A 60948-nucleotide genomic window follows, 5' to 3' on the forward strand; every position below is an offset into this window, starting at 1 on the left:
TATCATGGTACTGCACGGTGAAGGGAAGAAGCAAACAGTATAAATAATGAAATAAGCAGGCAAAAACGCATCTCGGCACAGACAGGAGACTGCATAAACAGAATGGGAGCAGAGGAATCCCTCCTTCTTACTCCATATATATGATCTATCCCTCAAGGTTATGTGTACGTTGTGGAACTAGGCAGCACCTCACAGCTCTTAGATGTGGGTGTACGCCCCTAACTTAGCTTGATGTTACACTGGGGAAGACACAGTATCTCCTTTTTCTTCTCTTCCCAGCACACAGGATTTCCCCAGAAAAGAAATGAAGGCTGGTAGGTATTTTCAGTGTTCAACAGGTTCCCTGAAATGGGTGACTGGAAGATGAGGACTAAACGGCAACTTGTAAAACTGTCCATCTTGTAGTTTAGATTTACTGTAGACACCATTTCCAGATACTGCACTGCTGAATTGAGTTGGACCTCTGTTTCCTTAAATGGGCAGGAGATGCTAGACACCTAGAGCTCCTATGGATCCATCCATATGTGCTGGCTTTCCCAGTACTGTGGACAATGTCTTTCAGTGTGGAAGACCATAGAATCAATTAGGTTGGAAAATACATTTAAGATTGAGTCCAGCTGTTCATCTAGCATTGCCAAGTCCACACTAAACTATGTCCCTAAGCACCACATCTTTTAAATACCTGCAGTGATGGCAACTCCACCACTTCCCTGGCCAGCCTGTTCCAATGCTTCACCACCCTTTCAGTGAAGAAGTTTTTCCCTAATATCCAATCTAAACTTCTCCCGGTGCAACTTGAGGCCGTTTCCTCTTGTCCTATTACTTATTACTTGGGAGAAGAAACCGACATCTACCTTGCTACCTCCTTTCAGGTAGTTGTAGAAAGCAATAAGGTCTCCCCTAAGCCTCCTTTTCTCCAGGTTAAACTACCCCAGTTCCCTCACTGCTTCACAACCTTTGTTCCATTCTCTGGACACGCTCCAGCACCTCAACATACCTCTTGAAGTGAGGGGCCCAAAAATGAACACAGTAATAGAGGTGCAGCCTTACCAGTGCTGAGTACAGGGGGACAACCACTTCCCTCGTCCTGCTGGCCACACTGTTTTGGATACAAGCCAGAATGCTCTTGGCCTTTTTGGCCACCTGGGCACACTGCTGGCTCATATTTGGCTGGCTGTTGAGCAGCACCTCCAGCTCCTTTTCCTCCGGGCATCTTTCCAGCCACCCTTCCCGAAGCCTGTAGTGTTGTGTGGGGTTGTTGTGACCCAAGTGCAGGACCCGGCCCTTCTCCTTGTTGAATCTCCTATAACTGGCCTTGGCCCATTGGTACAGCCTGTCCAGATCCCTCTGCAGAGTTTTCCTGCCCTCAAGCTGATCAACACTCCCCCCAGCTTGGTGTTGTTTTTTAAACTAACTGAGGGTGCACTCGATCCCTTTGTCCAGATTGATGTTAAAGATATTAAACAGAACTGGCCCCAGTACAGAGCCCTGGGGAACACCACCTGTGACCAGCCACCAACTGGATTTAACTCCATTCACCACTACTCCTTGGGCTTGGCCATCCCGCCAGTTTTTCACCCAGGAAATCATATGCCTGTCCAACCCATGAGCAGCCAGTTTCTCCAGAAAAATGCTGTAGGAAACTATGCCAAAGGCTTTACTAAAAGTGCTGTCTGCCTAGCCTTACAGCCTTTCCTTCGTACACTAAGTTGGTCACCTTGCATTGAAGGAGATCAGGTTAAAGCATTCTTTCATACTTTACAACATAATTTGTAAACAGTAAACGTTTTAACTTTCAAATAGTTAGCAAAGATAACAGAGTTTTGATAAAGTTGGGAAAAAGAGTGGTTCAGTGCTCTCAGATATGTTATTCATTCAATTTTGACTGATTCTTTCCACTGCACTAAGGGGTGCTTATGCACTGCCTACAGTCACTTTCTTTCCAACATATACCTATTTGACAGAGGCTTTCAGGCATCAATAAAAGAGTAAAACTTCATGTCTAAAAACAAAATTCAGCAAATGCTGAAGGTCACATATGCTAAAGTCAATCTGCCATCTTGTGGGTATATACCACAATACATTGTTTTTTAATTATCTTCTAGACAATTTATTACATAGAAAATCAGTATCTTGATTCTATGTATTAGCTGCTTGAGTACACCATAAAAAATTTCTGGGAGATACAAATACTATCTACCACCTGGTAGGTAAAACATATACAATGAGTTTTGTAAGTCCTAAAGAAGTAACTAAAGAGCAATATTGCCTAAGATATAGTACTAATTCTAGTTGGCAGACACTAGGCTCTTGGCCACTCTGAAAAATTAACAATACAGTTCTAAACAACGAATTAACATCATCATAAATTAGTGTAGTTAAAAAAAAGAGACAAAAAATGAATCAGATTTCTTCCAAACACAGGAAGAAACATTAGCCAAGAAAACTTATCATCTCTTCAATGTGAAATAGAATCAAAAGGAGTGAATTTTGCCTAGCTGTACAACAAGACTCAGGTGTTGGGTTTTTTGCTAATAAACTTATTAATAAATTAAATCCACCTGGAACTACTACTGCATATTATCTCAACACAAGTTGCAAAGTACACTCCTGAGTTGCTTAGTAAAAACTTTGTTACTGCTTTGGCTGCCAGTTGAACTGAACGTGATATAGAATGAGCATCTATGCAAAGATAAAGTCCAGATGGCATCTGTAATGGTACAAACATCAAAAGGGTTTTCCCATACATATAACTGTCAGTAAATTATGACCATCAAAGAAAATAAATCTCAAGTGTGGTTAAACACTCCTCTAAAATGCAAACAGCCCTTCTTTCCTTCCTATGTGGAATATTATTACATTGGTACAAAACTAATATGATTTCATTACATAGTTTAACTGGTGACTAATTCCAATAGCCTAATGAAATCTTTGTCCCTGGCAGGAATTTCCAAACTGTTATCACACTTCACATGCATTATTATTTGTTTTCATTCTAATGAAAATCTGTCTCTAGTCATGACTTTTGGAAACTTTATAAAATTAACAGTAAAACATTGATTCTACTTTAAATACAGATTATTTATTTCAATATAATCCTTAATTAAGACACTTTTACTCATCTCTGATGATAATGACTATTTGCAAAGCTATGAGTCTTCTACGGTGCTTTCATAAGGTATTTCTACTAGATAGGAGTAATACTCTAGTATGGAGGTGTCACATATCTAGTGCATTTCACTTTTTGAACAATTAGATGGCAAACCTATGGTTGTGTCTTAGCAAAAGGTAGTTAGGGTGCTTTAATAAAAATAATGAAATGGACCCAAAGTACATGCAAATAACATTTTAAACCACCATTGTTAAGAGCCATGATGTGTGTTCACTAAGAATTGTGGAAGAGATTAACTTTTTTCTTAAGCAGGATTGAGGCATTTGCTTCATTCTTGAGTTAGAAACCTCTAATCTTTATGGGCTAACTAAAGCAAAATAGCTAGTTTCACTCAAAGTGAGAAAAAGGCTGAAGAAACAGCAATAGAAAGTACTCAATAGCTTATGTCCCTCCAAACAAAAAAATGCTATTCAAGAGAAAAAAAATTTAATGAATATTTGGAATGTATTGTCAGACTGAGAAAGAAGTTTACAGAGCTTTCGGCTGTTTACTCAAAGATAACAATCTTAGCAGTAGTTAGGCAAGGAGACATTGCAGACATGCTGGTGGTTTTGCGTCCTTGAATGAATCTGGCTGAGTATAAGAATTATATCACAGGGAAAACAAGATCAGCAGAAGAGCTCTATCAGGTCACCTCCAATGTAGCTGATTTGGAGGAGGGGACAGGATAGGCAAACATAATAGTATGCTTAATTTAATGATGACGTTAACTATTTTCATGGCAGACTAGCTTGGTAGACTATTGAGTCAAAATTCTACCTTACCCATGCAAAAAAAGTGATTATACCCACGAGATCAAAGACAAGAATGTATTTTTCCACTTTTTAAAAGAAAATACAATAAGAGATACACAAATTCAGATGTGACACAGATACAACAAAAAGTGTATAATTTTGATTTATTTGTACAATCCACCTGGATTGTTTCTGCTACACTTTGAGTGTTGTATGAGCTACATCATGAGGCATTGCTTAATTTCAGTTAATCATCATCAGAAATGGAAGTCTGCCACAAAACTAAGACATAGATTTTGAGCTACTAAACTTTCAGGGGAATTACTGCCAAGACTTTGGTTCAGCTTACTTTAAAATTAACTATTGTTTGCAAATCCAAATTCTAGATAGGATATGTGATTTTGAATATAAATTATTACCATATCTCTGTATCATTCATGACATCCTACACTGGTTTTGGTGTGATATCTGAATATAAATATATTCTAAAAATGCTTCACACTGACACTGAATATCAAATGAAATCAATTTCTTCAGTTATAGATAACTTTGTCTTTCCTTATAATGTACATGTATTATAAATACATATAAAAATGCAGTTCAGAGAATTTCATGTATAAGGATTCAACAGTGTTACACAACGGTGACATCTCATTTATGGATACTAGACACTATATGGATGTCTTCCCATGGTTCAAAACAGGCAGTAAATCTGAATCTGTAAACTAAATGTACAGATTCTGTTCTCTTTGACACCTACATGTGAGCATGCCTCACGTCTACCCATCAGAGTGTGTAAGGATGTTTCTACACCATTTAGGACAAGTCAGATCACACCTGTTAAGAGTGACTCATACAGATAAGGCAACAGGTTTATCAAGAGATAGTTGCCATGGCAAACAGGTAGTGAGTTCAGTTTTGTATGAATCAAAAGAAGAGAAATAACCTCCCAAATAGCTAGGCGCTATATTCAGTACACTGTGGTTTTTTCCTTCTGCAAATATTACAGAGCCAGTGCTATATAAACCACTGAACCATATTGCATACCTCATAGATGCACCTTCATTTGGAGATACTGTAGTTTCACTAAGTTCTAATACTGATGAGCTACAAAAATACCAGATGCCTCTATGAAATACTTTTCTTAAATATTGTAGACATATTTTAGAGCCAATGTGCTTGACAACATCTGGCACACAAAACTGGCGAACCAGAGTGGGTTTTTTTATTATTATTTTAAAGAGAAAAGGTATGAAACTGATGCCAAAAAATATTGTGAAACCAAATAATCCATGAACAAGCCAGTGTAATGACACTAGTAAAAGATGAACAGCAGTATCAAAACAGAACACTAAATGACTTTCTAATTTAATGCTTTTCATAATATGTCATGAATATCTGAGAAAAGGAATAAATACCACCACTACAGCTGGGAAGGAAAAACCAAGATGGTTCATGCAGTTAGTTTTAGCCCAAAACCCAGATATTCTTTAAATAGAATTAGCAGTAAGAATTACAATACAATGCATAATACACTGTCATTAACTATTAACTACTTTGATTTCAAAGGACTTCAGGGAGTCTGTGGAATACACATATGCAAGATACATAGTCTCCAAAGCAAGTCAACTGTATTATAAAAGGACAAATGCCATCAAGAATAGCTCTGCTAGAACAGTAAAAAAAAAATCCAGTTTATTCAACAATCTTGTATTTTATTTGCAAAAAATTAATACATCATATATGAAAAGATGTTTCAGATCAACTTGAACAACTACAAACCTCCACTGAAGAAAATGCCTTAAAATTGCACTAAAAAATGTTTGTTGCTTCAGTGCTTCTCACATATTACATTCACTCGGATTGCAAATCAATTAAATCATTCACCAAGTTATGTTATTCTGTTGTTTCCCTTCCAAATTCAAATTCCAGGAACAGAATTTGAAGGGCAAGCTAAGTTATTTCTGGCTTCTCTACTGACTCTGATTGAAACACGTTCTGGTCCCACAGGCTATAATTTACCTATAGCTCTCTCCAAGTAAATGCCTCACCTTGCCACGTCTTTCCTGCTTATATCCCCCTCCCTGCTTCAGTCCATAGTAACCAGCTATCTCCTTTCTGATATAATCTGAGACCAACTATTCTGTGGTATTTAATTTTGAAGTTTATTGTTTCTATTTCAGATCCCAAAAAGGGGCTTCTGTGAACAAATGCCACTTTGCCAACTGTACTAATTGTTCCAAGAAAACATATCACCTGTATGTACAATTCCAATCTGGCATCTGGTAGGTAAGACATGTACAGCCAGTTTTCAACAACTTGTGTAGTTGTTTTAGTATTTCAGAATGAGACAATGAGATGAAGAGATTACTGCCCCACCTCACACATTCTATCTATTTACGGAATTTGTACAGACTGCATTGCACAGTTACTACAGTGATTTGACTGAGAATTGTATATAAATTAATAGAAGACATCACAGGTTAAAACTTTGATAAAATGATAGCAAAGGTTAAAAGCTGTTTTGATCCTTGGACAGTTGTGTCATATGGCTGCTATTGAACGTGCTCTTTGCCTCAAGCCTTAAGCTTTTCCTTGTAATATTTCTTGATCTGTAAAGAAGTGAAGAATAAATCAGCTAGGAAATGTTATTTCTTCCTTCATGTTAAGTGGGGGAAAGAAGGGAGAGTAAGATTCAGTAAGCATAGCAGACCATGCGGTAAAGTCAAAGAAACCAGTGTATAAAGAGAAGTGAAAGCAGTAGCATCAGAACTGATAATTATTTACTTACTAGAGTATTACTCATATTTGAACCACTGAAAACTTCAGATGAAAACAGGATCCTTTTCATTTTTTATTTAGTTTTAAAGGAGCTACCTATTTGCCCAGAGAAAAGGTTTTGTTAAAAACCCAGTCACCCGGTGAAAAACAGAACACTATCAATCTAGCCTAGTAATTTTTGCAAATTTAATCTTAAAAAATAAAATAAAATTTCCAAGTGAAGCGATGTTCTAAAATAACAAAGCCATCTTCCTCCATTTCTGTTCTATTTAAAAAGCTAATGTTTTGAGTAAACCCCACACACTATCAGAGTGAAAGAGTCACTAAACAAATCACAAATTGTACAAGATCATCTATTTACATATATTCATGTGTTTCTAAACTAGAAGCAGACAGGAAGATAGCATGCAGAACTGGAGGAGATAGGCAAACAGGAAGATATAATAAGACTTTAATGTGGACAATACGCTCAAGATACCAAGCACTGCAGTAAGATTATACTGTATCTATTCCTGAGTAATAAAAAGGTGACAAATGCAAAAGAAAGGTATGCCACAGAGACAAACGGTTAGTCTCTTAGGTTGGTATTAATATGGACTTTAGCCTGAGCACTCCACTCATTTACAGAGTCTCAGATAAATAATATGGAAAACTTAAGACTAATAAAACATTAACAATTTTCTTTTTCAGTTCTCATGAAACTTTGCATTTCTGGTTCTAAAAGAGACTGGAAACTAGCAGGGATAAATGAAGTATTATTCCGGTGCTATTTCCCAAGTTGTCATAAAACCACTGAAATCTGATAAAGTTTTCTTAATATCTTTCTTATTACTGTCATAACGAGGCAATAGATTCAGAAAAAGAAACCAGAACTGAACTACAAGTAGGTCTTCATTAAGAAACCAGGTTGCATTTTAACTCACTAGAATCAATCCACTGATAATACTAGCTATGAAGAGGCAGCATAGATAAGGTGGAGCACAATTTTTAAAAAAATCTCACCATGCCTTTGGAGTGTTTACCCCAGTTACCACGTGTGATCCTGAAATTTTACTCTCAACAAATTGACAGCTCAAATCTATAAAACAGTACAAGCTGAGCATAAACTGCCACCATGACACTACACGTTTTCAAGGGTAGTCTCCATATGACCAGTTGTGAGTTCAGCACTTTAACACTTGCCTTCATACTTCTGACTAATGGTTAGATAATAAGGTTTTGCAGTGAAGACAAGAACTATTAGCCTGTTTATGCATCACTTTAGCAAGCTGAATGGCTTACTGGGGACATGGTATGACTAACATGAGGTAAAGGAAGGAAACAGCTTTGTGTCACCACATTTCAAATGAAACTCATGCTTAAAAAGATGGTATGACTATGTAATCTGGCACAATCCTGTTCTCTTCATGGTGACCATGAAGGTTACCCTAGAAAGGACACCAAATTACGGAAAGCACTAGATCAGTCCTGGTTAAATGCCAGCCTTACTTAGATACCATGGGTTACATTTTCAGTGAAAAATCTGAGCAGTTACTCATTCAGAGGATGGCAGTTAAATTAAATCCAAGTAAGTAAAAACCAGAATTATAATAGCTGAATAACTAGTAAAAAATAATGGTTAATTCATGGCAGGATGCAGTAAGAATACTTTAACATTCTTACTGACTTGCCTAATCCTAGGAAAATCCTTCTGCTTTTATAGACCATCACTCTGCAGTACAGCAAGCAGAGTTTGTACATAAACAAGATGACCTAGTTTTCAGCATCTGCAAGTCTTAGCTTGAAGCTTGTTTGTTACTTGAAAAGACAATTAAAATTTAAACAAGTGTGAAAGACAAACTTATTTTCCTTGAATTTCTGGAGAAAAAAGTTATGCATTAACTAATATTCAATACAAAGTCACATCAGAATTCAAAATAAAAAAGGATTATTAACAGTCATATTCTTTGAGAACAAAACAAATCACAGATACTAAAATGCATGCAGAAATATACAATAGTAGAGGTAAACATTTCAGGAGATTTGGTTGGGTAATTCCTTTCATATCATTAACCATCTAAAGGAAGTTCCACAGAACACTCTCCAAGTAGTAAGTTCTGAGGTGATGAACAAAATGACCTATCTATTTTTGCATGGAATTCACTAAAAATCCAGGTACTCAACTTGCCACAAACACTTCTCATGAAAGGTGACTTTTTAACGTCAGTATTTACATAGAAGAAAACAGGAATAAGTTTGCCTATTTGTAATTTTTTTTTCCATTGCATTTGCATCTTATTATTTAACTATGCATTTTAGGATGGATTTACTGTTATTTATTGAACATGTTACTTACTACAAGCCATGAAGTAATACACAAACCAAAACAATTTCTGTTCCAAAGAGCTTGTAAACCAGGCAAACACAGGAAAAACTGTCATTGGACCAAGGGGCATTACAGCACCCATTTTTCAAGGAAGATAAAGAACCCAAATAATTTATACCTCTCAGTGTCCTGAAAAGAGTTCTGGAAGACAAAGGTGCCAGAACTTACTGTATGCTATACTAGCAAACTATTACGAGCAAATTCATCTTTACCCCATCACTGCTCCAAATAACTTTTTAGTTAAAGCACAAAAACCGAAGTCAGAAGGACTATATTCTGTTACAAGCTCCTCCACAGAACTTCAGATCTTTGGCCAAGACCATTACCTATTTTCTTTACTTCATTCTGCATTAAGAGTCCAAATGTCACCACTTACACAAATGCACTTTATATCTGCATAAACAAGTGTTCTAGACTTTCCCCATGAAACTACTTTTTTATGTAAGGCATACAAACTATTTTGATAACAAAATCTGGTGCACAATACCATGAACACTTAAGAATTCTGCTTCCACAGACTGTGGCATTCATAAAAGTAGTAACTGATAAATTAAATATGAAGGATAGGAAATAGAGTAGTCACAGGAAATTAAATGTCCTTTAAAGTACACATTGTCACTCTTTGTGACCTTACGTTTAAAAGCTCAAATATTAATTATACAAATAAATTATCTGATTATGTAAATATCTAATCTCAGGTACATTAAAGAAACAGAAGAATAGAGGCCAAGTTTTCCATTAGTGCAGAAATGTCAATGTTAATATTTTCACATAGTATATTTATGTACTTTCTGAACCTTATGTTTCTCTTTAATTCACTCTTCGAATTGTCCAGATTTCTTTATTTTTAATTACAACCTTTTTGACCTTTTTCTCTTACTCATATAAAGTATTTTCAAAGGATGAAAGAGAACAGCTGTATGAATATATGCCCATTACATTGACACTGATCCTGGGTAAAAACATAGACTGGAAAATAAAGACTACAATCAGTTTAGAATCTGAGATGCTAGAATAACTGATGAGTATCAGAACAGCTTCAGGAGAACTAAGTCTTGCCAAACACAACTTCTTCCTGAATATAGGTTTATTTGATCAAAGTAACTGTTGACTTCAAATGCCTTGCAAAAGCCTTTTAATAGGCCTGTATGACATTCTGAGAGAGAAAAAAAATCAGTAATATAAAAGCCCAAATCTGTATAGGGTCTGAAATCAATTATATCTACATAAGTTATAGGTATCCAAAGGTAAATGTAAATGAGTAATTGAGATGCTACTAATACAAGTGAGCATTCCCATGCAGATCCTATGCGGCCAGTTTTGGCCAACAGTAAACATAGGCATCTTTATCATAGACTGGAATGTGGTCTTTCATGACATTCTAGAATACTCACTTGAGAGAAAAAGAAAAGAAAAAACTTGATAAACTGAGTTAGCAGAAAAAAAAAGTCAAGTTAAAATTTTAGACTAAGTAATGACGAGTGAAAACTGTACTTCACATACTATTTTATCCAACTGAATAATGAAGAAATGTCATTATCATCTACATACTCTTACATACAGAAGAGATTCCTTTTACATTTTTAAGTTAAGTGTTATAATACGGTTGGCACACTATTCTCTTCAATATCATAATCTAGTAATACATGCAAAGCCTCATACAAAATCTTGGCATTCTTGTAGAATATCTGCATATACAAAGTGTGAGCTACAGCTCCGCAAAATCACCCCTTTTTTTAAAGTATTATTTATGTATCTTCTTTTACTCTCATGAGGAGTTATTAGAATTATTACTAGAATACTAGATAAAATTCTAGTAACAAAACCCCTTCAAAAAATAGAAAATAACAGGAATTGAAAATTAAAAAAAAAATCATAGAAACTTCCCCTTAGATTTACTCTATTATCACACACCTGAAATTAAAATACATTGGCATTCAAATTGCCCAGTTCCATTATACTTCTCACCATTAGCACAGCTTTATATCTTAAAAGATATTTCTTTAAATCACATGTAACTTGTTGTTGAAGAATTCTGCCTTAGTATAACTTATGTTTGGACTTCTTCCTTAGACCATTCCCTCATTCTCTTAGGTAATTCATTTGCTTAGAGTACCATCCAAGAAAAGATTACAGGTTAGCATCCTGGAACCTATTGGCCAGGAGATTGCTTCCCTACTAGGACTGCACCTCTGGGCAGATGGTCTGGTAAACCAGTTTGCTCCATCCAGATTCTCCCCAGATGGGGAGACAAGTGACTCATCCCTCCTGACAGATAAGCTGCTGACATTTCCATCTCTGTTTACTGGGTTAGCCGACAGATTATTGACACTATCCTTTTATTTTCTCCCTATTCTCTTTACATTAGAGCTGGGAACTCTTAACAGGTGAGCACTCACTTTCTGCTGCAGTCTGGAGACACCACATGGAGTCAACTTTACTAGTAGTTTAAATTTCAGAATATAAAAATGAAGCATGTGTATTAAAAATCTACATGGCAAAACTCAGTTTGACAAAAAAGTTAAAAGGTCCTGAGGAAAAAAGGCATCACAAGTCATGTGATGAATTTCACATACAGATGTTATTTATCAAGGGAAGAAAAAGACTTTTTCCAAAGGTTTCTTAAGGCACTGAAAAAGTTATGGACAAATCTTGCTCCATAAAAAAAAAATTAAATCCAACCTCTTTTTTAACTTAAGTGATGAGCAGTTAAATTCTGTAAGCAAGAGAGTCTCAAAGTCAGAATTTCCAAAAGGAAATGCACCTTTTTAAAGCAAACAACTGACTTAAAGTTACTTCGGGATTGTAAAAGTGGGTTCCAAAAGTTCTATCTAGCTATGAAAAAAGGACATATAAATTTGAACGATGCTTGGCAGAGATCCATACATTTTAAGGAAGTTAATCTTGAGGCTGCTCAACTGTACAACACACGAAACCCCTTTTTATATAGCATTGAACAAATAACTCTTCCTAGGACCGGAACCTTACAAGCCCTACAGGATACGGAGAGAGGGAGGACAGGCTCAGACACAGGGTTAGAAGACTAAAAATAGACCACTAATGTTCTAAGAAGCTAGGAAAGCAACCACTAACCACTCTAAGACACAGCCCCATAAACTTCTGATGCCACTAGACTATATTACATGGCACACCAAAATGTGAAAAGCAATTTTTTTTAGCCACTGCTTACTAAAGACTCAATACATTGTGATTGTGTTGTAATATTCAAGAAAAAAGCCCCTAAGTTTTGCATCATGATTTTACTATTTCTAAATTAATAGGACACATTATAAAGATAAAAGCTGACAGGATATTTAACTCTGGATTCTCCTTTCTTTGCCCTCAGTCATCACCACCTATACTTCAACCTTTGAGCTCTGCCCACTGCTTTTTTGCCATTGCCTCTCTCTCAGAAACAGCTCGTACTTTTTTTAATGTTGATGTGATGTGCTTCTTTAAAATTGCTAAGCTGGAAAATTTACATGTAGAAATAAACACTCAGTACCTCTAAGGCTGAATAAGTATTTAGACATATTCCCCAGCCTCCAGTGTGCTTACTACTATAACATTTTTGCTGAATAATTTCAAAGTACATAGGAACTAATTCTACTGCCTGTATTTTGGATTTGACTGGTACCTGTAATCAACCTGATAAAGAAGAAAAAACCCTAAAAAGCAGAGACAAAATATCTTTTCACTGGAGTGCAAATCTCCAAATATTTTATTTTTAGCATATAAATAACAAATTAGATTATACAATTCTTTATTGTATCAGCATTGATGAACCATTTCTCATGCCTTTAAATGACACTTTAAACAGGCTTTTCTCTCCTCTAATTCAAGAACCTGAAGTTGCAAAACAAACAATTCAAGTATGACCCATTTTTAAATACCCTCCCTCCTATTCACTATTAATGATACTAGATCACCTACTAGCTTCTGAAATTTCTAAGACAAGAACAAAAATCTCTTCAGACCATAACAGAGAATGGAAGTGATTCTTATCCGCCTGTTTTCAGTGATAATAACAGTGACGCTGAAAATGTGACTCTTTCCCCAATTACCTGGACAATAATGCAGAAATCACTAAATAGATGGGAGACGTTTAAAAGGGGAAGTGATTAAGCATTTATTTTTGAAGTCTGTAGGACAGAAATTACTCAAAATAAGAAGGATGCCTCAGATTTATAAACATAGAAATTAGTGTTAGACAAAGCACACTGGTAGAGGGATTAAAAAGTAACAATAAAACTGAGTGCACGTTATAACACCAGCATCAGTGCTGTAAAAAACTTAAGCATACATTTATTTTTAACAATTTTTAGAACATTTCTGAAAAGGTATTACCTAAACAAACAGATGGAAGATACAGCTAAAAATTACCTCTACAGCTTCTGAAAGAGAGAAGTCTTGAAAGGAGGACTCATTTATCTGTCCAGGGCTTTCAGTCTTATCATTTATTGCTTTTCATTGAGCAAAAAAGAATACTTTTTATAAGTTTCCTTTGAAAAACACTTTAGGTAAACACACAATATAATATGTTTGAGAAGGTATATCCTTGTGTCACACTGATTTATCTGAAGCTGAGCCGAGTTAGACTTAGACTGTTGTAAATATGATGTATGGGGAAATGGATCCGTGGAAAAATTTTACAAATAGATTCAAGTTTTGCAAGACATGAGTAATAGTCCCTAAAGTGAGCTGAAATAGTATTATTAACTTATTAGAAGTATATTCTCCTTGGCCATCATGAAGGAGCTGAAATAAATAACACTCTGTCTTGAAATAAAGAACTACAAAGAAAGTCTGAAGGATTTCTCCATCTATCATGCATGATTTCACATTACAGGGAAAATATTTGAGAAGTATAACTGACTTGGTATTATAGAATACCTTAGTATCAGGGGAAAAAATTCTGAGTCAATAAGACTTCAAAAAATCTATGTTTCTTATTATTATTGCACCTTTGAATGATAAAGACAAAATAAAAAAGTTAATTAAGCAGTGAAGAGAGTGTTCATAGTTCTGTTAAATATTTCCTCCCAATATTCCTAAATCACAGAGCAGAAAAAGAAGATCCCTTATTTTTCAGTTAGGTTAAATCATTTAATTAGAAGATGAGAAAAAAAACTAAAACCAAAACAATATTCAAAATCTACATTGATACTCTGTGGCCTTAAAATAATGTAAATTTAGTAAAGAATTTCTACAGAGATTTCAAATCTAATTGTCTTCTCCCCAACTTCAACACAAACAGTGCACTTTTTGTAACACATAATGTCTACATTATCATCAAATACAACTTTAGAGTACTTCTGATATTTTATAAAAGCTTCGTATTCTTTGACCGCTATGTAAGACATATTTTCATAGTTCTGTGTGAATAAGTTTTAGTACTTTAAAGAAAATATTTAAGTTCTTGTTTGCTGTGGGGACATCTGCAAAAATAAAATATTCTGTTACATTCTTATTCTGCATTTTTATGTTCATGATTTTGTAATCAAAAAATGTTAATCCCCTTTAACAAACAGATAACCCTTTTTGGACAGTCAGCAAATTTAGGATTTTATAGCAAGAAAACATTTAGTTACATTACTGAATTAAACACTAACCCATTTGAAATTTTTTCACATGACACCATCTACAAAATAATTGAGCTAAGGAGGAACAGTGATACCAATGTTTCGTGCCTGTTATAGCTGAATTCTGTTTCCTGAAAGAAGAATGCTTACCAACTGTAAATAAGTTCACAAGGTGTATTCACTCAACGTGTTTAAATGGACTCAATACTAAGAAAGGAACAGTTTCTTCACAAAATTTTCTGACTGCTTATATACTAGAGCTCCTCCAGAGTAAGTGCCTTTCCCTTCCATTTTATTTACATAAATATGTAAATAAAAAGTAAACAGATTTAAGATTTTATATACATATCAGTACCCATAGGAAGCATGCTTTTTCTGCTGACTTACTGAAGAGTAACTAGGCCATTTTACAATGAAAAACAAATCAATGCTCAAAACAATACATTCAGGGTTGTTTGTTTTTTCCAAGGAATAAATCATCATCAACAAAAAGCACCATTTTGCATACAGATTTGTCTGACAAAGATAGTTAAAAAACCCCAAAATATTCTGCAGCACCCCAATAAAGACAAAAACCCCTCTACCTAAATTTCAACATACTCCAGGAATTCACAGAATTCCAACATGCCCACTTGCTCCTCTCTAGGCTGACATTTCTTTCCTGTTTCTTAGACGTGAACAAGTACTGCTTGTGGACAATTAGAAACTTCTATGTAAGAAAGAGACAATATTTTATTAGAGAGAACCTCTGAAAATAAATCAAAGTTAACTTACTGTACTGAAGCACACCATAAGCTGCATCGCTTCTGCATATCCTTAAATGCCTCCTTTCTCTGTATATTTGCTCCTTGTCAGTTTTAACAGGAGAAGGTGAATAGCACTCAGTACTGGACCCGCCAGAACTTCATTATTCATGATGTAGCACCTAATGGGACAGCAGAAGAGCGTTAGCTTTAATAATTTAATAAAAAAAAAAATTAGAAAGGGGGGAGAAGACAAAATTACCTTGCAAAACAAAACCAATTTTCTATTCCCACCAACTTCTAGGTTTGAATTCTACCCGTTTGTGAACACAGACTAATTCTGGTGAAATTGCAAGATTCATTCACTACACACTTCAGAATTAACTGTACTGAAACGGGACACAACTATTGAAGGGTAAACTAAATGAGTGAAATCTTACTAAATTTATAGAATAGTTTAAACATTTGAATCTAGTTATATTCCATATTGATCAAAATTCTGAACATGCATTTATTAATCAGCAGTCCACTAAGTTTAGAGTTTCTGAAAGTCTTGCTAATCACTGCCAGCAAATTTAGAAACTAGAATCCATAAGAACATTGATCCCAGTAGACTCAGGACTGGGCTACACCACAACATGTGGGGAATTTGGTACATGTAGGACCTTCTCTTTCTGTCTGCAGAGGTGGAAATTTCATTGCACTATAAATGATTATTTTCAGATGCTTGCATAAACTAAGTTGATTTTTTTTTTGCAGCATATGCTAGTTTTCACTTAAAAACTACTCTACAGCTCCCTCCCACCATATTCATCCCTATATTTCGCCTCATTTTTTAACAGGAAAGCAAGAGGGATTTTTCTAATTGAAAATGCCTTTCAGCTTTCTCTTCCTAAGACACGACACACTTTAAAACACAAAACTGAATTTGGCAGAAACTGAACATCTTTTTATATTTTATAAAATGGAGACGTGCAAGTAAATTTAATTTGTGGTCAAAAGAGACACAATGTTTCCTTCAAATGTATGGTAGGATAGCTCAAAGTGCCTGTAAAATGTGTTCACTGATGCAAATGCTTAGAACATTATCTACTGCCAGTAGCTGCACTACTGGCAGTAGATTACAAGTGCAGAAAATATCTATCTACTACAGCAGAAAACTGACACTTTATACATGCTCACAGCTAGGCAGAAAAGTCTAACAAAGAGTAAAAGCATTTTTAATAATGACAAAAATCAGGTTTTAGATAAAACTTTTCATACACCATAAAATCTTACCTCACTGAATTTGTGCTGATGAATAAAAACATTAAACGAAATTGTTTACTATAGGGTTTTTCCTATCCTTGTAACAATGGGTCTTTAAAATCTGAAATAGGCACAACCTGAGGTCTACAGTCTTGAAAGCAACAAAACCATGTTATAGTGGCCACCTAGCTTTTATGACTAGTACAATTCTCAGTTTTGAATTTCCTCAGTGCACTGAATTTCACAGACAACTTGAGATTTAAGTGAAAATGTTGTTGTTCACGTTTTATTAGGCCATTCTTTCTTTTTACTGTCACACTTCTGTGCCAGAAGAACATTTCCCATCACCTGTTGACAGACCAGACTTATGAAATCTGAAACTGGAAAATTTCTTTCATGGATCTGTACAGAGCAGTAAAGTCTTGATGGGAATGATACCAGATTACACTGGTCTAAGCACAATTCAGTAAGTTTATAGGGAAGAACACAAGCACAGGATGTATTGCTGCTCCAATGATGGTTTCCACCATAGCTTCTTTCCACATTTCAGTCTCATTAAGCACGACCACCCGAGATTAATGTACATACGCAGCCACTGTGATAATTCTTTTCCACCATGTTATCTGAAGGTAAGAGAAATCACAGAATCAGTTAGGTTCAAAGAGACTTCTTGAGATCATGTAGTCCAACCCCCTTGCTCAAGGAGGGTCACCCAGACCAGGTTGTACAGCACCATGTCCAGACAGTTTTCAAACATCTCCACAGACAGAAACTCCACCACCCCTCCAGGGAACTTGTTCCAATATTTGGCCATCCTCACAGTAAGAAAGGTTTTTCTTTTGTTCCGAGAGAATTTCAAGTGGTTTAATTTGTGCCCATCACCTCTTGTCCTATCAGTAGGCACTACTTGACAAAAGCCTAGCTCTTTCTTCATTCTCTCCCAGCAGGTACTTATACATGTAACAAGATCCCTGCTGAGACTCCTCCAGACTGAAAGTCCCAGTTCTCTCAGCCTCTCTTCATATGATGGATGCTCCCACCACTTAATGATCTTTGTGGTCCTTCTATGGACTCACTCCAAGAAGTCCACATATTTCTTAGACCGGGGAGCCCAGAAGCAGACATGGTACTCCAGATATGACTTCATCAGTGCTGAACACTGAGGAAAAGGATCACCTGCCTCAGCCTGCTGGCAGTGCTCTTCCTAATGCAGCACAGGGTGCAGGAAGGCAGAGTGTTGGCTAGTATTCAACTTATTGTCTACCAGGACCCCAAAATCCCACGCTGCAGAGCTGCTTTTCAGTCACTTGGGCCCCAGCATGTACTAGCAGGACTTGGAAGTGCCCTTGTTGATCATGATATCTGTCTCTGCCCAATTTTCCAGCCTGTCTGGGCCCATCTGAATGGCAGCACAACTAATCAATGCATACAGTATTGCGCAGTAACTCCTCACCATCATTGTATTGTCTGCAAATTTGCAGAGGGTGTGCTCTGTCCCATCATCAGGTTATCAACAAAGAGGTTGAACAGTACTGGCCCCAGTATCAGTCCCTGGGGTGCACACCAATTATTGACTTGCCTCCAACAGAACTTTGTGCATTAACATTATTCTTCAGCAATTAACATAAGAACTTTGGTTTGTTTGTTTTAAATTCATGATTTTTTTCTTGGTTCAAATTCCATAAATATTAATACACATGCTACCAATTAAATAACTTGTGAGTACAGTTTTTCTATTTGAACCATCTGCAGCCGAAAGAACTTTCTGAAGCAAAATGGGAAGGAAATCCAAGTACTAAAAAACCTAAGAGCACATGGATTTATAATGGAGACTATCTAAAGACAGGTTTAAGTCACTGTGTCCTCAGTCTGTGCCACTAGTTTCTGAAGATGTTTTTATTCTGCATTATCTTTGTACTATTACCAATACTACACGTATTTTACCATCACTTCCCTTTTGACAGAATTAGGTCTCCATAAACATGTACAGATCTGGAAGCAGAGTAGAAGTGTTTGAAAACAAACATCTGAAATGTTGGGCAGCATATAAAAGCCAAAACATTATCATTGTTTTTACCACTATTTGTCTTATATTATATAAGGAAGTTACACTGGATTATTTTTTTTGTACTAGTATCACAACAGCAAGCCAAAATTGTAAAGACCTTTTTCTTCTGAAAGCAAAGCTGCTGTTAAATTCTGTCACAAAGCACTTTTTCCACACAGAACTGCTAGTAAAGCAAGTGGGAAACGTGCTTGAATTCCAGCTCCATAGGCTATGGGACCCTTGCCATAAGACCAAAGAGTCTAACTACTCAAAATCCCACATTTTAGTTCATTTAGTTCATGCACAGTCCCTGTGGTGTTTTTTAAGACCATTATCCAAATGAACACTTGAAGTTACTGATATCATATTTGTGGCATCAGGATTTTCTAAAGATAAGTTCAGGTGCTCCAACACCATCAAGGACCATTGTCTCTAGAGTTTTAACTCCATCAAGTGGCCTTTAGATCAAATAGAGCTAAGGTAAGCTCAATAATAATTAAGAAACCCAAAAACCCAAAAACCACCACAACTAAACACCACCACAAATAACCACTAACACCACTCACTGGTCTTTCAGGTTGCAGATGTGAGGGAGAAATGAAGTAACAAGCCAAGAAATATCCTTGTAAAAATACATTACTTTTTTAAATCCTCCATGCCTTAAGTGCTGCTCAGGAAAGACCAAACTCAGAAACTGGATTACACTAGGCCAGCTTCTACAATACTAAGCAGAATTCTGCCATCAAGGATGTACTACTCAAAAAGCCCTTCATCTAGCCCAAGCATAGAGAATTTCATTCAGCTGAATCCAATGTATACAATCAGCAGGGTAAAAGTAGCGTGTGAACTATACTTCTGGAGCCAAGGTTACACAATAACTAGATTGATATTGTATAAATTGATTCCTTGCTATTTATAGATGTTAACTGATTTGACCAATACTGTAGCATGCATTTTGCACATGTATGTGGCTGGGTATTATTCTCTGCCCACTCAGCGTATTTATATCTATATATGTACTAGATGTGTTGCAGTACTTCATTAAATTACTTAACACCTTAAAATTCTGTACATACAAAAGCTGCCATTATTTTAAAGAAAATAAAATTCTCAGATACATCTATTCAAAATAAAGCCCAACAGAAAATGTTTTTAAAGTGTATCATGTTAGATATTAGCTTTGTAGATTATGTTCACCTTCACTAAAATTTTTGCTTGCATTATTAAACATCATTTAAAAAGACATAGTGCAGTGGAATGTATTAAAACACCCAGACAGCTGCAAAATATCTATGGAAATTGTGACTGAAATATCTTACGATTTGAAAAGAAAAAAAGGAATGAAGTAATTTTCTAAAAAAATGTATACGAATATATACATAAAATACAAGTTAGAGACATTAAAAAAAAACACCGAAAAGAATATTGCTTATGTAGAATACCTACTGAGATAGTTTTAAGTCTGTTCCTCATTATTTGCGAATGTTGATGTGCTTGGGCCTAAAATTAGACTTACTCGATCAGTTATGTTGCGGTTCTTGGCTGCGATACCCTTTCAGCCTGCCCCTACACTGCCCTCTTGTGCGCTAACGTGGTAATGCACTAGCTCAAGATTGTTTCAACAGTGAGCAGCTTCTTCAGTACAGAGAGACACAATGGGAAAGGAGTGACATAGCAGTTGCACGCATGGGAGAGAACTCCTTGGCCTTAATTTGCTGCTGCAGGAGGATTCAGCAAGAAAAACGAATTTAACACACCCACAGGCGTTCTTTTCTGAACTGGCACTATAGCTCGAGACTATTAAATATTTATTTTGCAAATAAAACTAGTTCACTAATTATTATAATTATTCCTATTATATGAATAACAATTATTATAATAACAACCATAAAAAACTGTAATTGATTTTAAGTGGAAATAACCTGCTGTAACTCATTATGCAATTCCATCTCTTGGCTGTAACAGGAATCAAGATATTCAACTCCTTCACAGCAATGTGTATTTCTTGGCTTTAAGCAGGTCTGTGCTTATCCTGCTTGTAATGACTGTGACATTAGTGCACTTCTGAACCAAATCTGGTTAACTGTACCAACAACCTGCTGGCCATTACCTGGATCTTGCAGATATTTTGAATTTTATTTTCAGTTGTGCTTACCCTTCTAACTTTCTTACATTTCTAGCACCAGTAATCTTAATGCTTTAAGCATTTAAAAAGCATTTAAATAATATGGTAACTCTACTGCTATACCAGGAAATCAAAATTTGGAAATCCTGGGCAAAGTTATTCAGCTAGTTTTCAGTTATACAAATTGGATGCTTATTTGCATACGTTATTATGTTATGTTAGTAAAAACATGTAGTGAGGAAAAGAGGAAAGGAATTGATGGAGGGTCATCTTCAATAGTTAGAACTACAATAGCAGTAATCCATAACTGTATCTAATAATGGAAACTCTAGCTGCAGTCCTTTCAACAATGTCACTAATGGTTGCTGTAGAAATAACAATGTCATTAAACCAAAACTGAAAGCAGGGAGCATCTGGAAGCTCAAAGCCCAGTATGCAGCATCTCTAGTGTTAAATTTCTAACGTTAAATTTTATTTACAGGATTGTATTTCTCACACATAAATCATATTCTCTCAGTCTTCTGCTTCCCACACAGCTGCACCTCCACCCACCCTACTTCAAGGCTGTACTGTTTGTGCAAGGTAATATTCATCGCTGCATATAGTAAAATGATTCTACCTCCAGTTACCCAACAGTGCTTCTTTTTCACTCCATATCATTAATAGTTAGTCATCGAGCTATTATTCATTCTCCGAATGCCTAAATTGAAATATCACTGATAGGTTTACATCCTTAACAACTGCACATAATATGGAGAACTGTATTTTGATTGGTTGCATCTTCACATGTTCCCATTTCTGCTTGCAAACACTCTTGTTGTTGAAGAATGTGTATCAACAACAGGCTTCAAGATATTTCATACCAATTAATATTTAAAACATGTCTTTACCTCCACAGCAATGTCACTCGTTTGAGTTACTGCAGATTTTCAGCCCAAAAGTAAACCTCTCTGCCAGCCAGTATTAAGCCAAGTACCTGTTAAGCCTTGGTTCCAGTACAAAAAACCACATATGTATATGTATCTCTGATTTTACCTTAAACAATACTCCTTCTCTATATGTAAAAGCATGACATGTTAAATTACCTAAAATATTTGATCGCATAGTGAAAATTATTCCTGTAAACATAAATGCTACTTTTTTTTAAAGCTTCATATTTATTATATTTTACTCAAAAGAGTTACTATATTTTACTCAATTTTACTCCACATACACAGTAGGGAGCACCCCAAGTAGATGAGGTAAGAGTGAAATTCTTTATAGAAAAAAATGTGTTGATAGGCACAGTCAAATTTTATACTCACTAGGAAAGAGTGCAGGATATGCAAGGACTTTAAAAAAATATTGTATCTAACTTTAGATACATGTTTGCATTAGCATACTTTCGTATAATACAGGAAGGGGTGCTGGAAGACTACCTTTTGCTATACTAAGCATGAAGTGGGTTCAATGAGGTCAGCTGCTACTTCAACATAGACCCAACTGAACAGACCCTCTATCATCTATAACTTATCCCTTTACTAAGATAGTAACAATGTTCAGAAATAAGTCGTAAGGTCAGGGAATACTGCAGCAGCAGGGATACTTAAAAGCTGGCATCTCTGTAAGTAAATTCTCCATTTGGTAAGGAAAGTATGTTTACTGTTCGAATCCCATGTCTTGTTTGTGGATGTTTTTGGGCCAGTATTAGCAAAGGACTTAAAATTCTGCATTCCTTTTAGACCGCCCATGCTTCAAAAGCACTACAAGCAAGCCCAAACACCCAAACTTAATACAAGTAATATCTCGGCACACAAGGAACTTTTGTTCATGTAGTACTACAGCAACACCTTGTTCCACACATAGACCTAGCCACTGCATCTTACAGTCACAGATTATTTTACCCGCAAACAAAACAAAGAATTATTTGAATTTTTAATAAGGGAGGTGAGAATAACAGGGAGCACTGTTATTCCCTCAGACTCCAAAGAAAGCTAGAAAGGTCCTTTACCCATTTTCTCCCAGGATATTATCAACTCAGACAGTACAAGGAGGTTTTCTGCAGGTCTTCCAAAGGAAGGCAGAAATGGAGAAACAGGTAAGGCAGTGTTTCCTGAGAAGCGGAGGGTAAAGTGAGGCTTCTGAAGGGAGTGCAGAAGCAATACGAGTCTAAAATGTGTAGGGAAGTACTTAACACTTAAACCAGAGTGTGTCCATATTCCTTTTTATTTTTTAACAAAGAAGATTAAGTGACAGAGGGGACAAATAAAATAAATAAATACAAGTATTCTATCACATTCTACCCTTACTTCTATCAAAGAGTTGTTCTCAGGTAATTATGCACCTTGTATGCCAAGCTCTTCAAACAGGTGCCTCCAATAACTCACCTAGACATAGTATGCTTTCAGCATTGAGGGAGATGATATTTTATAATACCTTCATCTGAATTTGTCTGTTGAATATAGATGTGTGTATATATATCATGCATATATTCACACAGTTACCACCACTTCATTTTCTTCCCCCATTGAAAATACTGAGTGTTAAAAAAAAGGTCTTTTTCAGTTATCCATACTGAAAATAGAAAAAAATTGTTTTTATTAGCAAATACTTTATTGTTATAATTGTATGCAGTTATCTATTCCTTTAGTTAGTTTTTATTGCCAATGGATTCTTAGTCTTTCCCCAGTGACGTAGTATTTGTCACTATTCTGGGCATTAATCCAAGTCCAAAGATAGGAATGAAAATTATAGGCTCTTCCTACATAGCTTTCCTTTTTAGCATCTTCATGCAGGCTCCACATTAGCAACTTCTAACTTCTCTCAGATATCTTCCTAGATAAGTCACTCTCCAAATGGATCAAAGTGAAATAAATTCAGCTCACTGCTACAGGGGAATTAATTCTTTAACTTCTTACTAAAAATACACTTATTTTTTTGAAATTTAAATAAAGCAAATAGTTTGTTCATGGTTGTTGCTTTCTTGTAGCATAATCTATAGTATCCATCATATTAATATCTGAGATAATATATTAATGGAATTTTCTTCACAATATTTTGTAAAAATGGAAAATATTATCCTCATTTTAGCAATAAGGAACCCATGCACAGAGAAAGCATACTGCATGTTCAATACCACAAGAGAAAAACTATGCTGAAATCAGGAATACCTTTCTGAAAATATGATTTTCCTGTTTCCTATTTCTTTTGGTATTTTGGAAAATATTCCTATGTATTCTTACTGCTATTCGATGATGCGAATTAAATGGAATGCTGAATCCATCTTTTTGATTTGATCTTACTCATCATACTACCTTAATGGGCAGAAGTTTTAGTCATGGGTCAGGATTCATACTGCCAGATGTTAAACTAACGAGCTGGATATGCTAAAAATACTAAGTATTAACTGACAAAAAAAAAAAAAAGATAAACAGATCTAATTCACTCCTAGTCTGAATTAATTGACAGCAAGTATTTTGAGGCAGAAGACAGAACTAAGGTGTCACTGATACCATCTGTCACTTGTGCTTTGACACAGGGGAGATATTTGTAAAGCACATCCACATTCTACTGCTAATGGAAAATCTCTGATTATACAGAGCCTCTACATAGCAGTAGGGATGTATTTGACAAAACATTGCTCTCTACATGTTTACCAAATCCCCTGGATCATATCAAGTAGGTACTTTAAAAGAGACTGTTTTACTGAACTTTAAATGGACATATTGACAACACATTAGAAATCTGCTAGACTTTTCTTCCTTTCCTCTTGAGGCCCTTCCTCTTTCTTCACTTCTCTATTTATAATAATGAAAAAATAAGGAAACCGTATTCGCATGTAGTTCTTCAACCTCACTCTAAAACAAAATTATGAACTGTTGCCAAAAACTTCTTGGCTGCCTTTCACAATGAAAGGTATTAACTTGGGGTTAAAATGAGCTATCAGCTAAGATTACAAGTTGAGTGGTGATTGGGAAGCACTGAATCACCTAAGATAAAACATTAGAAGTGGCAAATCAGAAAATACTTCTGAAAGAACAATTGGAGAGGCTGTAAAAACAATCAAAAGATAAATGTCAGGGAATTAGCAAAACAGCATTTGACAAGCCCAATTGTCTCCCATTATTTTTGTCCTACCATTTTAAAATCATCACTTCCCAGAGTCCATTTCTAGTTTTCTCCCTCTTTCCTCCTTCCCTGTGCTAGACATTTTGGGAAAACAAAAACTACCTATTCTTCTGCTCCTCCTCAAAATACATCAATGCATCAACCCTCCAATCCTGTGTTACTGTAGAACCTACTACAGGACTTTACACATACAAACATAGTCTTTCAGATATAAAAGGAAGAAAAACACAAAAGAAGCATAACAAATTAATCCATTACATCCTACAGGTGTGTGTAATTGGTTAGCTCTTATGCTATATTCATACAATACCATATATCATTTAGGGGTTACACCATTGACTTCACTTTGTCCAAGCTTTCACCATTAATGTTTTATCCTTGAGTCAGATTATTTTAAAATAACAAACAAGAAAAAAACTTATGGGGAGTTCAGTTTCCAAAAGCATAGCAAAAATGTTCCGTCACTTGGTACATCATAAATAAACTATGATCTGTTTATTGTCTGTAACATCTGTAAATATCTTTATGTATATGTGTAACATCACTGTCTATATCTTAAATACTTATGGTGCTCGATTCAGACATCAGCTTTCTTAATCAGATTTGCAACATCTTATCTCCCCACACTCTGCATAGAAACAAAGAGAAACATGAGTCTGAAACTGATCAAGACCAATAAATGGACAAACAGTTGTAAGGAATACAAAGTTATCAAAATTGTTAGGAATAAGCCAACAAAAGACAGAAGAAGTTTGACCAATCTCTGACACAATTGTCAGAGACTGTACTTAATTTTCGTCATGTTTTTATAACACAACACTTTTGAGAGAAAGAATTGGAACAATATCAGTATTTTTATTTTCTGTCCCTGACAAACATCTTTGAGCATGTCACAGTGTCCACAATGGATTCTGAGTTCAGGACTCGCTTTTACCATTTGTTTTGAATTGTCATTGCGTTTGCAGAAAATTTTCCACTAGGGCCTGTGTAAGGGGTGCCGAAGCGAGTGAGAAGGCTGCCACAGATGCCGCCTGCGTTAAGCCGAGCGGCTGTAGGGCCGCTGGCGCTCTGCGGCAGGCAGCTCAAACAGGTCGAATAGCGCCCCCTGGCGCCTGCAGGGCGGAGCACGGCGCTCACCAGCAGCCGGCCTGGAGCGCTGCGCCTTAACAGCGTTAACTACGTCCTGCATGGGAACGCGCGGCGGAAACGGGGGAGGATTGCGGTGGTGCCTAATTGCAAGACGCAGCAAAAAGCTGCGGTCCCTGACCCTTGCTGGGCGACTTCATCTCAATATAGCTTAGAAATGAGCTGTATGAGTATATGCCCAAGTAAGAACCACTTGGTTCTGCAAAGGAATTAAAAACATTAGCGAAGAACTTCAGGTAGAATTAATATTGTGTAATGGGGACGCAAGGGATATGCATTTCAAAACATGAGGGAAAGGGTCTTTTCATAGTCAAAGCATATTGTGTTATTAACTAGAAGAAAAATACTGAGTAAATCGACTTAGTTTTCCAAATGAGCCCACAGGTTATCATATTAAAGGCAGCATTTTTTAAGCTACTACAAGCGTACATTCAGTTCGTCATCCATTTCAGAAAATACAGAAGAAGTATTCCCTAAAAAGCAAGGGAATTGGGCCACTGACAAGCATTCGTTCTGAAAACATTCAAGGATTAAAGCACAGAAAAGCAGGGCCAAAACAGCAAATGCTAATAACAGAAATTCATACAGAAATGCCAGTTTTAACCCTTTGAAAAAAAAAAGCATATAAGTAGTAGTCAAAGCAACTTTGGTTATTTCTGTACAGGATCTGTTAAGGCACTGAAGAAATATTATAGTAAAAGTTCTAGAATTGCACATGGCATCACATCATCAGTGAATCATGAATATCCAGCAGAATACCAGCACCTGCAGCATCACCATCTTCTGCTACTGTTCAGAAAAAAAATTGAACCAATTAAGCTAACTGACTGGTAACCACAATGCCATTACACTCAGCATAAATTAAAACTATGCATGTAGCAAAGGAACTTGGCACACTTCACAAAAACACCCTTTATACACAAATATATGCCTACCAAACATCTCTGTGCACATACCTTTCATTCTCTGAACACTGAATGCCTTCAGGCTAGCTGCTGGCTAGCATGTTATCAGTCACTTGTACCTTACTCTCTTGCCTCCAGGCTTCCTACTTGTCTTTACTATATCTATATTTTTTAATCTAAAATAATTCTATAGTATTTTTTTTCTGTAATCTTGTACTCGGAAAGCAAATTTGAATAAAAAACCTTAAGATCCCACAGTTCAACATGAACACTCATGACACCACCAGTATCTCTGCTGTTGCACATTCAGCAAGCAACCTATGATATATACTGTACATTATGGTTCCTTTAAACATTACCAGGACATCCATTTCTGTCATCTAGGAAAAAAAAAGATCTGACGTTAAGGGCTTACAGTCACATAAACATGTATGAAGAAGAACAGACCCGTTATAAAATAAAACTGTAAAAAACAGGATAAGGAAAAAATTGTAGAAACTGAAAGCCAAAGTCTCTACTGGAGAAGCAAGGTAAACCAGCCTATTTAACCCAAAACTGTAACCAAATACCATTGCTTGTATTTAGTCAACACTAAAGGGCCACAGAGTGACATAAAGGAATAAGCTGGTTTTACTACAGTGACAGCTTCTGGCAGCTACCTAAACCAGTTCTTATACATCTTCGTTAATTAAAATTGCTTTAATATTTTTTTTCCTGACAACTAGTCAGCTTTCCCCACCAGCTAAGGCATATTGAGATAGTTTGTATTATACTTTTTTTGGTAGACCTGGTTGAAAACACTGAAAAAAAAAAAGAAATCTTACCTTGGCTTTTAAAAGCCCAAAACCATTGCAGAAGAAATTATAAAAAAAAAAAAAAAAGCCTTCTCAAGAACACTCCTTTTCTACAAACCCAGCTGGTTTGTGGAAACCAGTACCTTTTACCATCTACTTTCAGCTCCAGATAAAACTGGTAATTTTAGTGTGAAATTGCAAAGTAAAAGGGGAGGAAATAATTTTAAAGTGATTGACACTTTGCCTCACTGTCATAGCACTCTCCAAACTATCATACTGCAACAAGGTCTTTTGCTATCTCATATCAGCACACTCTTCATACAGTCCCTCTACTGACTTCTCCTTGTCTCACCACATCTCATCCAAGGCCCACTCTCTCCTCTCTTACTTATTCCTCTCTCCTCCTCAGCCACCCTCTCTTCGTTTGCTCTCAACCACTTAATAGCACCAGCCACACCTGCACCTTATCCACACGAGCCAACCCACCACCCTGAAGACAGCCCACAGCTGTATACTATCAGTGTTAATTAACCCAGCTTCATTCCTCTACAATTCCTCTACAGGTTTTTTGAAGGGCCACACTTGGTTTTCTGCTTTCTCCTACCCTTTCAAATCTGTTCAAGCAGTACAAAAGGAGATATCTGGACCTGCTACCACAACACTTTACGCAAACCCCAACTTTTATAACTTCCTCCTCACTCAAATTCTAAACTTACACCCAGGTACACAATCAAGTAGAGGTAACTGGCTTTTGTTCTCAGCTTCTCTTTTCTCTCCCAATGTAGATAGTCCAGCAGTTAAAAAGTGTGGTATTAACTTCAAGCCTAAGCCCTTAGTTAAGCACAAGCACAGTTAGCTGCACTCACACCTTATTCACTTAGAGTCATCTGAATATAAAGCAACAATTTATTCTCCTATTTATTTTTTCAATTATAGTAAATAACCAAAAATACAGCTACTAGAAGTCAAAAGTACATGGGGTGGGGTTGGGTGAGGGAGAAGTGGAATCAAAGTTCCAAGAAAGGTGAAACATCTAGGAAAGTAAATAACTAGTTCTTTGGGGGCTCATACAGTTTAGCTGAAAAATTACAGAGTCCCAATGCACAGTCATGAGTTCTTACAACAGCTCTCCCGCATTAGCGTGTCTGCCTTCTTGGCTTCATTGTGGCTATTTTGAACCAGAACAACTTTGATTTTGATTTTCCCAGATACAGATCCCATGAATTAATGGGTTGGAGAGAAATGACAAGTTTACATTTCAAACTTGCCATAAGAAAAATTAATATGTAAAGCTTCAAGTTTTCTTATTTAGCTGGGTTTGTGCAACATTTAAATTAAATAAATAGTATATTTCTCACAACCAACTAGTAAGGCAGATCCAGCTGCAGTTCAAGATTTCTTTTTCCCCCTCCAGATGTATTTTTTTGACCACAACTGTGCAGACCATGTTAATCAGGAAGCAGAACATTTTCTTTATCACAAAAGACTGAAGACCCAGTATCCACAATAAGAATCATCAACAAAAGGTTACCAACACTGCCTATACAAAATCCATCACCTATAAGCTTAAAGACTCTATGTTCCTCCAAAACAGATTATGGTAGCTACAACTCATAGAAGAGGCAAAGCTTTACTGGTAACTTCTAGCTCAGTTTAGCACTTGTTCACTAATTTCACAAAGACTACAAGTTCTTAGGAAGGCCAGGTTAGAACTTTGAGAGCATAAACACCCCAAACCATGATTATTTTTAGTACTTTCTGTAATGCTTTATATAGTCCGCCTGAAGACCAGGTGCTTGGTGTTCATTAAACTCATCAACTAAGCAACACAAGCAGACTGCTTACAGTGGTAATATTAAGAGGTTGCATTCCCCTGTAGTCCTCACCAACTTTGCAGGGGTGCCTGATTAAGCTGGGCAGTTTTCATTCCATCTTGCTCAGGCACATCACAAAGGCTCATTTCTCTGCAAAATCTTTTTTAGAAGTGGCCCATAATCACTCATACTGGCAGACTATTAGGTATCTTACAGCTAAATTAATTTATTGTTGAAAACAGTAGTTCTTTTTAATGTTTGCCTTGTGGACAAAGACACTACTAAAAAGTAAAATGATATGTGACCTTTCCAGGAAGGACTCATAAGTCTGATATCAAAGTATCATGTGATTATAACAATCATGTCCTACAAAAAACTGCTCTTTTTTTCCTGTTTTATTCATTCATTTAAAAAAACAGATAAAAGCAAAAGAAATCTCTCTTATGTTTGTCAATTCGTATCACATGGCATTTCTTTTTCTACGTCTGCTTTGCATCTAATCTTTTTAACATATTACATGTTTTCAGATGATCTAGACCACATCCTTGGAATACACAAAGAGCTTATAGTACTGAGTTTTCTCTGTTTTTTTAATGTCTTGTTTGCTTTAATAGATTTAATGCTTGTGAAAGATTGCAGTGGTTTATTGGCATTTGGAAATTTAGATCTCAAGCAGTAACACTAGTGAAGTAAAAGCTGTAGCAGTGCAGGCTTCTCGACAAAGCTCTGCCAACACAGCTCAATGCCATCTTCATCCTATTACTTATTATACTTTCTACTACCTTGCCCAGTGGAGATGTTGGGCATATTGCTATGCAGTTCCTTGGTTCATTACCGGAGCCTTTTTTGGCAGTCATACTTACGTCACATCTGCCACTTTCCAATACCACTTAGTTCCATTGATGTTAAGCAAAAACTTAGCACTCCCCTTTCCCCAGCTACAAATTAACTTGTGATCCCAAGGTTAATACATCTGATTGTTGCAACTCATTATTGCTTATCTTTTCTGTTCATTCAGCTGGTCATTCGGTTTGAGGCGTATTCTCTCTCTGGTCTTCCAGATGGGAAAATTTCTGCTGTGAAAATCTTCCCAAGAACCTCTTCAGTGACCAAAAACCTCTCCTTACTTTCTCTGTTCTGGTTTTATCATGATTGCTCTTCCTGCCCAACCTTAATTCTTTGTGGATCCTTAGGATTCTCTTGCAGGATTTCTGCTCATAAATACTAAAGTTACCAGTATTGATTCCTTTTCACTGGGTGTTGCTCTAACTCATTTTAACCTGCCTTAATGTGTTTCTACATTTCACAGAGATTTATGATCCTTTCTGTTTCCTTTTTTGGTCACAACTTCCTTTGTGTCCTTCTTTTTGGAAGATGCCTTCAGTGTTTTTTTTATAATTGCCCTGCCCCTGTGGTTTAATGTTGTTGGCATCCTTCAGAGCTTGGCCCTCCACCACAACCACAGAAGTAAACAATTGTACAAAGTGTCCTGCAGCAAACTCAGAGAGAACATAATACAAACTCTGGATTATGGATTTTCCATGCACCTTGTAATTTTATTCACAATGTACTACTAGTCTCTGCTAAGATTAAAACCAGTATTAAGCCTTTCATACAATAACCACATCCCAAAGAACAGCAAGGAGCATAGAGCAATCCTGAGCATAGAGCATCAAAGCCTACCCTCATAGTACAGGAAAAAGTTACTCTACAGAATCTTTTCAGAAGTGCCAATTCCTTTCCCTAATTCACTACTGCTATACTGAATTAAAGCTTTTAAGTTTACAAACACTGCTCGGCATTGTGCCAGTATGACCATACAAGTAAAATTCTAGGACTCTTAAATAAATGGGTGCCACTTTCAGGTAATGGCCCCCTCGCATATTAAGAGTTGCACAGTGGGATCTTGACTTAATTTGCATCAAATAAATGCTTGAAGAATATATCTGGTTAATAACAAGGCCATACAGGAGAAAGCATTTGCACAAACCAGAAATTATTTTCTAAGGTAACAAATGCACACCCCAAACTGGAATTAAAACAAAATCACAGAACTCAGAGAGACTATTGTAGACTATGTGGGTGTTAGATGAAAAGATTTTGTGAGGAAGTTACTACGGTCTTAAACATGTAGAGTCTGGTAGAGTACTGTCACGAAAACCTACTATACACTTTATCACACTTTGCTTTAAAACAGCTTAATTCCCTGCTTTTACACAAAATTCTTTGTACAGTCCAAGAAAAAAAAATGTTGCTGCTAAATCACAAGAACTTTCTCTGCACCTTAGGCCTCTAAAATTTTCTCTGCTGACTCATGTCATCTGACTGGTCACACAAGAATACATGTCAGCTTGTAGCTTGTCATGGAGCTGATTAGAGATTTTTTTTTGAAGGAGCTGGAGCTAATGTGCTTAAGCTGTTGAACAAAAATGTCATGTATGCTCTTTATGTGTACTTTGTTCTCCATATTAGATCATATGCATCATAGATCTTTAAGGCCAAAATTACTGATGCATGGCATATGCACTCCTTTAACCACTGCAGTTTATCCCAGCAAAGTATTACCAAATGTAAGAGTTCTTAAGATTCTAGAAAGGAAATTAGCATGCCCTATTTTCTTCTGCTATTTAGTTGCATCTCAGATTTTTATTTTTTTTTACCGATAAAGACTAATCTTGTTGAAAATTTTGGGTCCACATTCTATCGATAGGGCCCTCCAGCAACTGAAGTAAGTTCCCAAAGTTACTTTTGACTCTTGTAGGCCTTAAGTTTTATGTCCAGTAATACTTCACAAAATTAATTATTATGTCTGTTTTATTGTTGCTTACCACTTCCCACATGTTTTCAAGATGTAGATTTCTATTTGTAGCTTGTTCTATGTTTACGGAGTGTTTCTGCTGGAGACTGCCTGGTCCCAGCTCAAGATAACGGCAGATTCTAAACTTTCAGCACTGTAATTTTGCATTGGTTTTAATTAGTTTGGCCTCTTCCTATACTTTCACTGCAGCCCCAGTATGTTCTTTTATCTGACTTGCACCCATTTTGCTGATTGATTTGGCACTCTACAGCAGCTTGCCCTCCCTGAGGAAAAACAGTGACTGCCGTAGCGGGGCCGCGTAAATAACATCGGTATCGAACAGAAACAACAAATAAGCGACTCTGACACCGGCGCCAGTTTTCGCTACACACCCTGCAGGGAAAGCTCTCCTCGTGCATTGGGATAAACACGATTTTGTGAGGTCGGGGTCTCAGAAACACGAAGCCGCAGCTCTCACTCTCGGAAAGGTCCCAGGCGAGGGGCGGCCGCCTCACGGCGCGGAGGCACCGCCCGCGCGCCCGCGGCCCCTGCGCGCCTCCCGGCGCCTGGCCCCGAGGCTGCGGGCCCCGCCGGCGGCGCGGGCGGGCGGGGCGCAGGCGGGCCCGGGCTGCAGGCTCAGGCCGGGGCAAAACCCGCGGGAGCGCGGCGGGACCTTTCCGAGCGCGCCCGCGAGGAGCCCGCGCCGCGGCCCCGCTGCCACCGCTCCTCGCCCGCCCGCCGCGCCTCTCCGCTCACTCCCGGGCATCTCCCGGGGCTCAGGCAGCGGAGGCGGCCCGCGGCAGCGCAGCGGAGCGGAGGGCAGCGCCCCCTCCGCGGCAGCTGACGATGGAGCGCGGCGGGACGGCCGCTGCTCACCAGGTACCGGGGCTGGGATCGGCGGCGGCAGGGACGGGGGAGGCGAGGGGCTCTCCGCAGCCCAGCGAGCCCGCCAGCACACACCTGACTCGCCTTTACTTTCTGCGGGACGTTGGGCAGCGCTCGGGGGCGCCGTGGCCGGTTTTGTCGGGCTTTGTAGCCACCAGCCGCGGGAAGCGCCCGGCCCGGCGCCTCGGCCCGGCTGCGCTGGCAGCAGCCATAGCGCTTTCATCTCCGTTCATTTTCGCCCGCAATTCGTATGAGAAAGAAAGACTCGCAGGTACCACGGAGGGAAGAAAAACGCAACCTGAGGGGCCCTGTTCTCGTGCGGTAGGGGAACTGTGGCTGCTTGGCACAGCTAAAATTCGGTGTTGCTTGAAGACCAGAACTTCAGCACCCTGTTTCCTGGTGAGCCTGCCGCTGTCAGTGCGATGGTGGCCACCCAGGCCACCTCACGGGCTGCATCCCATCGCTGGGAGAGCACCTGGCCAGGCACAAACCCGTCCTGTTCACCATCGCCGCCACCTGGCACGCTGTCCCTGGCAGGCCTCCCAGCAGGTGTTACCTCCGTCTTCGGGCCAGTCTTCGCACAGGAGCCGTTTCACCTGTGTCATGAATTCTGTTGCCCTTTCTCATCCTTTTTGCCAATTCAAACGTCTCTTCCAAATGGGAAAAGGACCAGGGTTCATAACAGAGTCTTCAGGCTGTAAAATGCACATTGTGTTCATTTTCTTGTAACAACTGGAAAGAGGGAATTGGGCTGTTCTAGCTCAGTGCAATTTCACGTGTACTGTGCTGCAAGTAGCAGAGAGGATTAAAATTTCAGGAGAGAATGACAGTGATGCTCAAATCAGTAGTGAAATAAAACATGGCACCTGTAAGTCTAGATAAGAAACAGCTGAGGGAGAATGTTATGTATGAAATTGCATGTGATATGGAGAAGGTAAGTAGGAAATGGTGGTTGGTTTGTCTGTGATGATAAAAAAATTTGGGACACCAGGTGGAAATATTTAATGGTAGATTCAGAACAAAGAAGAGTACCTGTCTCTACATATAATGTATAATTAAGATGTGGCATTCTTTACCATATGATAGTGTAGAAGCTTAAAAAACGTACATGATTTCAAAAAAGGGGCAAATTTAAGGAGCAATCTATTAAGGGATGTGATGCACCAAGAACATAACTGCTTTGGGAATTCTGGGGTATGCAAACTGCTGAAAGCTGGGACAGGAAAATTATTTGCTAACTATTTTGCTAACTATTTTTCATGTTCTTAAACTCTTCCTAGGTGCTTTCCATGGCCACTCAAAAATGGCATACCAGGCTATACTGGCCTTTGATCTGACCCACTATTAGGCTTATAATGTTAGTACTGCTTAAGGATTAAAGGTTCTCCTTAAATATGTAGCCCTCTTTAAAGCACTTACGCTTGTCAGCTTATACCACTATCTACAGATGACTTAGATTTATCAGTCATTTAATTTTTTTTCTAGGAGTAGTAGTGACAAGCATCCGAGTTTCTAATACCTGCTATATATTTTAAGTAGGCTCCTGCATCTATGAAATAGTTGCTTTATTTTCATGGTAAGTACACAATGTTTTGCTTTGGTCGAACACAGGCAAGCATTTTTTTCATTAAATGCGTGTTCCTCTTTTGAATTATATGACTTGATTTAAAATACTGGCCTGCTAATGAATGATTCTAAAATGTTCTCTGACAGCAGAGTGGTGATCTGAGGAGAGGGCCATGGCATGCTTATGAAGAAATGCTTTTTGCAGATAAAACTTTAATTTTTGAAGCTACTGGCTACAAATTGTGCTTTGAATTTTGGTTTGTACCAGACCTTCCCACAGAAAATTTCTGGGATTAACCAATTTCATAGTGTTATTAACTATTCATAATGAGCTAAACCATTGGGTGACAGAAATATTTAAAATGCTGAATAAAACCTTAAATTAGAGCATCATCAGATGTTGGCATACTTTAGTAGTAACTCTTGAAATTTATTTCATTCCCCTGATTCAGAGGTCTGTGTTTACTTATCAGTCATATTAGCTAAAATATTTCAAAAATACTTGAATCACATGTCTGCCTTTGGAACATAACTAAAAAGTTCTTTGTTTAACAGCCTGCCTCTGAGTTTGTATACATTTCTGCCCTTCCACTTAATTTTTTCAGAGAAGAATTCATGGCAGATTATGGGTCAGACATACAGGAATTAGATGCCTAACATCCATTTCATTTCTTACTGGGAAAAAAATGGGATTTAGTTATCAAAATAACTACAAATCTCAGTCTACGACAATTTTTTTTTGATCTTGAATAGGCTATGTGTAAAATACTTGTCCTCACCTATTTTCTCATGTATAATGTTATCATTGTCTTTCTGAAATAGGTAGATACAGATGACCAAACAGCCCTCCTTAGGAAACCCAGGAATAAAGGAGGAAACAGTGATCTGGCATCAGCTGGATTCAACATTATCAACTCTATCATAGGATCAGGGATTATAGGTAAACATACCTTTCTTCACTATCTTGTGTGCAGCCTTGTTTATACATGCATGACTATCCAGTGTGGAGAATAACACTGTTGTCTTACTTTCTGCTGCTGTTTCTAAAGATTTTTCTCTATTTGCTTACTATGCAAAAATGCACAGGTGTCAGCTGAGATTATGTCTCACAATGATAAATACCCTACATACTCTTTGCCATAATGACCGCAGAGAACTGATTGGACAGATGCGGGCTGAACTTCACACCTGGGCAACAGTTTCTTCATTGAAAGTGATCTTTCTGAGGTTATTAAGCACGCTGGTCCAATTTGGAAGATTTGATAATTTTTTTTAATCTGAATTCTTTATTTTGGTTGTCACAAATAAGTATTTGCAAAGATTCTTCTATAATCTTTTCTTTTCTTACTTACAGGACTGCCATATTCAATGAAGGAAGCTGGTTTTCCACTAGGAGTACTGCTTTTATTTGGGGTTGCCTATATCACAGGTACTCTAAAAGCAGTTTCTGTTGTAAAGTGAAAGCTAGTCTTGCAATGTTCAGCTGATCTTGAGCTTAACAATACCTTAAACAAGTATATCTATGACAATAAAAATGACAATTTTTTCCTTACCTCACTAATCCCTTGAGTAGATTAATAGCAGTAGATAATTACACTGTACAACATACAAAGCTGCTTTTTGTGTGCTTTTATTCTCATAAAGCCTAGTTACTTAGACTAGGTCAAGGTGACATTTGGAAAAACAGCTCTCATTTGTGCCTCAATCATCTGCTTTAGTCCACTGTTTTTATCCTAATTAAGAGGCTGATCCTATGGTGGGTTGTATACCACTTTTTTTTTTAATATACCACAGAATTAAAACCTTTGGTTGTACTATGACTTTGAATATTTTACTTAATTATAATTCATTTAAAAAAAATGAATGGTTTTACCTTCAAAAAGGGAAAAGTTTTGAAATCACATGGTAAATAAACTTAAATGTAAGCGAATCCATTGGCATCAAAGGAGAATTTTAGTAAAGACTCTGTGGATTCAAGTCTTAAAATAACAAACCAAGTCAATATGAATGGTACATATTCTGTTACTTGTATGCAGAGCAGCAGTGGATGCTTTTCATTGCTTAAAATATCGTTTAAGGCTTTGTCTAAGTCATTGAAGTTTGACTGGAGAGTCATATGACTTAAAGAATATGTTCCTTATGAATGGAAAATTTTCTCTATGGCTGATGGCGGAATACATTAATGAAATTGTATCTTAAACATAGCTCAGAAATTTCAGTTACTTTTCTGTAGGAAATCTGATTTGTCCTTTGCATTTCTAAATGTTTTGAAGACTTCATAGCCATAGGGTTACAACCTGTGAATTTAACTCAGCGTTTTATTATGTTAAAGATGTGGCTCAATATATCTTGCACAAGCAAGTTATAACTATAGTTACAACTTTTTGACTTGTAGCCTTTAAAGTGCAGGCTAAGTATGAAACATTAGTAGTTATTTTGTGTAGTTTTTACTGAATACTTGGCGAATTCTTACTGCTTTTCCTTTTGGGGGATGTTTTTAACTTTTACTGTATATAGTCCTAGATTGACAGACAAATACAATTTTAGGTCATTTAACAATAAATATTTTTCAAGTTTATTGGGTCTAAGATCCCCTGCTACAAAGACCTAATATTTCTTGCTCAAGATCAGCTCGGTATGCAGCATAATTGATAATGAACAATTATGTATTTCTGGTTTTGTCTGCTCCCAATTATAGCGTAAGCAAGTTTATATAGTGTAAAAATTGCATATGCTCATGGGAATCTCTGGATTGGCTTTGATATTAACAAATGGTAGAAATCTCCTTTGGAAAGGCTGTGGAAATTTCATAATTATAGTCATTGCCAGAAGAACACTGATAATGTTCACAGAAAAGAACTGTTCCTATCGCAGCATAGATTACAAGCTAAGTGAAAGCCAGATGAGGAATAGATGAGGTCTAGCTACTCTCTGGCAAGACATCTGCACTAAGGTAATAAATTCTGTGCTGTAACTAATCTGGACTGGAAAATCCAATGGTGCTTAAATGAATACTAAAGCATAGCCTGATGTAACACCAATATCTCAGAACTGTTCTCCATAAAATTTGAAGCCCAGTCTGGGACTAATTCTGCCTGTGATATCAGCTCTGTCTCAAGGCACGTTGCTTCATAGTTTTCCAGTTAAATCACTTTTTACATGTTTTATTTTAAAAGTATTCCATTAAAATATTTATAATATTTTTATTGTTAACGGTGGAAAAGACATAAAATATTAACCAGGCTTTACCTTTCACAAACTTAAATATATAGCTGAGAAAAGTGATTGAGAGTTCTAGTACCATGACATAGGTAGTCCCTTGCAGTTTACCCCCCTTCAGGATAAAATAAAATGCTCCAATCATTCAGGAGCTCTGTGTTATTAATTTAATTTTCCTTTTTTGGTGCTTGTTACAGTTCCTATTCCCTTTGGCCATACCGGAAACCAATGAAAATCAGTCTGATTCTGCTGTCCTTAATTGGGAAAGCTGCAATTTCCTTCCAGTATGAACCTATAACTCCTGGGTTTGGTGGACTGGGATCCCTTCTGAGAATTTTTTTTTTCATCCTTGTTCTTCCCAATGCCACTCTTTTCCTTTTTAAAGATTTATTTTTTTTTAACCAACTATGAACCAACTACGTCAGTTCATGCTGTCTTTAACAGTAATTTTATATTTTAACAGATTATTCCATTATATTACTGATCAAAGGAGGAAACCTCTCCAGTACCAACACCTATCAAGAGCTGGTCAGAAAAACATATGGTCTTGTAGGTTATCTAGTTCTTTCAACTCTTCAATTTTTATATCCATTTATTGGTAAGATCACATAAAATACAGATGATTAAGTTTTATAAATAACAAGCTTTTTCACATTATCTTATTCATTCACTGGTTAAATATTAAGAACTCTGTAAAGAATATTCTGTATATGCCCCTTTCTGCTTTCAAAAAAAAAAGAAAAAACAACTAAAAATTACTTGGTAGGTTCTGAATAACTGAGGAAGAATTCAATGAGATGGAGTACCAGCATAATAGAAATGAACTGAAATATGATAGCAAAGAGATTCATGATCACACACTTGAAAATTAATGACAAAAGCAGCCATGAGAAATAGCAAAGGGCAGATTCTTTTGTAGAATGAGTAGCAGAGCACAAAGTTAATGTGCCTGAATCAAAAGGAAAATGTGACTTTAGGAGTATATTGAATTAATATTTTTCCAAAGATATAGTATTACTGTGATTGGAGAAGCCACTGATCAGAAGTTGATTGACTATTATGTGCTGTCATTGCTTTTCAGAAGCATTAATTCAGCCTCATATCCAATGAGCTACTAGGAAATTGGGCACTCAAGACCTCTTTGAAGAAGAAATAGTAAAAGAACAGGTATAATCTAGGCAGCAATTGGACTGGAAGTTTTAAAACAAAGTGATATTCTGAATCTGTTTCCTACAGTAGTAGCATAATTAAATCAAATCTTAAATAAGCTTGATATTTTCACACATGGGGCTGCAGGTACTGGTTGCTTGATATGCCAAGAGGCTGGACTTGGTGACCACATTCACAGATCAAAACTCCTACTTTGGGAATAATCAGCCTGAATTGATTACAGGTAGCTGAGATTTTTTAAGGGAGTCAAGTTACTGTTACCGCAGGCAACGATGTTACACATATCGGCTCAAAAAAGAGCGTACTTACTACTTCATAGAGAATATGGAAAAGAATTGTAAAGATCTCGGTCCTTACCAAGGAACTAGTTATGCCTATGTACGTACTTGAATTTATTTCTATACTGTAGTGTTTATGACTTACGATTTCATAACAGTGACTATTTATGCATTATTTAAGGTCAGTACCTATATATATGTTGTCTAAATGGTGAAGACCATGAGTATATAAATGTATTTTGTGTATGTGTATATACACACTTGTAGTGTAGATTAAGATAAGAATGAAGTATGAATGTTAAGGCCACAGTTTTTGTTAATGAGTGGAAAGAATGGAAGTGCATATCTGATATCTTATTCTGGTTTTAATTCCTTTCTTCTGGTTTGAAGGTTTGCTGACTTTACATGAGCTAGGAAGTTCTGTGCATTTATTCGCAGGACCGATTATTAGACTAACACTGGAGCTTTACTAAATAGAAACAAGAATTTGAAAATAAACTGGCAAAGAATTGCTGTTATAAACAAACAGTGTTTAGAAGCTTAGATTTCCTCTTTGGGAGTAAGGTTATATGGCAAGTCAGCACAACAGCCTTGCTTGTTAGGCTTGTGTAGGTTGAACCTGTGTTTTTTTTAAAAAAGGTGGGTTGGGGTGCTAGAGATTTTTTTTTTTTTATTATTGTTTTAAACCTGAAACAGAAGTTGTTGGTGCTATCCAGAATTTGTACAAGAGGGAGAGTGGTATATAATCCTGAAGTCTACAAAATGTGTATAAAATGTTGATATTTCGTATTTGACTTGTACTAACAAAAAAAAATTATTTTCTTAGCTATGATCAGTTACAACATAATAACAGGAGACACTTTAACTAAAGTTTTTCAGAGAATTCCTGGAGGTAAGATGCATTTAAAAAATTCAGAATGGGGAAAATGTATTGGATAGCAGTATAGCCTAAGTATTTAGGGCTTACCTGTTACTTTGCTTCTAAATTACACTTCAATATAGTAAGTTAAGGACTTGAAGCCTATCTGTATGAGTGGGGGTTTTTTTGGTGTGGTGTTTGGTGTTTTTTTAATAAGTCTTTCTCAAATGAAAACTATGACTCCTAGACCTTGGTTATCATTGGACTCAGTGTCAGTGAAGAAACCACATGCTTTGATGAAATACTAAGCAAATAGAAGGCGTCTTCCACAGCGGTATATTTTCAAGGTCATCATATTTTGTCATCTTTTTTAGCTTTTTCCTATAATAATCATTTGACTACTGAAACAGCACTTTAGTGAATAATACTGGATGACTTGCAAATAATATAATGAGTTTAATGCTTACTTAGGCATATCTGTAATAGTTGGTCATGAACTACATATGTAACTTTCAATTCTCTTAGATACTACAAAAGCAGGTGTGGCTTTTTGAGCTCTTTAACTCATGCACTTGGACACTTCCTTTGCTGTAAGTTTTCACAGCAGAATCAGTGGAGCAATTTGTGTGTAGTTTTGCCATCTACTTTAGCACAAAGCCAGCTAAGTTAAAAGATTCTTCACTGGGGAATAGAATTAAAAGAAGTGTCTGCAGTGATATGGAAATTCGTATGTGGATGAACTGTTTGATTTCCACAGGTGGACTATAATTTTCAGCAGGTGAAGCCTACAAGGTGTGGATGCAGTTTTAACTGTCACACTGTTGTTCTGTGCATACCTGATCAGGTTGATAGTGACAGTGAATATCTAATAATTTATATGAAGTATGACTTAAGTAATAGCAGGAACCAGCAGCATGGCACATCTTTTCACCTGGCCAGTAGAATGCCTGCCTGGAAGGAAGTGGGGAAAGTGTTACCATCTCCCACAGAACAGAGGGAACTGAACACAGACTTGCCATGTCAGTTGGCAGTCACTTCCCAGCCATAATTATTCAGCAAGCTTTCATTCAAGCCCATGGTTCCTGGTGGCCTGACTGGAACTGACATGTTTTGGTTTAAGTTGTAATTGGCTTGAAAAAAACACTGGTTGTACAAATAAATGCTACTGATTGCAGGAAATATTATGACATTGTTGCCTTCACATGGTAATCTGTATTTTACAAGTAGAAGCCAGCTGACAGCAAGAAAGGAGGTGCTCAAAAGAAGCCTCAAAATTAACTTATTTTAGGATCGTTCTTTAAGAATTTGCTTATCTTCAACAGCACAGTAATTGATGTCAACACACAGTGTCAAAAAATCCTCAAGAGTAAATGGCAGAAAGTAGTACTAGGATATTTTACTTGCAGTCTGCCAACATGGACCAGGCACGATGAAGGAAATTAATACTAATCTATATGTAGAAATGCCAGACTTTCAAAGTTTGGTATGATATATCCCCTATGTTATGCATTTGGTTTGAATCTGTAGAATTCTTGTGACTATGCACATGCTGTGTATGGCTTCCTCAAGGTTAGTTAATGCCTAGTCTTTATTTCAGTGTTAATTGGCTTGAGTAAAGGGGATAAAAGCCTGGTCAACATCAGAGATTGTTACTCCTAGCCTTTCAAATGTAACTAATCTGTTCCTCATGTTAGTCTCTAAGAGACGTAATTTTTTTTTGTGCTTTAGTTGGACCAGATAATGTGCTTACTGACCGTCACTTCATAATTCTTCTTACCACCATCATCTTTACCTTGCCTATATCTTTATATCGAGACATAGCAAAACTGGGAAAGGTAAATCAATAGTATTCGATTTTTTGGTTTATTTTTGTGTATGCCGTTAGAAAATAAGTGCTAGTCATAACTTAATATATTTGAACTGAATACATTTGGCTAGAGCATCTTAAGTATTTTAGAAGTTCAGACTGACTTCTGCCCCAAGAAATATTGAGAAAACTTGGAATAGTTTAAGCAAAACTCTTGCCTCCCTATGCATCACTGGATTTTATCCATGTACTGCTAGTAGAACTCACATATTGTAAAGCACTGGGTGCTATAGGCCTGATCTTGAAATGCTGAGCACTATTAATTAGAAATATTTAGATGGGAATATCACTTAAAATTAGAGAAATAGTTGGAATTGGCTGGTTACTTAAAAAGAGCAACAAATTAAAAGATGATGAAATACACAAGCTTTCTAATTATAAATATTTTATGTGATATTTAGAACTGTACTTGTTTGTTAATTATTCTTTAAAAAAAACCACATAGATTATGCTGCTAAGAGGACAACCTTTCAGCAGCTTACTGAATGAAGCTGTGTTTTTACCTTTACAGATATCTCTTATTTCTTTGATTTTAACCATTGTCATCCTGTGTATTGTGATGGTGAGAACAGTAACATTCAGTCCACAAGTGTGAGTATTCTTGCAATTGCCACAAAGTGAATTTTTGATTGTATGTGATGTTATTTCACTGTTACATATATCTGCATAGTTTTGGAACATGGCTGTTTTGGGAGAGATAGATAATTGAAAGAATAAATCTGTATTAACAGTAATACAAAATGAACTGCTAAAACACTTTATCTTTTTTATTTTTCCTGTATTGCACATAAATTCAGAAAAACTGTAGAATAATTGGCTCTGGAATGGGCATGTGAGGTTGTCTGTCTTTTGAGAAATATTTACTTTTTTCCGTTATTGTCAGATGGCCTATAATTTACAATCTTAAAATAGATAGTATCTTAGTAATACTTCTCATTTTGTTCATATATTAATATAATAAAAATGAATACAAATAATGGCATTAAAAAAGAGAACACAATAATAAAAACTTTATTCTGTCATTTGAGAAAGCAACAATATAAGCATGCAAAACTGTTTTCCAGCACTCATACTCTGAAAGCAGTATTTAACGTTGGACATTGGAGTGTTCTAGACAATTTAGTATAAATGAGTGTGTGTTGTGGCAAGATTTTTATAATTATATGGCAAGAAAGTGCTATGAATCTATTATCTTTCTTTAATGGCCTAGAAAGTTTGCATTTGTCCTTATAATTTAAATAATTTTATATATATGTATATTAATAAAGACAACAAACTATTTCTGAATGTGCTTTTTTATTTATTGGGACAGTTTTATATAGTATTTCTAATGTTTCTGTAAGCAGTGAATTCTTCTGCCATGACTGTTTTAGCAGTGTTACGCACGATCGTTCATTTGTCTTACTGGTAAGATGTGTGGGTTAATTGCAGGGTATTAATGTTTAATGCTAGGAAGATGGGTAGAATAGTAGTTTCTAAAGTTGTACCAGATAATATTGCCTATCATCCATAAAACGATGCACTTGAAACAGTGTGGGGCATCCCCCCACCATCTTTCTGATGCTGTGTGTTAAAGAGGTATTTGAAAGAATAGTCACAAAATTCCCTGTCAAAAAATGAAGAAGCTATATATAATGGTTACTGATGACCTTGTTACTATGGTAACATTTCTTCTCAACAGCTGTGGAGCACTGAAAAATATGGAATGCGTAGTTTTATTTTTTCTTACAAGACATAATGTTGAGGTTTGAGTGATTCTTGGTTTTACTTTTTAATTCTTTAGAGACTTCCATTTCTGCCTTCACACTTATGTTTTAAAAAATGCATCTAGCAAGTTGTTAATCAGATTTTTTTTTTCTCACAGTCTATCAATGTCTATTTTTACTATTTGTATTTTACAGTTAGAAATAGACATATACTTTCAAGTATTAAAAACCTTCTAATATTTTGTTAATGGTATAATGCTCTGCCATCTCTTTTTTTTTTTTGCAGTAAAAATGAAGAACACATTATTTTCATATGGGTCACATCACAGTATTATATCAAATAAAACAACTAAATAAATTTATTGTGAATCTTTATTAAAAGAGTAGAATTGGAGGTTTTCAAGGAGATTTTAAAAAAATCATGGTTATGAAGTTCAGTTCTCAGATCTATTGTATAGGAAAATAATTTGTACAATCCTAGATAAAGACTTGATGGGCCAGAGAGAATACTTAATCCCTACCATTGTTGCACAGCAGAATGGATTGTGTGCTTGTCATTGATGACAGCTGATTATCTAGTTTGTTCTTGGCAATTCAGTGATTTTTCCATTCCAGTTCTTAACAAGCCTTTTCTTATGAATTCTTCCTATATGTGTCTCTTACTGCATTTGGTGTTGGTTGCTTCTTGGCATAACCACAGTGGATGTGGACAGCAAATTGTTCATTCTTTTTCAAATTATTGAAAAAACAACATTAAAGAGCTGTATCTTTGATCCCCTTTGGTGATCCTTTTTATAGACTAAACACACACAGTTCCTTTAGTGTTTCTTTGTCATTTCCTGTACTACTGATCATTCCCAATGGCTGCCTTAAGTTCTCTGCAAATGAAAGTGAGATCGTGGTGCCCCAGCTGCCTGTGGTATTCACATTGAGGAGCAGAGAAGAAAGATTGATGTATCTTATATGTCCTCTTTTGGGGATTGCCGATGTTTGCCTCTCTCAAAAGTAGCATGACATTGTAGACATGCCTTGAGTTTGCAGTCTAAGTGAAGCACCAAGCCCTTCTCTGCACAACAGTGAGCTGGCAATTTTTCCTTTCTTTTTACTCTGTTCTCATGAAGTTGGGTGTGTGTTTGGGGTTTGTTTTTTTTTTTTGCTTGTTGTTCCCCTGCCCTGTTCTCGTGAAGCCTTTTTCCCCCAGCATAACTGTAGGATTTGTCATTACAGAATTGAATACTGCTTTATTAGATGATTTCTCCATTTACCAACCAATGATTTTTCTATTTTCACCCTGTTCTCTAGCATGATTGTATGAACTGCACATTTCATACTTTCTGTTGAGGATGCTTCTTACTTTTTGTTCCATCATTCAAGTTACTGCTGAATACATTCAAAAGTGTTGGACTCAGGTCAGGTACCACTGGAATCCCGTTTGGATATCTATTCGCTTTGATAATTACTCCCTGGCTAGTAATCAGCTTTTACTTACCTTCAGATTTTTCAAAGTGAAGTTTGCTTCCCTTTGAGAGGTGCAAGAAGGTTATCTGGGAATGATAAAACTGTTGTTTTACTTAAATGCAATGCATGTTCTAGTTGAAAACTCTATCTATTATTTGGACAACAGAGAATGTTATCTCTCTTAGAAACCTTCTGTGATGTGGTAGCCCATCAGTGAAACAACAACATTATTACTATTTTTATATGATTTGATGTACTTGAAACTGTAGGCTGAAAAACAGCAATTGAAAGTCTTTGGAGTGTTGCATTTTTGTTTTGGTTTTTTTTTTCAGTTGCTTTGGGAGTGGAGCAGGTTTTCCAGGGACATTATAGGAATGTTATTTTCTTATTAGTGCTCAAGAATAAAAAAAACGTATTTATGATGAGTGATTACTTGATTTAAATTATTGCCTGTTATGACAAATATGAAACTGAATTACTTTTTTTTTTTTTCCCCCTCCAATTTTGCTTTCAATTAATATCATCCATATGATTATTGTTGCCTGAAGGACATAATGAACCTGCAGATAAAATCTAGTATTCTGGACCCAGAGTTTTAAGATGTTGGATAAAAGTACATTTTGATGATCCATTCTTTACTTTATTTCCACCTGCTTATAGCTGGGTATTTTTCTACTGTGATCAAAACCAATGAGTTAGAATTATCTCAAACTTTAAATGTGCAGTATGTTAATATCGCATAAAATAACTTTGTGCTTCAAAGATTAACATTCACTTCTGTAAAAAGCAATATTTTACGTAGCTTATAAAATTGGATCGTTTTAATTTGGTGTTCTTTTGGAAAGAATGTCACGATGCCAGTGTCTGCATAATACATAAATCTCTAGGAAAAACTTCAAGAGCATCTGCTACACATAAATAGGATGTGAGAATTACTCAACTGGCAGCTGATCACAGGGATGAAAAACCAAGGGTTCAGGAAAATAACTTTAAAGTAGAAAGTTGATTCTTTCCTTCATATAAATAATCCAGTAGTAAGCAGAGATAAACATAATGTGTGATGAAATTAAAAAATAAAACTAAGCTACCATATATTTACGGAACTGCTAAGTAGTTCATTAAGGAATAAAGAGGAGTTAAAACAGCTGTTACTAAGTGGGACTGACATACAGCTTTGTCTTGTCTGTGTTCCTTGACAACCAAGATGGCTTTGATTAATATAAAATTCAAGGCTGATGAGAGCATTACTCATTTTCTTTTAGTTATGTTGATTGATGTTATATTCAGCATCTATAAACTTTTTCAGTATCTTTAGATTTTTAAAGTTTAAACAAAAACTAAAAAGCTATTTTACCTTTGAATAGAATTTAATTGAAATTTTACAATTAATTTCCTGTCTAAATCATTGAATTAAACTCGAATTAATCTGCCATGTGTTCCTGGATTATTTTGATAACCGCCAGTTTGCACCTAGCTCCCCTGTCAGACATATGACTTTGCTTTCTCTCTAGAAAAAAAGCTTCTTTTTTCAGTCAGTGTTTCCTACCTGCCAGCTGGGTTGAGATCAGGGATGCATATTTCTCTTGCCCTCCTTAAAGATATTTCACTTCTGATGCACTCTGCTGTATTATATTTGGCAGCATTTCTACATAAATGACAGAAGAGATTTTTTGATAGTACGGATCTTAAGAAATATTTTACAAGAAGTAGAAGATATGCTTTTTAGACTGCCAGATTTGCCCATCTCTTACTCATGATCTGGATGTGAAATGCCTTTTACCCTGTTAGGGAAGCTCAGTGTTTGCCTGGTTCATTTGTTCTTTTCATTTCCCCTTGTTCTTATGTAGATAAACACAAATATTTTCAAAACTTTTTAAAACTCACTAGCATGTTTATTATGCTATACTTTCCCTTAAGTATTCTGAAGACTGAGTAGAATCTTACTTTTTTAACCTCCAGGCTGTCTTCATCACTAGGCTTGATTACCTTCCTATGGAGAGTTCTTATTGTCAGTCTGTCTTGCTGTTGTCTTTCAGCTGAGACCTTTTCCTGTCTGCGATCTCCCTTAGGATGTTTTTTTCTTGTTCAATCTTTTTATTATTTTTGTTCCAAGAATCACACTTCCATTACCTCTCAGCTTTTGCTTTGTGTTACAGCTTCTACTATATATGATAGTACAGCTGTCAATAAGTGCATTTTGTATCAGAAATGTATTTCTTCTGTTCACTTCCGTTGCATTTCATCTACTTCTTCTCCAGCATGAAAAAGACTTTGTGTTCATGCAGGCGTAGCCTGTTTTTGTACACTGAGCAGGGAGCAGTAAGCTGGCTGGTTTTGTCATTCATGGATATTCACAGCTACCGCTGTTCTTCTATGAGGAGCAGTTAAAATCTTCCCCTAAGAGTTGCTAAGAAGAATGTAGGTCAAACTAAATAGGGACAAGGACAAAAAAAATGAGCTTAAATTTGATGCTCAGGTTCTGTGTACTTCAAAGTTAAGCTTAGCAACTACAGTTTAAGAGCTGAAAAGGTGCTCCAAGTCTGAACTGAATATGAATTAGATACTATAAATCTGGGAGTTTTAATATGGAAAAGGAAGGATTGACTATTTGAGCTCTCAAGAAATAGTAATCTATGAGTTCTGAAAGGGGAAACAGCAAGATCTTTCGTTTTTTTTCTTTTTTTCCTCCTCTAAGGAAGGAGTTTAAACATTTGGAAGTAATGGAACCTAGCATAGCATATACCACTACAGCTGTCAAAACGGGCTAGTTATCACCAGATAGAGGGAGAGACAAAGCTGACATTCAGAACTTCACAGAACTGGCGTGCGTGCCACACTACTTTCTAGGGCAGTAGGAAAATAGCAGCTAAGGCCTCAGGTGGCAGCAGCTTTCCCTCTAAATAAAAACAGAAACTTAGGAGCAGCCAACTTTTTGTGAATAGGTTTCTCTGTACTGTTCTTTGTCTGTGCTTCAGTATTGCAAATAAAACATTGAACTGGCTTATGAATTTCATTTCATAGTTTTAGCAACTTGTAGTTCTGGAAAAAGCTGTTTTGTGTTCTTCTCCTTTCCTTTATTTTGGCTCTTTATTCAGAGAGGAAGTTTATGCATCAAATGGTTTTTAACAAAGTTTGCTGACTGTTTTCTGTGGGCCTCCTCTAAGAATTACGATTACCTGACGTCCAAAATTGTGTGCATATCTTAGAGGAGCAGATGTGGGGGATGCTACACTTGTGCCTGATTATAAAAGTCTCCATATACTTACACTTTATCACTTTGGGAACTAACAGAATCCCTTTACTATGAGGAATAGGTGGGACAGGTGTAAAGAAGGGCAAACTGCCTCGCTTAATTCGTAGCCTAGGAAAAAAGTATCTCTAGACTGCATGGATCACATGTGTAAGCTCAAAGGAAGAAACTGCCTCTAGTCAGAAGAGATTTTGGGTTGAGATAACCTTAGTCAGAATCAGTAACAGCTTTTACCTTCCTTGTTGCTGTTTCTTGGTATATGACTTGAAGAGTTTATTTACAAAACTGAAACAGACTGACATTTTTAGCTGTAAAAACTGATTGCAGAAATACTTAAACAAGGGGGGTGAGAAGGGTATCTCCCTAGTTTCATCTTATTGTTGATGAACACTGTGGCCTACTTCAGAGAGTTCTGGAGATCTGACTGGCAGTCCTGTATTACGGCATAGTATTTTAGGTTATTTTTAATAACTGATACTTGAAAAGAGGATAATCTATTAAAACGAATGTCTGTTTTAGACCCAAATCAGAAAATGCATGGATATTTGCAAAATCAAATGCAGTACAAGCTGTTGGGGTGATGTCATTCGGTAAGTAACTTTTTTGGTATTTTTAATACTCGGATCAACTGTAAGAAATTACTTTATGCAACTTGTAGGTCCAATATATTATATATTTTCAATTGTAATTTTTTATATTAATGTTAAGCTGTTTCAGAAAAAAAATGAAGTTGAGTTTGAGTCATTTACATTAATTTATTGACCATCCTGCCCTAGAGGCTGTTGCCACCGTAGCAGACAGCGGTGTGACATGTGAATCCAGGTCGTCTTAAAACACTTACACTAATACGGTTAGTCTAATTGATAAACTGAGGAGGCTGTGATCATTCTGCGTTCTCTTGGCTAACCTTTAACAGAAAAATCTTTGACTGCAATGTATATGTTCACTAGAGAGTGCCTGTTGCTTCCCATTTCTCACAGTGAACCATTCGAGTGTCATCTTGCCTCCACTACCATAGAATCATTTAGGTTGGAAAAGACCTGTAAGATCACCAAGTCCAACCATTAACCCAGGACTGACAAGTCCTCCACTGAACCGTGTCCCTAAGTACTGCATCTACATGTTTTTAGATACCTCCAGGGATGGTGATTCCACCACCTCCCTGGGCAGCCTGTTCCAATGCTTGACAACCCTTTCAGTGAAGAAATGTTTCCTTATATCCAATCTAAACCTCTGCTGGTGCAACTTGAGGCCATTTCCTCTTGTCCAGTGGCTTGTTACGTGGGAGAAGAGACCGACCCCCACCTGCCTACTGCCTCCTCTCAGGCAGTTGCAGAGAGCAATAGGGTCCCCCCTGAGCCTTCTTTTCTCCAGGCTAAACAACCCCAGTTCCCTCAGCCGCTCCTCATAAAGCTTTTTCTTCGGACCCTTTGCCAGCTTTGTTGCCCTTATCTCAACACGCTCCAGCACCTCAATATCTGTCTTGCAGTGAGAAGCCTAAAAATGAACAGTGTTTGAGGTGCAGCCTCACCAGTGCCGAGTACAGGGGGACAATCACTTCCCTTGTCCCACTGGCCGCACTGTTTTGGATACAAGCCAGGATGCTCTTGGCCTTCTTGGTCACCTGGGCACACTCATTCTAAAATATGTTCTTGCCTGCAGGATCTGGTATATTCTTGTTATTGCTGTGACGATCTAAGGCCTCCTAATGCTTGCTGCTGCCTAAAATGGATGTCATAGGATGTCTGAAAGTAGCAAATGGCTCTGGAGTTTTTTGGGAAAAAAATAATAATAAAAAAATAATCTCAGAACTGCTGTTGTGTTCTTAAGAAATAGAAGAGCAGGAAGAGAAAACAGAGGTGGGACAGAGGTGTGGAAGGTGAGAAATGGTGTGGCATTGTAAGGTAGTCAAAATCATCCTAGGATGAATATAAACCTTCATCAAATCAAATAACTAAGTAAAAATTGAAGCCATTTATCATTGCACTCATTCGGGGTTAGTTTGTGTTTAATGAGTGGATTCAAACTGTGCTGTATCTCTCCTACCTTGGAATACACATTCTGTAAATGTATTTTATATGCTTATATGCATGAATTCATACATCTGCTTTAACTGTCATGTGTGTTTCAGCATTCATCTGCAACCATAACAGCTTTTTAATATATGGGTCTCTGGAAGAACCCACATTAAAGAACTGGTCTCAAGTCACACATGTGTCTGTCTCACTTGCTGTTATTATCAGCGTTGTGTTTGCTGCATGTGGATATATGACTTTTACAGGATACACAGAAGGTAAACTGCTTGACCCCTCAATTTTGGTGCTTGCTGTAATCCTTACATTTCTACCTTTCTGTCTGACTTTCGTTGTTAATTAGTGACTCTAAAAATACCAAAATCATACTATGTTTGGACAAAAATAGTTAAGACATTTTTTATAGTTACCTAACAACCAAAATGGGGTACAAAGATGTCAGCAAAATGTTAATAGGTGTCAGAGTCCCAAGTGTAAGCCTCACCAGTGAAAGTCCCCTTTGAATACTTCCATAATTAAAATACTTCTGAGGACTAAATATCCATAATTTAGCCACATGGTCCACTAGGAGAGAGCAGTAAGAACAAAAATTGCCTTGATTTTTCTGCAGGGTGCCCGGCATATATTTCTGTACATTCTTTTTTATCTTTTCCTGTCTGTGCTAACACAGTATCCTAGCTCTGACTTAGAGGTGTTTCCTATCTTTACAACAGCTTTTCTGCTGTAACTAATCCTACTGTCACCTCTGTGGGTATATGAATATACATATGTGTATAAAAATATATAATCAATGTTACATCATACTATTTAACATCATTTTGTTGAAGTGGAAAAGGTGCATAAAAGAACGAGGCATAGATTTGGTTAGTGCATTAGCTTCTTCAGGAAAAATACACATTTCATAAACAAGCAGATTTTCTGTTATTTAATAGTTCTGTTCCAAATTGTAGGAGAAGGCTTCCAAGCTTCTTTCTTTCCTGATGCGCAGCAGGATGTGGTTGAGAACAGAGGAACTGTAGGATGGGTGTTACTGCTTGATCTGGCCTCTTCCTGCCTCCAGTGCTCTTTATGCAGAATAAGTCACTGACCTAGGTGCAACTGTAGGTAGACCAAGTGCAAACTGGCTGAGATATTTCAACTATAGAAAGGTCTGACTACAGCTATCCCTCAGTGTATGACTACTGGAAGCAGGGTCTATCTTACCTTCTTTCTCCCTGTCAAAATTTTTTGCTTGCTTTCTCTGAAGTACACCATAATTGCTTCTTCAGTGCCATAGTCATCCTGAAAGTAGTAAATCATAAGACAGTATAGTAAATTAGAAAAGATCTGATCACTGTCTTGTAGTGTCTTCTTGTGCCTCAGAGATCATTATTCCAGATTCTTTGTGGTAAAGGCTAAGCAAGATGATAATTAGAATTCTCTACCAATGCTTTTGTTGTTAGAGGTAAGAAGATTTGCTAGGTAACAATCTGTAAGCTTTTAATGGGCTTTCAGGGTCAGAATATTTGAAATTCTCCGCTGCAGCTTACCAGCTATGATTTGATACTATCAGTGAAATGCAGTTCTGCAGAGGAATTCCCTGGTCTTCCTTGTGTAATTGTTGTTGTTCTTAGGAATTACATTTATAAAGGAAATAGATCTTTTACATGTAAGCTTTCTTTCTGAATCCGTCACATTTACTTCAACAAACACCAGCATCTCATAAAAATCTGTGCTAAGGGGAAGGTAACAGATGACAAACTAATGTCTATATATTAAAATATTTTTTTTTAAAGATAAACACTACTTGAAATAAAAACACTGCTAGTAGCAGGATAAAGCTAGATGTAATTTGTGACTGTAACTACAGTTTCTTGATATATGTCAGGAGAGGGATCAGAAACTCTCGATTACTCCAGTAAATTATCCTTCAGTTTGTAAATAGTCAAATGACGTGAAGTTCAAACTAATTGATATTTTGCTGTGCCTCAGGAGATATATTTGAAAACTACTGTAGAGATGACAACCTTGCTACATTTGGAAGGTTTTGTTATGGAGTTACTGTAATTCTCACCTTCCCCCTTGAATGTTTTGTGACTAGAGAGGTAAGTATTACATTCTCCCTTTAACAATGTTGATATATATTAATAATTTTCTCACATTATTAATATATACTGTAGCTGAAGTAAATGGTTGATCTGTAGTAAACATCAGCATATCCTACCCTGCTACATGCAATACTTGTAATGTTTAGACTCTGGCAACATACACTGTATTACATTTATCATAACATTATCCAATATTATGTTAATAATTAATAATGTCAGGGATGCTTAAAATTCCAAGTTTTGCTTAAATGCCACTGTTGTTTTTACGTTGAGAATAACTGAAAATAGCATATTTATCATGCTTACTAGTTTGCTTTTTAAAGTATCTCCATCTAAGGAGATCCATCTGTTCAGTAAAAACTTGTAATCGGCTTTTATTTTGTAGTGGGCAAATGAGAAGAAAGTAAGCATACCCTAAATTCTGCAGGTGTAACTAAGTCAGTTTTGCAAGTGTTCTGCAGTTTTAGTAATGCTTTTTGTTAATTATTTTTGGAAGTGGGTAAAGATGCATTATTGAAGCAAGAGAGGTAAAGTTCAGCTTACTCTCATCCATTCTTTTAGTTTGTGAATGACTTAGAATAAGCTGTTTGTTAACATACAGAGCAAAATCAAGTTTTAAAATTGTGGTTCTGTTTCAGGTGATTGCCAATGTGTTTTTCCATGGGAACCTCTCAACAGTTTTCCATGTTGTTGTGACAGTAGTTATCATTGCTGTGGCGACTGGTGTATCATTAGTATATGAATGCCTTGGAATAGTTTTAGAGCTGAATGTAAGTGAACCTGTATACTCTTTTATTTAATAAATCACTTTTTTGTAAAACAGAACTCTGAAAAATTCACAGCTCTATTGAAAATCTTGCATAATTCAACAGAGTAATCAGTGGAAATGTTAGTAGGGGAAAAAAGGGATTATTCACTGTTTCAAAATCGGATAATTAAAAGAAAGGAAGTTTAGGAGGTAAAGTCCCTGTGGTTGGGGAGGGCTTTTAGAACAGTTCTGGAGATTTGGCAAGTGGCTATGACTTACCAAATGTATTAAAACTGCAGTGGAAATCACTAAAATACTCATCCTTTATGTACTCTAGGACTGAATCTGGCATTTCTTTTTCTACTCCCCGCTTCTGATGAAGGTGGCACTTTAATAAACACTGGGGCAGATCCTAATGACTGCCTTGTGCCAAAGGGGCAAAAAATAGGCGGGGGGAAGAAAGAACAAACTAGTAGTAGTGAGACCACAGAGACAGTAACTGGAATTTTTCCCTGCTTTGGACTTAACTAGGGAGCAAAACTAAGTAATTTCATAACCTGAGTGTATGATTTTTAGGAGGAGACTGCTTTGTTTGCCAGTAAATATTTCTGTGTCTGGTATTGCTTCATAGCAGAGATGGAGCTTACCAGGCAGACCACACAAGGCACTCGCTGCTTTGGACCAGTTTTAACACATTTATGTAGCTTTTTTGGTTGGCTGGAATCGCCACGTGGTCTACTTGAGTCCTAGGCTGCTAGTTAGCAAAGCAGGCTTACCAGATGAAGTCAGTGGATTTTCACACAGAAAGTATATTTAATGTGAGGAAATGTTAACAAAAATAATAATCCAATCCACATTTATTATAAACATTGTCTTAACAATTTACCTTCCATTTCAAGTCAGCTATTTTTGATAAATAGAGAACGTGTAGAAATGTACTCCAGGATATAAAAGTTAGAAGGTGGAGAAAGTTTTTTAAGGGCAGTCTTTGCTTCTTTATAGAAATATTTTAGAATTGCCTCTTTATATCCCTGTCCATGCATTCACTGACAGTTTTGAGCCATATATTATATGCTTACTGATGGAACAAAATGGAATGAGTTGGTCCTTATGCTATGTGATACAGGAACTTGCATGCACATTATGATACATGTACGCTGTTTTGATCTGCAGTACAGCTTATCTGCTAACTGAGCAGTAATGAGTGATTTTATAGCAGTGATTTAGTACTAATGTTATAGAACAGGTCTGAATATTCAGATAAGCTATCCAATTACCCTCTATTTAAAATAACTACCTACATAGTTTCTTCTAAGTGAATCCTTTTCAAATTATAACTGGCTGAAAATAAACAATATCCCTATTAGTTTGGTCAGGATGCATGTTTCGATTAAAATTTTTGCCACCTTCTTGGCATCTGTTGGCAACTTTTTTTCCCCATCTTTTTTTCCCTCTGTTTTACATTACAAGTGCAGAAAATTCACCTGTGTATATACATATACCCATAAAAGTATTTAAATGTGTGCACGCATACACACATGCCTATTCTGGCCAAATGTCTGAATACTGGTATAATTGACCTAATTAACCATGTATGCCCATATATGTCTAAATACATATATGTGTTTTACATCTATTATATGTTATAATATGTTAAGAATAAATTTACACTAGAGAACTGCCAGTGAGTCTTTCTAGCATTAATAAGTTATGTGTGATTCCTATTTGGAATTGAATTGTTTTAAAATAATCACTCAAAAACACACATTCCATCCTTACAATATTTTTACCCAGAGATGCCTAAGCAATTGCTCAATAATCAAGCTGATAGCTTGAGCTTGACTCAGTTGCAAATAGAAGTTGCTAGCCAGACATTTCAGTGGGTAGCTCCTTTCTTGTGGGGTTGTTTTTATTCCTTTTTAAAAGAGAATTTGACAATACAGCTGTACGTATTTATTGTACGTAATTGTTGCACTCAGAAGGATTGTTCAGTTTCAATATCCATCAGTAGAGAAAAATGAATAGGCAGAGTCTTTACACATGAAAGAAAGATTATCTGTGTCTCAGCAGGCTTTCTGTCCAGCAGAAGAGCTGCCTTTTGGCTCTTTACCAAGGTGGCATTTGCTGCTGTTTCATTGACTCGCTTACATTTTCATTGCTTTCTCATTTTTTAAACAAAGCACAAGCCATTGTGTTTGCCCTGTGGTAATTCCCCAGGGAAACTGTTCAGTCATAGGGGAATCAAGGGTCCATGGATTTTGCTGTGCTATTCTTTTACTGGGATCCTAGTTTGTGTTGCTTCACGTACTTAAGAGTTTCGTTTTTTATGAAGAAGATACTTCGTGCATGTACCTATTTTTGATGGCTGTACTGATCACTGTTAGCAGGCTGTTTGTACAAACAATAATGCAAAGAGATTCAGTAAGCTGGATTTTACCTCACCATAATTAAGTTGAAACATAGTGTTTTTTAAGTATGTGACAAAGTAAACATTCAAAATTTCTGCATAAAAATGCTCTCCTTTGGTGTGTAACTCATATGTTAATCTGCAGTGGCTTTACTGTAAAAAGCATTTAAGCAGGTGCTTTTTATCTGACCCTGTCTATAAGAGTGTTTAAAGAGGAGCTGAATCTTTAGTAGGAAGGGAAGTTCTACTCTCAAAGGGAGCTTTGCTTTTATAGGGAGCTCAACCTAAATCAGGTCATAAATATAGAAATTGATCAGAATTCTTTGAATTGCTATACAATGTTTCCACTTTTGTAAGGCAGTATTAGATCTAGACTCCTACATGGAATGATTTTAAATATTTTAGGTCAGTTACAGTATTGCAGAACTATTGTGTTTGGGCTGTTACTGTACTTCTGAAGCTGTGAAACTTCCGGTAATCAGATGTAATAGTACTTGCAATTTAAAATATTATTCTGTATCAGCAAAGCAAAAGCATTTAAATAAATCTGAATTATTTCAAGTAGTTTTACAGATATTTTTGCAAGTTATTTGTGACTTTGAAAAAAATTTTCCATATAGCAGCACTGGAATAGGCCTCTATTATCTGGCTTTACTGTTGCATCAATCTAATCACAACCATTTAAAATTTAGGTTTTTGTTCTTCACATCTAAATATACACACTTATGAGGGTTTTTTCTATTGTTGTTTCCCACGCACAGGGAGTTCTGAGTGCTACCCCACTTGTTTTTATCATCCCAACAGCGTGTTATCTAAGGCTGTCCAAAGAGCGATGGAACCATTCAGATAACCTCATATCCTGCCTGATTCTTGCTGTCGGTGTGCTAGTGATGACAGTTGGGTTTGTTTTGACTATCTTGCATCCCCAGGAATGTAGCCATGGAAAAGAAATGTTCTACTGCTTTCCTAGTAACAATTCTTTTCAAAACAGTACGCTTCCACCATAGGTAGCACACCAATCTCCAGACTAGATCAGGTACATCTCACAGCAAGCCATACATGCCAGTTTAAAGGAGAGTGGGAAAAGAGCTTTTGTGTTTTGACATGCACTAAGAATTTAAAAATGTGTAACTGTATTTACATACTTGGTTTTATGCTGCCATCCTTTTCTAGATAAGACTTAAGTTTTAGCTGTTTCAACAAAAAACGGTGCTGTTCAGTAGGCGTTACTTGAATCACTTGCAAACCGATCAAAAAAGGCTGCATATTTTTTAACTTAGTCTGCAATGCTGTTTAAAGGTTATAAAAGAAATGTTTGGGAATGTAAACATCTCCCATGTTTTATTGTTGTAATTTAAGAAATTATAAAAATAATAACACCTTAATGTGTATTTATTAACATAGTATGAGGAAGTTTTTTAAGTCCTGAAAAAAAGTATGTATGGATCTCTGTGTATTAAATTTCTGCTGTTAAATTGAAAGACCCCCTATTAATTCTCTCTTTGATTTTGCAATAACTGCCCCTTAGTGCTGAAAGCACCCCTTGTACTTGCTTTGGAGTAAAGGGTAATTTTGTATTGTGACTGAACTGTAGCTGATACAATTCAACTGTAACTGTTACAATTAGTGATCCTCTATTTAAAAGTTACTGCATCAATCAATCAATGCAGGTGAATTTAAAAAGATTCAAGTAAACAGTCTTTGTAAAAATTTCAAGATTGACAGAGAAGAAAATTACGTGTGTAACAAACACAGCTTTTGATTCTTAAATGTATAACCCTATCTATTATTTCTGAAACTGAATTGAAACATTGTTATATGTCAGGCATGTGCAGGTTGAACAAATTGTGTAAGAAAACATTCTAAACTTAGTTATCTTTCTAGTCCTCTGCTTCTTTTCGATATATGGCTATTGATTTTGTCATGGTTTGTTAAATTTTGGTAATTTCTGTTCTTAAAAATTAATTTAACATTAAGGATTCATGTATATGTATGTATGTGTCTATATAAGTACATACATCCATATGTATATATAAAAATACACACACACATGTATACCTATAGAATATGAGTAATAATTTGAAGTTGAGAGTGAGTTATATAAGTATCTTCTGTATTAGTTCTGGAATTTTGAAAAAAATTTATTATCGGATCTAACCATGTAATTTGAGTTCATTTTTGCATTATTGTGATTGTTGTGATTCCTTTTGCCAACCTTTCCTCAACTACTAGATGTGTAATGCTACTCCATTTTTACGCTGCTAAATGGGGTGGTGATGGTTTTTGTCTTCATTTCATCCTGCATGGCAAAGCTGTTTCATTCATGACTTCTAGCTAAACAGATCTTTAAGCAATGGTCACTGGATGGTGACAATACTTATAAGAGTAATACAGTTTTTAAAAGCAGTGCTTTCATACCAGAAGTTTGAAGTATTGTTGGATTTTGAGGTGGTAGGGGGTTTTTGTTTGTTTCATTTTTAACTTGTACAGCTATTAGAGAGAGTTGGGAGTGTTATTCTGCTTTAATGTTTCATTCAGGGACAGGACTTCATGGAGTCTGGGCAGAGGGAGGACAGCAATGTTCCTTCCACAAGCACTTCCTGGGAGGGTTTTCACATCAAAAGCTGGCAGTGTGAGTCACTTTCTTCCAAGTTCCTCTCTCCGGCTAAGAAGGCATTTCAGGACACCAGATGTAAAATTACCGTTCTTACAGGAACTAAGCAGTTTCTGACTCTATAGAGCAGTGTGCTGCTTACCAATCACGTACTTCTGTGCATTGACAAACTATGTCCTGAAAGTCTGTCAGATGAGCAAACCCCATGTACTACTGTAGACTCCCTAGACAATTTTCCTTCCTCCTCAAGTTTCTCTATGGAGGGAGGGCAGAGTGGCTCAGGTTTGCTAAATGACCATAATACTATGTATTTTTCACGCACAAAATCTTCATATCTCATATTGCACACATTATCTGGATCCAATAACAGAAGGATATTTATCTGTTTAGTAGACAAACTATCTAGTATGTGTAACTCAGGAGCAAACAAAACTTAAATGTAGTGTGAGGATTTATTTGGACTGTTTGGTATGAACACTGATTAAAAGTTGGGGAAAAAGACAAAAAAAATGGCAGACTAAACAAATGTATTGTGAGTGTAAAACATGAGATTGAACACATTCCCATAGCAGGGAGGGAGGGAGAAATCAAGAAACAAACATAATGCACATAAGGCTTATATTTGTGTAGTAGTTCTGTTAAATGGAGGTCTAATTGTAAAAACCAAATGAGTTTCAGCCTAGAAACAGTGTTGCAACATTTGTTGTTTGGATATATTTTTTTTTTTTAGGATTGACATAAATTCTACAAAGTAAAGGATTTGAATTCAGGCCAGTGAAGGAAATAAGTAGAAGCTTTCGAGTTTCTGTTGTTCAGTACTATTGGAGATGAGATTCAGGTATGTGCTTAGGATAAATTCAATATATGACTCAAAACTCTTCATGGAGAGAAATTAGATTGATTACTCCTCTTTCTGCTTATTTTTCTGTTCCTTCCTAGTTAAATGTTGATTTTTACCATATGGAAAAGCTATAGTTGCTGTATAGAATTCCAAAATTACATGCAGCAGGCATTCAAGAAAACTTCAGGAAGGTCTGAACTTTCACATGTGGTTTCCTAAAGGACACAATGGCCACAAAACACTGGAAATTCCCAGTAAAATTCATGGACTTACTGAATTCATGCAAGTACTGAAGTAATGCTCTGAAGACAGAAAGAAAATTAGAAACTAAGTGAAAATTTCTATTAAACGCTGTAGGAATAAATTACAGATGTTATTCTGCAAAGCCTGCATTCAGTCGGATCATGCAAATTAGCTCTTAGTGGGAAGCTTATGTCTGCCACAAGCAGTACGCTTTGGCAGACTTAGCTGTAGTAGATAGAAAGCTCTGTACTGAAAAAAATTCCCCACAGCCTGCTCCAGTTACCTCCTATTTTCCTTTGACTATTCAGCAGTGTCCTTTGTCTTGATGGGAACAGAAAAACTGACAGGGGTGATCTTACTGTCTTGCCAAGACTGACTGACTTGAGATTTCGTGGTGGTACGTTGTACATACTTCTCATGACTTTTGTTTCTGGAGGCAGGGGGTATCTTTTTTTTTTTTTTTTCCTCTGCCTTCATATAGGGCTTAGTACAGTGGCTTCTGATTGATGACAGGGGCTCCTAGATGCTGTAGTAATGTAAGCAGTAGTTATACTTTGGCAAATACTGTGCTGTTTCTTGTATCGTTATATTTTGTCGCTGTCATGAATGAGTAACATAAATATCACTGGGTGACAGAGGGTCCCTTTGCTTATATTTTTGGTTTGAGTATTTTTCTGGGGAAAAAGGGCTTAAAAGATGTCTCCATACTTGGTTCACTGCATTTTGTGGCTTGGTTCAAATATTTTTTTAGGGAAAAAGGCTTAGAAGATGTCTCCATCCTTGGTTCATTGCATTGTGTGGCTATTCTGAAAAGGATACAGGTGTCAAATACCTTATTTATGTAGCCACAGTGGTTTTGTACTGCTGCATGAGAACTCTTGTGAAAAAGCAGTACCCTGCCTATTATACAAAGTATGTTCAAATGCAGGGCAGTCCTGGCCCTCTTGGAACACCAATTAGCTCATCAAAGGAGGCACCGCTGGAGTCATGTGACATTTGATGAAGTGACAGTTTCAGGCTCTTTTCTATCATATTGCAAGAGATATGTTAGCTGAGAAGAGGCAAATACAAATGTCTTCCGGCACTGTTTAACTGAAGAAGGCACTTGACTAGGCATTAGCATTAAAAAAAAAAAAACAAAACAAAACAAAACCAAACCAAAACCAAAAACCTAGAAGAAAGGTGATAAAACATGTAGCATATTTAAATAGTGTTCAGGTCACACAAATTCACTTCTCATTTGCTCCTTCTCTTTCCATCTTTTCTCTGGCTAATTTTTTCACAGAGAGAAGTGTCTGTCTTTTGAGTCAGGTCCTTTTATATTCCCAGCTCAGTGCTCTGATGCGTGAAGCATAAA

At 36.6% G+C, this 60948-nt stretch overlaps 1 protein-coding gene across 1 annotated transcript; it reads left to right on the top strand.

Annotated features, from left to right (window-relative positions):
- Positions 1–32984: 32984 nt before the first annotated feature.
- SLC38A11 (solute carrier family 38 member 11) lies at positions 32985–58045 on the top strand. The gene is made up of 12 exons (XM_055813142.1): positions 32985–33239; positions 35634–35751; positions 36166–36240; positions 38494–38628; positions 40305–40370; positions 42066–42172; positions 42716–42795; positions 49138–49208; positions 50750–50911; positions 52623–52735; positions 53377–53508; positions 56655–58045. The coding sequence occupies exons 1-12, from the start codon at positions 33207–33209 to the stop codon at positions 56898–56900; spliced, it is 1338 nt and encodes a 445-aa protein (XP_055669117.1). The 5' UTR covers positions 32985–33206; the 3' UTR covers positions 56901–58045.
- The last annotated feature ends 2903 nt before the right edge of the window (positions 58046–60948 follow it).

Source organism: Falco peregrinus, chromosome 8, assembly GCF_023634155.1.
Source record: "Falco peregrinus isolate bFalPer1 chromosome 8, bFalPer1.pri, whole genome shotgun sequence".
NCBI classification, from domain to species: domain Eukaryota; kingdom Metazoa; phylum Chordata; class Aves; order Falconiformes; family Falconidae; genus Falco; species Falco peregrinus.

What these genes read in the sequence shown, in the direction of transcription:
- SLC38A11 (XM_055813142.1), top strand. Translation starts at nt 33,207, where the DNA reads ATGGAGCGCGGCGGGACGGCCGCTGCTCACCAG. An exon ending in GGACGGCCGCTGCTCACCAG is followed by an intron (nt 33,240 to 35,633) that starts GTACCGGGGCTG and finishes TTTCTGAAATAG; the next exon opens with GTAGATACAGATGACCAAAC. An exon ending in CATAGGATCAGGGATTATAG is followed by an intron (nt 35,752 to 36,165) that starts GTAAACATACCT and finishes TCTTACTTACAG; the next exon opens with GACTGCCATATTCAATGAAG.